Here is a 72,089-nt window from a genome sequence, read left to right on the forward strand (position 1 = left end):
CTCAGAATCAACAGCCTTCTGTACACTTTAGAATTGACATAACCACACATAGAACTTGTTAGAATGTACATAGCCTTCTGTTGTTTGATTAGACCAATTCCCTTTCCTTCTTTCAACATGTTGTTGAATATTTTATGTTACTCTCCTGAATGAAGTTCAGGTTACCTACCTACCCACAGGAGAGAAGGATTCTTACAGAGACTCCACCCACTTTACACTTTACATGGCCACTCCCCCTTTCTCAACTCCATATAAATGCACCTGTAGGTCAGTCTCAAGGTAGACTGAGCATTCTCCAGGATCCATTCTCCAGGATCCCTCTCTCCCTCTTTCTCTCACTGAAGAAAACAGAATCCAGGTACATGTTTTCATTTCATTGGTTCTATTTAGTCATATCTTACTGTGCACACTAATCAAATATAAAAAATATGAAAGATAAATACGTTTGTGTGAATAACTAATTAGATTTCATTTTCAAAACTTTAAATGTATAATTACTAAAATATTTTGAACTAATTTATAATATTTCAATGATCCATCTTACAGGTAATTTTTTTTGCCAATCTAGATATTTCATATGCCATTATTGCTTTGTTTCTGTACATTTCTCTACTCATCAAAACAAAGGAATGTTTTACTTTTTCTAATGTTTTGTCATGGTGATGGTGGGAGTAATTATGTGACAGAGATGACAGAGAGAGGTTCACCAGCCCACTAATCTCTACTGAACAGCCGAGTGGCTGTGTAGAATGTTTGTTTGACACTAAACAATACTAGGCTACTGCTTTCAATTTCTAGGTACGGCTCTGTTTTAGACAGAGCCTCCACATTTTAGTCATTTAGCAGACGCTCTTATCCAGAGCGACTTACAGTTAGTGAATACATATTTTTTATACTGGCCCCCCGTGGGAATCGAACCCACAACCCTGGCGTTGCAAACGCCATGCTCTATCAACTGAGCTACATCCCTGCCGGCCATTCCCTCCCCTACCCTGGACGACGCTGGGCCAATTGTGCGCCGCCCATGAGTCTCCCGGTCGCGGCCGGCTGCGACAGAGCCTGGATTCGAACCAAGATCTCTAGTGGCACAGTTAGCACTGCGATGCAGTCATAACTCTGCCCTCGTGTTAGTTCTTGTTTTTGTGATTTCTCTTATTGGTTATTGACAAAGACCTACAAATACAGGAATATATTATCAACAATAACAATCAAAATAGTAATGTAAGATATGAGGGTTTTCTTCACAGTTCTTGGGAAGCTCTTCTGATAAGACTCCTGAACAGCTAATCATGGCTACCCGGACTATTTGCACTGCCCCCCCACCCCATCCTTTTTACGCTGCTGCTACTCTGTTAATTATTTATGCATAGTCACTTTAACTCTACCCACATGTACATATTACTTCAACTATCTCAACTAGCCGGTGCCCCCGCACATTGACCGGTACCCCCCCCTGTATATATAGCCTCCCTACTGTTATTTTATTTTACTTCTGCTCTTTTTTTCTCAACACTTTTTTTTGTTGTTGTTTTATTTTTACTTTTTTGTTAAAATAAATGCACTGTTGGTTAAGGGCTGTAAGTAAGCATTTCACTGTAATGTCTGCACCTGTTGTATTCGGCGCATGTGACCAATACAATTTGATTTGATTTGATTTGATAGAGGATGGGTCATTTACATGTTGATGATTGTACACTGAACTGGGATAAAGTAATGCTTGAGTGGAGCTCAGACAGTCTAGTAGATATAAAAGGCAGTCAACCATCAATGTTTATCAGTCTGTGGTTGACTTTTAGTTTGAATAGACAGCAATGTTGGGCTCATTCAAAACTGGCCCATAGGCTGTGTGTTCTTTTGGCTCCTGTATGGGTGCAAAATAACCGTTTTGGACCCTAGCCAAAGGTTTGTGTGCCTAAAATAATTATTTGAATGTTGTATGAAGAAATAATTGACTCAAAGCTATCACAAGTGACCTTGACTAATTTTGTCCTCAAATACAGTAATGATGATTTCCGTACCCATCAGATCAGACATGTTTCTGGAGGCCACATCTGTCATGTTTTCAAGTCTAGCCTACATCTCAGACTGAATGATATAGTGAAAGACCAAATCCTCCTCAGTTTAATACCAAGTTCGTGTTTGTATAATGTTATTAGCCTATACTGTATGCGTTTCAACCAAGTCTTCTTCCTCTTTGTCATCTCTCACACAGAGCCGTCATGTCTTCCAGTTTCTCTTTGCGGAGCTTCTCTGTGGGCCGCCAGCCCTCCTTCTCCAGTTTATCTCTGAGAGACAGTGGCCGTGCCCGCTCCAGAGCCGCTGTGTCCTTTGCCGCGGCCAGCCCCCTGACCCGCTCTGCATCCATCAGCCACGACCTGAACAGCCAGCCCGTCTACTTGAACCTCAATGGGCAGATGGGTAACCATACCAATGAGAAGGAGGCCATGCAAGGCCTCAACAACCGCCTGGCCACTTACCTGGACAAGGTAGGCGGAAGGTAGCCTAGAGGTTAGAAAAGCTGGTCAGCAACCAAAGGGTTGTTGGTTCAAATCCCTGATCCGCTGGAAATCTGGTGGGAAGTGAGCTGGCAACCAGATAGTTACAGTATCAGTATCCTAGATGCCATTTCCTGCCGTTGTTCCCTTGAGCAAGGCACTTGCAGGTACTAAAAGATTATGGACAATAAACGTCTTCTTCTTCTAAGGTGCGCTCACTGGAGAAGTCCAATGCAGATCTGGAGCTGAGGATCAAGCAGATAATGATTGAGCGCATCCCTAAAAGTCACGACTTCGAAACCATGATGGCCCAGGCCCACCAGGTGGAACAGGAGGTGGGTTCCCAATGTCCCTACGTTGCCATGAGCCCTCTTTCTCACCCCATGTAACTCCCCATGCCCTTATCTCACTTCTTGCAGCATGTACAACGAGGACACACTGTGTCATGATATGGATATACACATTGTAAACATAGTATGTATAGTCACATAGTACACACTTGTGGCCATATACGTATGTGTTCTTCACACTCTCTTAAATAGGAGTTTAACATTAGCAAAAATTGACCCTTTTAGTTAACCTGCACTAGACTGACACACTAGACTGTTGGTTAAAGATTAGTCAAAATAAGGCCATGTAAAATTGAATGGTTACACGTGAATGAGAATGGAATGTGTTACCCAATTTCTCAAGGATGTACACCTACTCATTCAAGGGTTTTTCTTTATTTTGACTATTTTCTACATTGTAGAATAATAGTGAATACATCAAAGCTATGAAATAACACATATGGAATCATGTAGTAACCAAAAAAGTGTTAAACAAATCAAAATATATTTTATATTTGAGGTTCTTCAAAGTAGCCACCCTTTGCCTTGTTGACAGCTTTGCACACCCTTGGCATTCTCTCAACCAGCTTCACCTAGAATGCTTTTCCAACGGTCTTGAAGGAGTTCCCACATATGCTGAGCACTTGTTGGCTGCTTTTCCTTCACTCTGCGGTCCAACTCATCCCAAACCATCTCAATTGGGTTGAGGTCGGGTGATTGTAGAGGCTAGGTCATCTGATGCAGCACTCCATCACTCTCCTTCTTGGTCAAATAGCCCTTACACAGCCTGGAGGTGTGATTTGGGTCATTGTCCTGTTAAAAAACGAATTGTAGTCCCACTAAGCGTAAACCAGATGGGATGGTGTATCGCTGCAGAATGCTTCACGGTGGACTTATCAGACCAAAGGACAGATTTCCACCAGTCTAATGTCCATTGCTCGTGTTTCTTGGCCCAAGCAAGTCTCTTCTTCTTATTGGTGTCCATTAGTAGTGGTTTCTTTGCAGCAATTCGACCATGAAGGCCTGATTCACGCAGTCTCCTCTGAACAGTTGATGTTGAGATGTGTCTGTTACTTGAACTCTGTGAAGCATTTATCTGGGCTGCAATTTCTGAGGTTGGTAACTCTAATGAACTTATCCTCTGCAGCAGAGGTAACTCTGGTTCTTCCTTTCCTGTGGCGGTCCTCATGAGAGCCAGTTTCATCATAGCGCTTGATGGTTTTTGCGACTGCACTTGAAGAAACTTTCAAAGTTCTCAATGTTCTGAATTGACTGACCTTCATGTCTTAAAGTAATGATGGACTGTCGTTTCTCTTTGCTTATTTGAGCTATAAGGCAAGTACGGGAAACAATAGAACACAATGAAAAATCTGGGAAACCAGGCCTGCTATTCGTAGCTGACTTTGAAAAGGCTTTTGATAAAGTACGACTGGAGTTTATATAAACTCAGCAAAAAAAGAAACGTCCTCTCACTGTCAACTGCGTTTATTTTCAGCAAACTTAACATGTGATAACATTTTGAATGAACATAACAAGATTCAACAACTGAGACATAAACTGAACAAGTTCCACAGACATGTGACTAACAGAAATTGAATAATGTGTCCCTGAACAAAGGGGGGGTCAAAATCAAAAGTAACAGTCAGTATCTGGTGTGGCCACCAACTGCATTAGATACTGCAGGGCATCTCCTCCTCATGGACTGCACCAGATTTGCCAGTTCTTGCTGTGAGATGTTACCCCACTCTTCCACCAAGGCACCTGCAAGTACCAGACATTTCTGGGGGGAATGGCCCTAGCCCTCACCCTCCGATCCAACAGGTCCTAGACGTGCTCACTGGGATTGAGATCCGGGCTCTTCGCTGGCCGTGGCAGAACACTGACATTTCTGTCTTGCAGGAAATCACGCACAGAACGAGCAGTATGGCTGGTAGGCATTGTCATGCTGGAGGGTCATGTCAGGATGAGCCTGCAGGAAGGGTACCACATGAGGGAGGAGGATGTCTTCCCTGTAACACACAGCGTTGAGATTGCCTGCAATGACAACAAGCTCAGTCCGATGATGCTGTGACACACCGCCCCAGACCATGACGGACCCTCCACCACCAAATCAATCCCGCTCCAGAGTACAGGCTTCGGTGTAATGTTCATTCCTTCGACGATAAACGAGAATCTGACCATCACCCCTGGTGAGACAAAACCACGACTCGTCAGTGAAGAGCACTTTTTGCCAGTCCTGTCTGGTCCAGCGATGGTGGGTTTGTGCCCATATGCGACGCTGTTGCCGGTGATGTCTGGTGAGGACCTGCCTTACAACAGGCCTACAAGCCCTCAGTCCAGCCTCTCTCAGCCTATTGCGGACAGTCTGAGCACTGATGGAGGGATTGTGCGTTCCTGGTGTAACTCGGGCAGTTGTTGTTGTCATCCTGTACCTGTTCCGCAGGTGTGATGTTCGGATGTACTGATCCTGTGCAGGTGTTGTTACACATGGTCTGCCACTGCAAGGATGATCAGCTGTCTGTCCTGTCTCCCTGTGGCGCTGTCTTAGGCGTCTCACAGTACGGACATTGCAATTTATTGCCCTGGCCACATCTGCAGTCCTCATGCCTCCTTGCAGCATGCCTAAGGCACGTTCACGCAGATGAGCAGGGACCTTGGGCATCTTTCTTTTGGTGTTTTTCAGAGTCAGTAGAAAGGCCTCTTTAGTGTCCGAAGTTTTCATAACTGTGACCGTAATTGCCTACCATCTTTATACTGTTAGTGTCTTAACGACCGTTCCACAGGTGCATGTTCATTAATTGTTTATGGTTCATTGAACAAGCATGGGGAACAGTGATTAAACCCTTTACAATGAAGATCTGTGAAGTTACATGGATTTTTACGAATTATCTTTGAAAGACAGGATCCTGAAAAAGGTATGTTTCTTTTTTTGCTGAGTTTAGAATTATGTAGATATGTAAAAGTGAATGCTGCTTTTCTTAGGTGAGGAGGAAGACACTGGAGAACGCTCGCCTCATGCTGGAGATTGACAATGCTAAACTTGCAACTGATGACTTCAGGATCAAGTGAGTTTCGGGACTGGTTCCATGCACCTCTCTGTTTGTCATGTCTTTGCATCTTTGCTTCTGTTGTTCAGTACATCTGTAGCTCTGTTCAATTTCAGGTGAAGGCTGCAAAGGGTAAAGCGCTTGAAGCAGGTTTGCAGGTGTATGTTTAGGCAAAGGCCTGTGTGTACTGTTGTGTATTTTGTAGTCTACAGGACATGTTCATTGGCACCACGCAAACATCACTTAGTAGACAAATATTTGGGAATTTCTAAGTGTGACTGTATGTGTGTCAGTGTGTGCTTGTGCATATGCGTATGCAAGTGTCGATTAGTCCTGTGACTACATTCCCTTCCTCCCTCTTTCCCGCCCTCCTTCACCCCACCCCTTCTTTCAGGTTTACATTTAATTTTTCTATGTGTAATGAATACTTTGAAGTCTTAGTCACCCAAGCTCTCACATTCTCTCACTTTAAAATCTCTCACTTCTCAAACTCTCAATCTCTCACAATGTCTCACTTCTCAATCTCTCCCAAACTCTTCCCTCCCTCCCAGGTGGGAGACAGAGATGTGCATGTCCCAGTCTGTGGAGAGGGACTGCTTGGCCCTGAAGAAGGCCAAGGTGGACCATGAGCAGATCATCGTGTCCCTGAGAGGAGACCTGGACAGCCTGAAGGAAGAGCTCTACTTCCTCAAGAAGAACCATGAGGAGGTGAGAGGAGATAGCTCTGTAGATCTTTATTCATCCAAAAGCATATAAATAAAAAAGTAACACAAGAAAGAGGACAACTCCCCTAACGATGATGATATCCCAGCAGACAAAACTAGTTGAAGTTATGTCATCATTATGTAATTTTAACTAGTTTTGTCCACTGAGATAGTGGGGCCAGGTGTTCATCCTTAGCTTTGTGACCTGGCCTATCACTCGAACCCAGAGTTTTCCCTGGTCTCCTGGTATGAGGAGGTATTACTGACTGGAGAGAGACAAGGGTGTCCTCTGTCACCATTCCTCTTCTAGCTGGCCATTAGCTGGATAATCACAAAGACTACAGAATATAATAATTGGTCTGCGAGGGGAAGCAATGAAGGAGGAGAATAGAGTGGTCCTCTGTTCCTTTCTGCACTGGTGGTGGTATCACTCTGCATCCCCTGGGAAGCTGGGATGCACTAGAAAGCTTGGAACCTGCTCGGAGTCTGAAACTCAACACCGGAGGTCCCTTTGTGTTAAGTAACTTGAAGCCTGAGAGTAACTCAGGTCTTAGATTTTTTACTCAAGTCTCCATAGAGGCCCCTCTGATAACATCTTTGCTTCACTGGTTGCTCTGCTCTGAATAGGCACACTACAGACCTGTGTGAAGACATAAGTTACCTTGTACTACTTGTCTGTGGCGAGGGGTAGAATGATGTGTGTGTGTGTGTGTGTGTGTGTGTGTGTGTGTGTGTGTGTGTGTGTGTGTGTGTGTGTGCGCGCGCATGTAAGTGTTTGTGCATGTAAGTGTGCGTAGGCTCAACCCTTCCTGTTTTCCTATGGTGTGTGTGCTTTAAGTCGATGACTGGCACCAGAAGTGCTGGGTGTGTTTGGAAAGCAGGGTGTGGTGCCAATGCAGTGGTACCATATGTTCTATCTATTAGGCTGTATGTGACACAAAGAGAAAGGGCATAGTGAGAGGGAACAGTGATCAAGGCACACACTAGGAGTAACATGAGCTCAACTCCATCAAGTATTTATGGAGAGGATGTTAATAAAGAGGAGGGTCTCACCTTCTCTCTTGTGGGGTGTAGAATTCACTGGAGAACACACACTTCAGAGGACTAATACACGAACAGAGAATATTCATAAAAGCATGCAAACAATAACATAGAGAAAAACATGGTGGAAATTATGTTAGAAACTGAACACAAAGACAATCACGTAAGAGTTTCCATTTCCTGTCTTGCTTGCTCTTTGGGGGTCTACGCCAGGTTACTGTGAAGTACTTTGTGACAACTGATGTAATTGATTGATTAATTGATTGATTGATTGTCTCTCTGAAGGAGGTGAAGTCTATGAAGGGCCATATTGCTGCTCAGACTGTTAACGTGGAGGTGGACTCAGGCCGTGGTGGACCTGAACTGGGCACAGTTATGTCAGAGCTCAGGACTCAGTACGAGGGTATCGTCAAGAAGAACAAGGACCAAGCTGAGCAGTGGTACCTCAAGAAGGTCAGTGGGGGACTGGCTGGCTGGGTGCATCACCATGCCAGAAACTAGCCACTAGTGTTTAGTCTCTCAGGGCTGATTATTTGTAACTTGAGATGTGTGCGTGTGACTAGAATTTTCATGCAAATCTCCCATTGACGTTGCATGTGTATCTCAAGTTACGATTCAGGCGTATCATAGATATTATATCCAGGTGAACCCAGGTATTTGAACGCAGGTCTGGTATCTAGTAACATGGCCTACAGCGTTCAGGAACGTGTGTGTGTGTGTTACTGATCTCAGTAACACGGAGGTGTGGTGCGTTCAGGAACGTGTGTGTGGTGTGTTACAGCTGGAGACCGTGCAGAACGAGGTGAAGGAGTCTAACGAGGCTCTGAGAGGAGCTCAGAGTGAGCTGGTAGACAGACGACGCTTCCTACAGACCCTGGAGGTAGAGCTGGAGAGTCTGCACAAACAGGTAGGAACTAGGAACCTTTCACCTGGGGATTGTGTTGTATTGGGGAACTTAGAATACGGTGTCACCTTAAGATAAAGCTGGAAAGTCTGCACAAACAGGTAGGAACTTTTCATCTGGGGGGTTGTGTTTCACTGGGGAACATAAATATACAGTGCCTTGCAAAAGTATTCATCCCCTTTGGTGTTTTTCCTATTTTGTTGCATTACAACCTGTAATTTAAATTGATTTTTATTTGGATTTCATGTAATGGACATACACAAAATAGTCCAAATTGGTGAGTGAAATGAAAAAGATTACTTGTTAAAAAAAACTATAAAAAATAAATAACGGAAAAGTGGTGCGTGCATATGTATTCACACCCTTTGCTATGAAGCCCCTAAATAAGATCTGGTACAACCAATTACCTTCAGAAGTCACATAATTAGTTAAATAAAGTCCACCTGTGTGCAATCTAAGTGTCACATGATCTGTCACATGATCTCAGTATATATAGTGGTGAGAGCAAGTATTTGATACACTGCCGATTTTGCAGGTTTTCCTACTTACAAAGCATATAGAGGTCTGTAATTTTTATCATAGGTACACTTCAACTGTGAGAGACGGAATCTAAAACAAAAATCCAGAAAATCACATTGTATGATTTTTAAGTAATTAATTTGCATTTTATTGCATGACATAAGTATTTGATACATCAGAAAAGCAGAACTTAATATTTGGTACAGAAACCTTTGTTTGCAATTACAGAGATCATACATTTCCTGTAGGTCTTGACCAGGTTTGCACACACTGCAGCAGGGATTTTGGCCCACTCCTCCATACAGACCTTCTCCAGATCCTTCAGGTTTCGGGGCTGTCGCTGGGCAATACGGACTTTCAGCTCCCTCCAAAGATTTTCTATTGGGTTCAGGTCTGGAGACTGGCTAGGCCACTCCAGGACTTTGAGATGCTTCTTACGGAGCCACTCCTTAGGTGCCCTGGCTGTGTGTTTCGGGTCGTTGTCATGCTGGAAGACCCAGCCACGACCCATCTTCAATGCTCTTTTTTATTTTTTTATTTCACCTTTATTTAACCAGGTAAACCAGTTGAGAACAGGTTCTCATTTACAACTGTGACCTGGCAGGTCACTTTAAGCTCTTACTGAGGGAAGGAGGTTGTTGGCCAAGATCTCGCGATACATGGCCCCATCCATCCTCCCGTCAATACGGTGCAGTCGTCCTGTCCCCTTTGCAGAAAAGCATCCCCAAAGAATGATGTTTCCACCTCCATGCTTCACAGTTGGGATGGTGTTCTTGGGGTTGTACTCATCCTTCTTCTTCCTCCAAACATGGCGAGTGGAGTTTAGACCAAAAAAAGCTATATTTTTGTCTCATCAGACCACATGACCTTCTCCCATTCCTCCTCTGGATCATCCGGATGGTCATTGGCAAACTTCAGACGGGCCTGAACATGCGCTGGCTTGAGCAGGGGGACCTTGCGTGCGCTGCAGGATTTTAATCCATGACGGCATAATGTGTTACTAATGGTTTTCTTTGAGACTGTGGTCTCAGCTCTCTTCAGGTCATTGATCAGGTCCTGCCGTGTAGTTCTGGGCTGATCCCTCACCTTCCTCATGATCATTGATGCCCCACGAGGTGAGATCTTGCATGGAGCCCCAGACTGAGGGTGATTGACCGTCATCTTGAACTTCTTCCATTTTCTAATAATTGCGCCAACAGTTGTTGCCTTCTCACCAAGCTGCTTGCCTATTGTCCTGCAGCCCATCCCAGCCTTGTGCAGGTCTACAATTTTATCCCTGATGTCCTTACACAGCTCTCTGGTCTTGGACATTGTGGAGAGGTTGAAGTATGTTTGATTGAGTGTGTGGACAGGTGTCTTTTATACAGGTAACGAGTTCAAACAGGTGCAGTTAATACAGGTAATGAGTGGAGAACAGGAGGGCTTCTTAAAGAAAAACTAACAGGTCTGCGAGAGCTGGAATTCTTACTGGTTGGTAGGTGATCAAATACTTATGTCATGCAATAAAATGCAAATTAATTACTTAAAAATCATACAATGTGATTTTCTGGATTTTTGTTTTAGATTCCGTCTCTCACAGTTGAAGTGTACCTATGATAAAAAATTACAGACCTCTACATGCTTTGTAAGTAGGAAAACCTGCAAAATCAGCAGTGTATCAAATACTTGTTCTCCCCACTGTATATACACCTGTTCTGAAAGGCCCCAGAGTCTGCAACACCACTAAGCAAGGGGCACCACCAAGCAAGCGGCACCATGAAGACCAAGGAGCTCTCCAAACAGGTCAGGGACAAAGTTGTGGAGAAGTACAGATCAGGGTTGGGTTATAAAAAAATATCAGAAACTTTGAACATCCCACAGAGCACCATTACATCCATTATTAAAAAATGGAAAGAATATGGCACCACAACAAACCTGCCAAGAGAGGGCCGCCCACCAAAACATTAATCAGAGAGGCAACAAAGAGACCAAAGATAACCCTGAAGGCGCTGCAAAGCTCCACAGCGGAGATTGGATTATCTGTCCATAGGGCCACTTTAAGCCGTACACTCCACAGAGCTGGGCTTTATGGAAGAGTGGCCAGAAAAAAAACATGACTTAAAGAAAAAAATAAGCAAACACGTTTGGTGTTCGCCAAAAGGCATGTGGGAGACTCCCCAAACATATGGAAGAAGGTACTCTGGTCAGATGAGATGAAAATTGAGCTTTTTGGCCATCAAGGAAAACGCTATGTCTGGAGCAAACCCAACACCTCTCATCCCCCCGAGAACACCATCCCCACAGTGAAGCATTGTGGTGGCAGCATCATGCTGTGGGGATGTTTTTCATCGGCAGGGACTGGGAAACTGGTCAGAATTGAAGGAATTATGGATGGCGCTAAATACAGGGAAATTCTTGAGGGAAACCTGTTTCAGTCTTCCAGAGATTTGAGACTGGGACGGAGGTTCACCTTCCAGCAGGACATAGACCCTAAGCATACTGCCAAAGCAACAATCTAGTGGTTTAAGGGGAAACATTTAAATGTCTTGGAATGGCCTAGTCAACGCCCAGACCTCAATCCAATTGAGAATATGTGGTATGACTTAAAGATTGCTGTACACCAGCGGAACCCATCCAACTTAAAGGAGCTGGAGCAGTTTTGCCTTGAAGAATGGGAAAAAATCCCAGTGGCTAGATGTGCCAAGCTTATAGAGACATACCCCAAGAGACTTTCAGCTGTAATTGCTGCAAAAGGTGGCTCTACAAAGTATTGACTTTGGGGGGGTGGGGGGGGGGGTGAATAGTTATGCATGCCCAAATGTTTTTGTTTCACAAAAAAGAATATTTTGCATCTTCAAAGTGGTAGGCATGTTGTGCAAATCAAATGATACAAACTTCCCAAAAATCAATTTTAATTCCAGGTTGTAAGGCAACAAAATAGGAAAAATGCCAAGGGGGGTGAATACTTTCGCAAGCCACTGTACCATGCCACTCCAATCTACAGTCGAGAGCCTGTATGAGCACGTGACACACAGCAAGAAGTAACCTTTCCTCTGGGGGTTATCTTTTACTGGGGAACTGTAAAAATACAATGGCACTCAAATATACAGTATCACTAAGATCTCACCCTTTGTTCCCACCTATGTTAACCTTAACGTTGACAGCAAATATCACTCACCTCCCCTGACCTTGGGTCAGAGAAGGATTAGTGTTACGTAACGATCCCTGAAATGCTGTAGCTCTCTAACAGTCATATTCAGAGGTCAACAAAGACCTTAGTTGAACAATGTGCATGTGGATGTTAACAACATCTCCCCCTCAGGTGGCAGCTCTGCAGGGTAACCTGAGTGAGACAGGTGAGAAGTACAGACTGGAGATGGAGCGCCTGCAGGCCACGCTGTCCCAGCTGGAGGAGGACCTGTCTCAGCTGCGTCTGGACATGCAGGTACTTACTGGTAGCCCAGCGGCTAAGGAGGTGGACCTGTATATAGATTTATGTTGTTTACTGTAACAAAAGGACCAATAAAGTTGTATCGTATTGTGTTGTTTTGCAGCGCAACAAGACAGACTACGAACAGCTGCTCCGCATCAAGCAGAACCTGGAGATGGAGATTGCCACCTACAGAAGACTACTGGAGGGAGAGGAGACGTGAGTCACCATGATAATATATGCCATTTAGCAGACGTGTTTATCCAAAGTGACTTGCAGTTATGGGTGGGTAAATTTTTTACATATGGGTGGTCCTGGGAATCGAACCCACTATCCTGGCATTGCTAGAGACCCATGCCCTACCAACTGCGCTACGGAACATGATTATGCTACAGTAAGAAGTAATTAAGGGATGCTTAGTGAGTACTGTATATCCAGGCTAGTTCTCCTCTCAAAGGACTACATTATCTGCTTTGTTGTGTTGAGTCTAACAAAGAATTGCTCTTTCCTGGTAAACCAGCCAATTGATGACCATACATGGTAACATCTTCAGGCTCTGCTGTAGCCGGCTGCAACCGGGAGACAAATGGGGCGGCGCAAAATTGGCCAAGCGTCGTCCAGGGTAGGGGAGGGAATGGCCGGCAGGGAGGTAGCTCAGTTGGTAGAGCATGGCGTTTGCAACGCCAGGGTTGTGGGTTCGATTCCCACGGGGGGCCAGTATGAAAAAAAAATGAATAATGTATGTACTAACTGTAAGTCGCTCTGGATAAGAGCGTCTGCTAAATAATGTAAATGTAAATGTAAAATCTTCTGCCTGTGACAATTTCCATGTTTCAGCCCAAGTAATTGTGCACGTTTTAACTCTAACCTTCTTCTTCCGTTATTCATGCAGGATTAAAGAAGTTCCCCCACCAAAAAGTGAGTATCATCAGTATATTAACTTCACTTTGCTTTACTCTCACTTCTTTAATTAACACAGGCTAACCTAAGCAAACATCAAAGCTTGGCATTACTCACTCAGCACACAGCAACACATTGATTGGTTGATTGCGGCTGTGACCGTTCACCTGGATGGCGAGGCCTTCTTTATCAGTGTGACATCAGGGAATTCCATCCATGGCGTGTGATAAGAATCCCCATTCATTCATGAACACGTCATTTAATTCTCACACAGAGAGACCTCAATTCACCTCAACCTCTCAAATGGACTGCATGGACCCACCCTGGTCACCCACTCTTTTGTTTATCTTTCTTTCTTATTTTCCCTCCTCCCTTTGCCCTTCTCCATCTCTCTATATGTACAGTGCCTTGAAAAAGTATTCATCCCCCTTGGCGTTTTTCCTATTTTGTTGCATTACAACCTGTAATTTAAATAGATTTTTATTTGGATTTCATGTAATGGACATACACAAAATAGTCCAAATTGGTGAAGTGGAATTTAAAAAATAACGGAAAAGAGGTGCGTGCATATGTATTCACACCCTTTGCTATGAAGCCCCTAACTAAGATCTGATGCAACCAATTACATTCAGAAGTCACATAATTAGTTAAATAAAGTCCACCTGTGTACAATCTAAGTGTCACATGATCTCAGTATATATACACCTGTTCTGATAGGCCCCAGAGTCTGCAACACCACTAAGCAAGGGGCACCACCAAGCAAGCGGCACCATGAAGACCAAAGAGCTCTCCAAACAGGTCAGGGACAAAGTTGTGGAGTAGTACAGATCAGGGTTGGGTTACAAAAAAATATCTGAAACTTTGAACATCCCACGGAGCACCATTACATCCATTATTAAAAAATTGAAAGAATATGGCACCACAACAAAAGACTTTCAGCTGTAATTGCTGCAAAAGGTGGCTCTACAAAGTATTTTCTTTGGGGGGTTGGGGGTGAATAGTTATGCACGCTCAAGTTTTCAGTTTTTTTTGTCTTATTTCTTGTTTGTTTCACAATAAAAAATATTTTGCATCTTCAAAGTGGTAGGCATGTTGTGTAAATCAAGTGATACAAACCCCCAAAAAATCTATTTTAATTCCAGGTTGTAAGGCAACAAAATAGGTAAAATGCCAAGGGGGGTGAATACTTTCGCAAGCCACTGTATATGACTTGTGTTTTATATGGGCATATATGGTAGAAACATATACAATATGCCGATATATACTTATATAGGTATCCACACATGCTGTATATAAGTACATGTAAGTACATATATGTTACATATACATTACCAGTCAAAAGTTTGGACACACCTACTCATTCAAGGGTATTTCTTTATTTTTACTATTTTCTACAATGTAGAATAATAGTGAATACATCAAAACTATGAAATAACAAATATTGAATCATGTAGCAACCAAAAAAGTGTTAAACTAAATATATTTGAGATTCTTCAAAGTAGCCACCCTTTGCCTTGATGACAGCTTTGCACACCCTTGGCATTCTCTCAACCAGCTTCATGAGGAATGCTTTTCCAACAGTCTTGAAGGAGTTCCCACATATGCTGAGCACTTGTTGGATGCTTTTCCTTCACTCTGCGGTCCAACTCATCCCAAATCATCTCAATTGGGTTGAGGTCGGGTGATTGTAGAGGCCAGGTCATCTGATGCAGCACTCCATCACTCTCTCATTGGTCAAATAGCCCTTACACAGCCTGGAGGTGTGTTTGGGGTCATTGTCCTGTTGAAAAACAAATGATAGTCCCACTAAGCGCAAACCAGATAGGATGGCGTATCGCTGCGGAATGCTGTGATAGCCATGCAGGTTAAGTGTGCCTTGAATTCTAAATAAATCACAGACAGTGTCACCAGCAAAGCACCCCCACACCATCACTCCTCCTCCTCCATGCTTCACGGTGGGAACCACACATGTGGAGATCATTCATTCACCTACTTTGCGTCTCACAAAGACACGGCGGTTGGAACCAAATATCTCAAATTTGAACTAATCAGACCAAAGGACAGATTTCCACCGGTCTAATGTCCATTGGTCGTGTTTCTTGGCCCAAGCAAGTCTCTTCTTATTATTGGTGTCCTTTAGTAGTGGTTTCTTTGCAGCAATTCGACCATGACTGATTCACGCAGTCTCCTCTGAACAGTTGATGTTGAGATATGTCTGTTACTTGAACTCTGTGAAGCATTTATTTGGGCTGCAATTTCTGAGGCTGGTAACACTTTCAAAGTTTTTGACATTTTCTGGATTGACTGACCTTCATGTCTTAAAGTAATGAAGGACTGTCGTTTCTCTTTTTTTATTTGAGTTGTTCTTGCCATAATATGGACTTGGTCTTTTACCAAATAGGGCTGTCTTCTGTATACCCCCCCCACCTTGTCACAACACAACTGATTGGCTCAAACGCATTAAGAAGGAAAGAAATTCTACAAATTAACTTCTAACAAGGCACACCTGTTAATTTAAATGCATTGCAGTTGACTACCTCATTACATTTACATTTACCTCATGAAGCTGGTTGAGAGAATGCCAAGAGTGTGCAAAGCTGTCATCAAGACAAAGGGTGGCTACTTTGAAGAATCTCAAATATAACATATATTTTGATTTGTTTAACACTTTTTTGGGCTCTACATGATTCCATATGTGTTATTTCATAGTTTTGATGTCTTCACTATTATTCTACATTGTAGAAAATAGTAAAAATAAAGAAAAACCCTGGAATGAGTAGGTGTGTCCAAACCTTTGACTGGTACTGTATGTTGAAAGGATTGGCCGTTTTCATATATGTGACATATTTCTGCCTTATATACACATATGTGCATATATGTATAATGCCTATATGCTCACATACAGTATGTGTGACACATGTCGTATTAAAATATTTATTACGTATATGTCCCATATGTCAATATGTGTTAACATATATGTTACGGGAGCATTATTGAAGTGACACTTGTATTCATGGTAATAAAACATTAGAACAAACGCCACAAAACACAAAACTTAATTTAAGCCTATTCATGTCATCACTTCTCAATTCAGCTGTTTTACTGTTTTTATATTTTCCTACTTGTCCCTTTGTTGCACCCGGTAAGGGCTTCGTGACAGCATCTGTGGGGGGAAAGCAACAAATATAAGATAAACAGCCCATAGAACAGTTAGGGGTTCACCTTTATGTGAAAAGCTTATTAGATTTAGTTTAATAGGAAATCCTTGACCATTAATGCCCTATTTGAAATTATTGATTTGCAAATTCAATTAAGGGATAGTTAACCTTTTTACACCTTATAGTCAGTGAGATTAATCCTTATCCTGAAAGTAGTCCATGGGCCAGGAGAAACTGTAATCCATGATTCAGAGTTGTTTAAATATATCACGTTTCAGGAGAAGACCCAGATGCAGACAGTGTTGAAGTAACAAAAGTTTCTAACAAAAACAGGGGGCAGGCAAACGACAGGTCAAGGGCAGGCAGAGGTCAGTAATCCAGATCAGAACATTAAGTAGCCTCTTTTCACAGGCGATGTATCTCCGACACAACATCTGTTATCCTTACATGTGCATTCTGAGTTGGAGACCCCCCAAAAATGACTCAATGTGATTGGATCTTCTTCGAACTTGGAGACGAAATTCTATTGAGCCTGAGAAAGCTTCCACCTCACCCCCAAGGCCGAGCCCCTCCTAGCCATAATCGCAACAAAACGGAGCTGCTCTTCCTCCCGGGGAAGGCCTGCCCATTCCAAGACCTCGCCATCATGGTTGACCACTCCGCCCTCCAGACGTTATTTGGGACAGTAACGTTCGAGCCTGGGTGACTTTTGATCTGCAAAACATCAGTATTTCACTCAGATGCTGTAAAAAACTATAAAGTACTATAACTAAGTAAAGTAACATAATACATCCTCTGTATTTAAAATAGTCATACTAGCTAATATATTGACTTGTATTTAAAAAATATACCTTAGCATTAATCTTAACCTCAGATGATATAAAAGTTAACAATCATGTACTATGTTTAAAGAAAAGGAAAACACTTACACTATATATACAAAAGTATCTGGACACCACTTCAAATGAGTGGATTCGGCTATTTCAGCCACACCCGTTGCTGACAGGTGTATAAAATCGAGCACATATCCATGCAATCTCCATAGACACACATTGGCGGTAGAATGGCCTTACAGTAGAGCTCAGTGACATTCAACATGGCACCGAACAAGTCAGTTAGTCAAATTTCTGCCCTGCTAGAGCTGCCGCGGTCAACTGTTATTGTGAAGTGGAAACGTCTAGGAGCAACAACAGCTCAGCTGCGAAGTGTTCGGCCACACAAGCCCACAGAACGGGATCACCAAGTGCTAAAGCTTCATGAAATGGGTTTCCATGGCCAAGCAGCCACACACAAGCCTAAGATCACCATGCATAATGCCCAGCGTTGGCTGCAGTGATGTAAAGCTCGCCGCCATTGGACTCTGAAACAGTGGAAACACGTTCCCTGAAGTGATGAATCACGCTTCACGATCTGGCAGTCCGACGGACGAATCTAGGTTTGGCGGATGCCAGGTAAATGCTACCTGCCCCAATGCATAGTGCCAACTGTAAAGTTCGGTAGAGGAGGAATGGTCTGGGGCTGTTTTTCATGGTTCGGGCTAGGCCCCTTAGTTCCAGTGAAGGGAAATCTTAACGCTACAGCATACGATGACATTCTAGACAATTTCGTGCTTCCAACTTTGTGGCAACAGTTTGGGAAGGCCCTCGTGCACAAAGCGAGGTCCATACAGAAATATTTTTTGGGAGATCGTTGTGGAAGAACTTGACTGGCCTGCACAGAGCCCTGACCTCAACCCCATCAAACATCTTTGGGATGAATTGGAACGCCGACTGCGAGCCAGGCCTAACTGCCCAACATCAGTGCCCGACCTCACTAATGCTCTTGTGGCTGAATGGAAGCAAGTCCCCACAGCAATGTTCCAACATCTAGTGGAAAGCATTCCCAGAAGAGTGGAGGCTGTTATAGCAGCAAAGGGGGGACCAACTCCATATTAATGCCCATGATTTTGGAATGAGATGTTCGACGAGCAGGTGTCCACATACTTTTGGTATTGTAGTGCATAAGGCCATATATTACTTTTCCGTATGGGACTACTAAACTAACCCAAGATCAGCATCTAGGGGCAACTTTATCCTACACTGAGCTGTTACACAAGGAAACATCCCTAGGCTAGCGTGTGTAAAGACTGTTGGTGGTAGATGTAAAGAGCAAAGGTTAGGTACTCCAGGCCATTGGCTCGCTGACAAAGCGAACTGCTATTTACACTACAGGTTCAAAGTAGGTTCAGCGGCATTCCCTTATGTCAGAATAAAATGTACAACTTCGATTCTGTGCTGCTTCCACCACCCTGGCATCAAATCAAGGGCCGTGGCTACACACTAATGACAGTTTGTTTCATAAACCTGCAAACAAAGCAAACGCCCAAAACATATCTGTCCCTAGCAACTACAGTAGGTACAAATATACTGTAAGCCGTAATGTTGTAACTACGTCTTCATGTAAGCCTGTAACTCACTCAATCCCTTCGGTAACACTTTATTTGAAGGACTATGGACTCCATAACTCATTCATAAGCAGTAGGTAAGTCATCAACAGCAAGTTAGCAAGTTCATAGGCTGTGTTACAAACCAGAGCCTGTGTTACAGTATTAGTGTGACCCTGTGACATTCAGTAACCCATCTTCTTCTTCTTCCTCATCCACTACCTCTCGTTGCATTGCAGAAGAGTCAGAGGTGTGGACCAGGAAGATAGTGAAGGTGGTGACACAGACCATGATCAACGGCAAGGTGGTGGATGAGTCCAGCGAGGTGGAGCAGATAGACGAAGAAGTGAAGAAGAAGTGAGGTGGACATAATCATCTTCATCCTCCTCATCACTCCAAACACCTGACAAGCCTCCATCAGACACAAGGACCAGCCAACCCGCTGGCCATAAAGTGCTCACACTAACATGGATGTCTGTTTTATTCCCATCAGAGTCTTAGTCTTCCCTGTTTCTCTCTGGAGCATCCTGCATTACCTCATTCACATGTCTGGAGATAATGAGATATACTGTAAGTGAATGGGATGTCTACTACAGCATCCATTTTAAGAAGTCCCTCAGTTGTCAGATGAAACTCCCTCAGTTGTGTCCTGTCCTCTATCATGGTGGTTGTTTAATAGAAGGTTTTGCTTTGTGTATGAAACTATTTATTTATAGATTTAGGGAACAAGTAGTCCATACAGTAGATCTCTTTCACTTCAATTGCATTTCTTCTGTTTTGTTTTCCGTCTGTTTGTATTCTATAAACTTCTGTAAGGACTGAAATAAAGGTTAGTCATTTAGTCAAAGTTGGTATCATTTTCTCTTTTTTGTTTTACCTCAAATACAGCTCACACAATCAATAAATATCTACCACACTGCAAGAGTAAAACAATAAAACACATCAAAACATACTCAAAACACATTCTATGCAAAACTATGAAGCTGCCCTGTCGACTACACAGCATGAGTATAATGGCATGTCAGTGCAGATAATTACGCCTGTTCATATGCGTGTATGATGACTGCTATGTAGGTAGGCATGTAGTCTACAACAATGCTAGGTTAGCTAGGTTATCTTTGTGTCTGACAGCTCTGATGAATGCTCCAGTCCTATTCATCAAGCATCGCAGTTAGCTAATCATACATTGTATGATGAAAGGTTGCATTGGAAAAACCATTCAGTGTTTCATCAGGTGTTTCCTCAGGTACATAGGGTGTGAGATATGAGACATAGGTCAGGTGCCATCTAAATAAGATGTTTTACAAAAGGACTGACTGACAGACAGGCAGACAGATAGACAGATGGCTTTTACTAAGTTCACAACCTCCACCAACTGAAAGTCAACTGAGTCAAAAAACTGTGTAAAGCTGAAATACATTGTACAAAATGTAAAACATCATGGTCTCCGGCTTCCCTTGCTGTTGCTACGCATACATAATGATATAACCGTTACCTGCAAAACCCATTATGCTGTCACCTTGGCATCAGTTACTGATGGTTAGTTAATCAGTGAAAAGCAAACAGTAGAAATGTGTGTAAATATGTGGTGGGAGAAGGCAATTGTATTCAAGTATGTGCTATGTAAGTATGTGTATTTGTATAAGTATTTGCAGTAAGTTTGTTTGCGTCTGGGTATGTGGGTTGGGTCTGTGTGTCCCTCCCTGCATGTGTCTGTACATATGCTTGTATGGTCATGTATGTGTTTCTTCAAAGGCATACATCAAGTCGGGGGAGGGTTCCCAGTCAGACATTAAGCCCTTCTTGGGAGGTGATTGTCTCTATGGACACTAATCACTGTCACAATGAACAATTACTGGAAATATGAGTGTGTCTCCTGGGTCTCTTTCCTGCACTGTACCATTCTCAACCACCCACATCCCCACAGGCTGAGGAGACCAGGTTGTGTATGTGTGTGGGGGAGGGGACTTTCCCTCCGACACACCCTCTAAGCTCCCTCAAGACACACATCAGAAGAGTGGGCTGACGGATGAGGGTGGATGCCACACTATGGGCCCAGCCCAAAGTCTCTCCTTCTGTCCTTAGTAACGGACACTTTCAGAGATCTGTCAAACCCTTTTATTGTCATAGCTTGAGCTGAGGTAAACTGGGAGGCAGAGACTAGTGTGTCAGCTAGACATACTGCAGTACAGTATAGATTCCGTCCCACTCTCATCCATAAGTCTATAATTCCATCTCACACAGACAGACGGACAGGTGTGTTCCGGAAGGCATTATAAACATGTACACGCTACCTGGCTGTGTCACACACACCTGTCCTGGATAGACGCCTGATGCATCACGACAAAAGCCGCTGGGACCTTATTGACAAAACAGATGAAGCCCTGTGTAATGACTGTGTAATAATGTTTGGTAATGCCTGTAATTATCATTATAGTGGGGTTGAACAACACAAGTTAAGTTGCTCTGTCTGTCCGTCTGTCCCTCCGTCCGTCCGTCCGTCCGTCCGCCTGTCCGTCCGTCCGTCCGTCCGTCTGCCACAGTGGCATTTCACCATGGGTCAGGAGGTCTCAGTGGTTTGAGGCTATTGTTGTTTTATCAGTCGCTCCAGCCGACAAATTATAGTTATGAGAAATATCATTAAGATTCTTAATCTACAAGTCCCATGTCCCATGTGAAAGGGAAATAATTACTATAGCTAGGGCTGTTACGGTGACCGTATTACTGCCACACCGGCGGTCACGAGTCATGACGGCAGTCAAATTCCACGTGACCGTTTAGTCATGGTAAGTCAAGATTAAATCAAGAATAGTCTGATGGATGACAATATTAGCCTATCACATGTGAATGATATATTATCACTTGTGAATGATGCCCAGCTTGTGTGCATTAAGGTAAGAACCAGCACACAACTTTTTCAGATCATTGTTGCACATCTCATGTAGACTAGCCCATAGGCCTATATGTTTTGATAAGGTTTGTATCACAGCTAAAGTGGCCAAATAACTTCTTAAAATTAAGCACATTAATCAGCTTTACAATGGATAGTAGGCTATAAGCAAAATGCAATCAATTAGCGGGAAAACACCATTCTCAAAAGTGCATGTAATGCTTTTTATTATACAAACGCATTTGTACGATGAAAATGATCTTCCCCAAACTTGAAACTCACGCGCTATGTATGTATGCCAAACTCACACGCTACGTATGTATGCCTAACTGGCATACATACAGTACCAGTCAAAAGTTTGGACAAACCTACTCATTCAAGAGTTTTTCTTTATTTTGACTATTTTCTACATTGTAGAATAATAGTGAAGACATCAAAACAACACATATGGAATCATGTAGAAACCAAAATAGTGTTAAACAAATCAAAATATATTTTATATTTGAGTTTCTTCAAATAGCCACCCTTTGCCTTGATGACAGCTTTGCACACTCTTGGCATTCTCTCAACCAGCTTCACCTGGAATGCTTTTCCAACAGTCTTGAAGGAGTTCCCACATATGCTGAGCACTTGATGGCTGCTTTTCCTTCACTCTGCCGTCCGACTCACTCCAAACCATCTCAATTTGACTGGTACTGTATGTATGCCAGTTAGGCATACATACGTAGCGCGTGAGTTTGGCATACATACGTAGCGTGTGAGTTTCAAGTTTGGGGAAGATCATTTTCATCGTACAAATGCATTTTTATAATAAAAAGCAATACATGCACTTTTGAGAATGGTGTTTTCCTGCTAATTGATTGCATTTTGGAATATTCACACTTATAGCCTACTGCCGTGTGCGAATTGCTGCGCTTATAATGTGAACAAATAGGCTAATAGTTTATTAACATTTTAAGCTAAACCTTCTGATCTGTTGCGCCAGACTCATTGCTTTAAAAGGTTTTTGGGATGCTAGTGGTTGTATTAATTTGGGATCTATCGCATCCCACAACTGTCCCAGAATATGTTTGGAATATTTGTTTCTCGCACAGAATAGGTCAACTTTTGTACTATGGGGGATAGTAGATTGACATAGGCTAGTGCTTTTGCTGTTCGTTAGGCGTACTCATCTTGTTGGCTGACGAAAAGTAAATGTGGACAGTTCATCCAACATCTTCAATATGCACCTTGGAATTGGATAAGGACGCCCGAGGTTGCGTCCCCGATGTGTCGGTCTTCACTTGTAGCCCGTGATAAGGACCCGATCATTGGCTAATAAAAATTGAGCTATATGAGAGCGCCGTGTGAGTGAGAGGTGCTTTGGAGCACGCAGCTGGGAGAAAGGAATTATAATTATTATATTCAGCTCAAGGGCATAATGGCCATAACGCCGCAAAAGGCATGGATTTATTTAGGGGGCATTACGGCCACACAAAGGGGAGGCCACCGGGAAATGTGCGGCGTTATCAAATTGTGAATGAGAGGCTGATAAAGTGTGTGCAAAACAAAGCAGAGCTCATGCCTATCATGCAACTTTTTCAAATCATCACTAGAATCGCATCATGCAACCTTAGAATGTATTAAAAATCAAAACATATAGCCCAATGTTTGTATCACAACTAAAGTCGCCCGGGACAGAGGGTGTGGCTCTCCATGCGGGATCTTCCCCTCCGCGTGGAGTCCAGGAAGCTGTCCTCCTGGTTCATCGGGCCATTCAGAGTGGTCCGGCGAGTCAACCCAGTGGCCTACCGCCTGCAACTTCCCCCCACCATGCGGGTGCATCCCACGTTCCATGTGTCCCTCCTCAAGCCTGTCGCCACCTGTCCCCTGGCTCCCCCTCCTCGTCCTGTTCCCCTGCTGCGCCTCGTCGGAGGGCAGCTGGCTTTTACTGTGGACCGGATCCTGGACTGCCGGCGGGTGGGGAGGGGTCTCCAATTTCTGGTGGACTGGGAGGGTTATGGGCCGGAGGAGTGGTCCTGGGTGCCCAGCAGGGACATTCTGGACCCAGGGCTGATAACAACAATCCGTCGCCTCCGCCCGGAGGCGTTTGTCGGGGAGCGCGGGGGGCACTGTTACAGGAGGGGGTCGCAGTTCCGGAGCGACCCCCTAGGTGTCATCCTCCGACAACCTTAGGCACCTCCTCACTCACAGTCGGGACTAATCATCATCCTATTGGTGTCACCTGTGTCTATCGGTTCACCTATGTATTACTTCCCTGAGTTCCCTTCCTCAGTTTTCTCTGCTAGTTTCTCTATGTCCAGCAGTACTACTCAGTGTCTGATCGGAGATCTATGTACAGGTACTTGAGAAGTGTTCTCCCTGTTTCGTTATTTGTTTCAGTCTTAGGTAGTATTTCGTATTTTGGCTGTCAGACGGTTTTTGGAGACTTATTTGCTCCGCCTTTCTTTTATCGTGATTTTGTCTTTTGGTTTCGGGACCACCAGTAAAGATCCTTGTTTCACCATCTCTGCCTACTGCCTAGTGTATATCCTGCACCACACCTGGGTCTCACCTCACCCCAACCCTTACAACGCTATTATGTTCTTCTGAAATAGACTCCATGTTTCTTTAGACCTATCTAAAATAAACAATGGATTTATTGTGATGGTGTAGGCTATATTACATGGATTTGTTAGACTTTTTAAAATGTAGATGTTCCAAAGGTCTGCATCAATGGCTTGTAGGCTATGCGTGGAAGCTATAAGATGCTAAATGTGTTTATGTTAATTAACGGGCAGTGAGACCGGCAGTTATTTGCTTGACAATTACTGGCTGACAAAATGTAATGACTGCCACAGCCCTAACTATAGCTTGACTCAGCTTGTCAAAGCTGTAATGCTGACCAGACATTTCTTCTATACAACTCATCAGATGTTGCAGTAGAGGCATGGTGAAACACGTCGCTGCATGCTTTTTCCACAATGTTTCATACATGATAAAGTACCAGACATAGAAGCAAAAAGGTGACAGGTGTGTTGTTGAGGATCATACAGTAACCAGTGAGTCAGTGGCTGAGAAGTTGATAAGAAGCTGACTGCTAATTAGCCTTTAAAGTGGAGAAAGTCCTAATCGTTTGTCCATGAAGTCAACATATTGATACAAACATTGGGCTATATGTTTAGATTTTTAATACATTCTAAGGCTGTATGATGAGACTCTAGTGATGATTTGAAAAAGTTGCATGAAAGGCATGAGCTCTGCTTTGTTTTTTTGCACAGGCTGCACACACTCTCATTCACAATTTGACAAGCACTTGATAATGCCTCAAATTTCCCGGTGGCATCCCCTCTGTGTGGCTGTAATGCCCCCTAAAAAGATCCATGCCTTTTGCAAAAGGAGAGATCGAACCTGGGTGTCTTTAGTGCTCTTTTACAGAGGTCTTAGTCTTCCTTCATACAGAGGTCCTTGCCCTCTTTTAAACACTAGGTGGCGTAGTACGGCTACAGACTATACTGTGACACCCTCATTTGGGGTATAGTCGGCAGGATCTCCAGTTCACCAACAAACAATAGATACACATGGATCCTGAAAACCAAGGAGCAGCCGAATCTTCTGTGGGACTGAACATGATGTGGGAGGCAGGTAGCTTAGTGGTTAAGAGCGTTGTGCCAGTAACCGAAAAGTTGCTGGTTCTAATCCCCGAGCCGACTCGATGAAAAATCTGTCGATGTACCCTTGAGCAAGGCACTGAACCCTAATTGCTCCTGTAAGTCGCTCTGGATAAGAGTGTCTGCTAAATGACTAAAAATAAATGTGGCCGTGGTTCTTTGGAGTACCATGGGCTCCAAAATTCAATGGCAAAAGGATGGCACGTTTGAAAAGTGGTCCAATAAAACACAAGCCCTGCTCTGAGCACAAGGCCTCCCTGAAGAACAACATGTCCTTGTTTTTGCAAACATTGCTAGAAGGAGAGGCCAAACGCCAGATACAGTTAATAGATTCTAATGAGAGAGATGTTAAACTCTTAGTTAAACTTGAAGCAATATATGGCAAGCGTTTATCACCCCGCTAACCTGAGAATTCAGTTTTTCCATGCTAAACAGGCCGTCGCAGAACCTGTGGGGTCCTTCCTCTTGCAATTACAGAAGGCATTCCAGAAGTGGAAAACGGCAGAGCCAGACGGTTCAGCTAGCAATGTACAGTCGTGGTCAAAAGTTTTGAGAATGACACAAGTATTGGTCTTCAAAGTTTGCCGCTTCAGTGTTTTTAGATATTTTTGTCAGATGTTACTATGATACTGAAGTATAATTACAAGCATTCCATAAGTGTCAAAGGCTTTTATTGACAATTACATTAAGTTTATGCAAAGAGTCAATATTTGCAGTGTTGACCCTTCTTTTTCAAGACCTCTGCAATCCGCCCTGGCATGCTGTCAATTAACTTCTGGGCCACATCCTGACTGATGGCAGCCCATTCTTGCATAATCAATGTTTAGAGTTTGTCAGAATTTGTGGGGTTTTGTTTGTCCACCCGCCTCTTGAGGATTGACCACAAGTTCTCAATGGGATTAAGGTCTGGGGAGTTTCCTGGCCATGGACCCAAAATGTCTATGTTTTGTTCCCAGAGCCACTTAGTTATCACTTTTGCCTTATGGCAAGGTGCTCCATCATGCTGGAAAAGGCATTGTTCGTCACCAAACTGTTCTTGGATGGTTGGGAGAAGTTGCTCTCGGAGGATGTGTTGGTACCATTCTTTATTCATGGCTGTGTTCTTAGGCAAAATTGTGAGTGAGCCCACTCCCTTGGCTGAGAAGCAACCCCACACATGAATAGTCTCAGGATGCTTTACTGTTGGCATGACACAGGACTGATGGTAGCGCTCACCTTGTCTTCTCCGGACAAGCTTTTTTCCGGATGCCACAAACAATCGGAAAGGGGATTCATCAGAGAAAATGACTTTACCCCAGTCCTCAGCAGTCCAATCCCTGTACCTTTTGCAGAATATCAGTCTGTCCCTGATGTTTTTCCTGGAGAGAAGTGGCTTCCTCGCTGCCCTTCTTGACACCAGGCCATCCTCCAAAAGTCTTCGCCTCCCTGTGCGTGCAGATGCACTCACACCTACCTGCTGCCATTCCTGAGCAAGCTCTGCACTGGTGGTGCCCCGATCCCGCAGCTGAATCAACTTTAGGAGACGGTCCTGGCGCTTGCTGGACGTTCTTGGGCGCCCTGAAGCCTTCTTCACAACAATTGAACCTCTCTCCTTGAAGTTCTTGATGATCCGATAAATGGTTGATTTAGGTGCAATCTTACTAGCAGCAATATCCTTGCCTGTGAAGCCCTTTTTGTGCAAAGCAATGATGACGGCACGAGTTTCCTTGCAGGTAACCATGGTTAACAGAGGAAGAACAATGATTTCAAGCACCACCCTCCTTTTAAAGCTTCCAGTCTGTTATTCTAACTCAATCAGCATGACAGAGTGATCTCCAGCCTTGTCCTCGTCAACACTCTCACCTGTGTTAACAAGAGAATCACTGACATGATGTCAGCTGGTCCTTTTGTGGCAGGGCTGAAATGCAGTGGACATTTTTTGGGGGGATTAAGTTCATTTTCATGGCAAAGAGGGACTTTGCAATTAATTGCAATTCATCTGATCACTCTTCATAACATTCTGGAGTATATGCAAATTGCCATCATAAAAACTGAGGCAGCAGACTTTGTGAAAATTAATATTTGTGTCATTCTCAAAACTTTTGACCACAACTGTAGATATATTGCGTGACCAGAGCTCATGGCTTTGCAATCAGGTTCCATAAAAAAGGACCTCCAACATCAAACAACTTTTTCCCGACTTTTACAGGAGACGAAGCAGCTGGAAAGGGAAGAGGGGAGCGCACAGAATGATGGCTTGGCCAGGCAAGTGACTGTAAAAGAACCCTCTCTACAAGACGCTGTTGCTCAGTTGAAGGAACAGAAACGTACCGAGTTCGTTCAGTTAGTCACAGAGCTTGGGAAGTCATTACGTGAGGAACTGATGCTGAAGGAGATGCGACAGGTAAACCCAACCCACAACCCTAGAATGTTTAATGGACAAGGGGTAGATGGTCGTTTTCAGCGGCTGCGCTGGGATGACCAAGGCCGCCCCATCTGTCTTCACTGCGGAGAGGTAGGCCATATGTGCAGAAAATGCCCACAACTGCAAGAGCCAAAGCAGCCTTTAAACCGGAACACTCTGCCTCTGTAGGGCGAGTGGACGAGGTGAGTACTGCAAAGGAGACTGTCACGATCGTTTATAGACGGGATGGACCAAGGCGCAGCGTGATAAGCATACATGTTTATTTAAACGAACGAACACGCGACAAAACAACAAACGAAACGTGAAGTCCAAGGTAACACACAAACATACCATAACTGGAACAAGATCCCACAACTAACTAGTGCCAAAAGGCTGCATAAGTATGGTCCCCAATCAGAGACAACGAGCGACAGCTGCATCTGATTGGGAACCACACCGGCCAACATAGAAATAGACATACTAGAACATATCACCATAGAAATATACAACATAGAATATACACCCTGACTCAACAAATAAACGTCCCCTGAGTCAGGGCGTGACAGAGACTGAGTCAATCAAGCCCATTTTCATAGGGGAGTGTCCTGGGTCAGGGCGTGACAGTACCCCCCCCCAAAGGTGCGGACTCCGACCGCGCCACATAAACATAACAGGGTAGGGGCCGGGTGGGCATTCCGCCTCGGAGGCGGATCCGGCTCCGGGCGTGACCACCACCTATTCTCCGCCTCCCTGTTGAGCCCCTTGTCAGGTCTGGACCTCGGCGCGCTGCTTCCCCTCTCCTTCCTCCCACTAAGTACCAAGCCCTGTCTGGACCCTGGTGTGGGAGACCCCGAACCTGGAGAGGGGCTGACGTCTGGGTCTGGACTGGAACCGCTGACTGGAGCTGGACCCGACGACGGTGGAGCGAACTGCTCTGGCTCCGGAGTGGAGCCGCTGACCGGAGCTGGACTGGACCCAGGTGGAGCGGATTGCTCTGGCTCCGGAGTGGAGCAGCTGACCGGTGCCAGACCAGGCACCGGTGGAACAGGCACGGGCCGTGCCGGACTGGACACACGCACCACTGGCTTGGTGCGGGGAGCAGGAACGGGCCGGACCGGACTGACGACGCGCACCACTGGCTTGGTGCGAGGGACAGGAACAGGCCGGACCGGGCTGGCGACGCGCACCACTGGCTTGGTGCGAGGGACAGGAACAGGCCAGACCGGGCTGGCGACGCGCACCACTGGCTTGGTGCGAGGGATAGGAACAGGCCGGACCGGGCTGGCGACGCGCACCACTGGCTTGGTGCGAGGGGCAGGAACAGGCCGGGCCGGGCTGGCGACGCGCACCACTGGCTTGGTGCGAGGGACAGGAACAGGCCGGACCGGGCTGGCGAAGCGCACCACTGGCTTGGTGCGAGGGACAGGAACAGGCCGGACCGGGCTGGCAACGCGCACCACTGGCTTGGTGCGAGGGGCAGGAACAGGCCGGACTGGGCTGGCGACGCGCACCACTGGCTTGGTGCGAGGGACAGGAACAGGCCGGACCGGGCTGACGACGCGCACCACTGGCTTGGTGCGAGGGACAGGAACAGGCCGGACCGGACTGCGAAGGCGGACTGGAGGTCTGGAGCGGAGAGCTGGCACAACCCGTCTTGGCTGGCTGCCCACTTTCGCACTACACATGCGGGGCGCTGGCACAGGACGCACTGGGTTGTGCACGCGCACTGGCGATACAGCTCGTAGAACAGGCGCAGGATATGCGGGACTGAGGAGGCGTACTGGAGACCAGGAGCATTGAGCCGGCACACCCCGTCCTGGCTGAATGCCCATCTTCGCACGACACGTGCGTGGTGCTAGCACAGGACGCACAGGACTGTGCCGGAACACTGGTGACACAGTACGTAGCTCCGCATAACACGGAGCCTGCCCAGTCACACTCCTCCTCGCGTGAGTACGGGGAGTTGGCTCTGCTCTACCTCTAGGCTCCGCCAACCACCCTTTTAGCCCCCCCAAAAAAATATATTGGGGCTGTCTCTCGGGCTTCTTCCTCGGCCGGCGCCTTCCGCGTTGCCGCTGCTCCTCTCTATACCTCACCTCCACTGTCTCCTCCCAAGGACGGCGATCCATCCCGGCCTGAATCTCCTCCCAAGTCCAGGATCCCTTACCGTCCAGGATCTCCTCCCAGGTCCAGGCTGTCTGCTCCTGGACACGCTGCTTGGTCCTCGTTTGGTGGGATCTTCTGTCACGATCGTTTATAGACGGGACGGACCAAGGCGCAGCGTGATAAGCATACATGTTTATTTAAACGAACGAACACGCGACAAAACAACAAACGAAACGTGAAGTCCAAGGTAACACACAAACATACCATAACTGGAACAAGATCCCACAACTAACTAGTGCCAAAAGGCTGCTTAAGTATGGTCCCCAATCAGAGACAACGAGCGACAGCTGCATCTGATTGGGAACCACACCGGCCAACATAGAAATAGACATACTAGAACATATCACCATAGAAATATACAACATAGAATATACACCCTGACTCAACAAATAAACGTCCCCTGAGTCAGGGCGTGACAGAGACTGAGTCAATCAAGCCCATTTTCATAGGGGAGTGTCCTGGGGTGGAGGTTATTGCAGGGGGAGTCACTGTGCCTGGCCTACTAGACTCTGGGTCCCAGGTGACCATGTTTAGTTAATCCTTTTTTCAAAGACATTTCAAACACAAACAGCCCGGGGGCTGTGCTGGACTTCAGAGTCGGGGGGGTCAAAGTCACCTCCAGAAGAGTCATCATTGTGGCTGATCACTGTATGGGCTCACAGCAGGGACTGTTGGGGATGAATGTTATTGGACCTGTATGGGAAACGCTTAGTGATGGTATCCACCCTGGGTTATGTGTGTTCCAGTCTAATGTTTCCTCAGCCCCCAAACAGGAGTGGGAGCGTGCTTCTGCTTGCTGTCAGAGAGCCATGGTTGTAGGTCCCCCAGAGACACATCCAGCAACGGCCCAACTCATCCGACAACAGCCAGTATGTATACCACCAGAAACTGAGATGCTTCTTAGGACCCATGTCCAAGAGGCTCCTGGTAAGATGGACTACTGTGCTCTGGTGGAAAGCCTAGATACAGAGACTGAGTGGGAGGTAGCACATGCTGTAGCCAGGGTGCACAATGGACAGATTCCAGCACGTGTGCGTAACCCCCACTCTTACCCCATTGAACTTCCACAACGGCGACCCCTAGCCAAACTATGTCAAGTTGATAACCAACAAATACAGGCACCACAGTTTTGCTTGAACTGTCAGAGGGTGTGCTCAAAGTTGCAGTGCGAGCAGTGCAAGTAATGTCCAAGGAGGCGAAAGTTGGAAACGCCCCACACTGCGAAGGGTACGCCCCTGAGCAACAAGCCAAGGTGGACCGACTGATACAGAACTGGCATTGCATTTTCTCCCAGTATGACGAGGGCTTTGTGCACACTGATGCAGTTCGACACAACATTCCTACTGAACAGCGCCACCATCTCGCAAAAGGTACCGCCCCATACCTCCAAGCCTTTACCAAGAATTCAGGTCCTTATTGCAGAGTATAGTAAGAGAAAGCAGTAGACCCTGGGCAACACCCATAGTCCTTGTTAAAAAGAAAGATGGCTCCTGGAGGTTGTGTCGACTATAGAAAGTTGAATGCTGTCACTCATAAAAATGCGTACCCTTACCTCGTATAGAGGAATCTCTCACAACCCTGTCTAAAGCAGAATGGTACTCTAACCTCAACCTGACCAGTGGCTACTTGCAGGTGGAAGTGTACCCGGCTGATCGATAGAAGACAGTGTTTACCACCTCGCTGGGGCTGTACGAGTTCGAAAGGATGTCATTCGGCTTATGCATCGCTCCCACAACCTTTTAACGCTTAATGCAATGCTGCCTTGGCTCACAGGTGAATGATGATGATATCATTGTGTATTCAACAACCTTTGATAAACATTTAACCCACCGAGTCTTTCAGACACTCCACAAACAAGCTCCAACCAAAGAACTGTGATGTGTTCAAGGCAGAGGTCCATTACCTGGGTCATGTAGTTGGCCAAAAAGGAGTCAGTGCAGACCTAGAGAAGCTGACGGCGGTACAGGACTGGCCCAAGCCCACAACGGTCAAACAGGTATGCTCATCTTTGGGATTTGTGGGCTATTATAGACTGTTCATTGCAGCCTTTGCTAACATCGCAGCTCCTCTCAATGCTTTACTGACTGGGAAAAGGCAGTTGGGGAATAAGAACTACCCGGTTGAGTGGACTGACACCTGTCAAATGGCCTTCGAGGAGCTCAAGGGAAAGCTGGTGAGAGCCCCCATTCTAGTATATGCTGACTTCTCCTTAACATTCAAACTGTACACAAATGCTAGTCTGGGAGGCCTAGGTACAGTCCTATCTCAGGCACAAGAGGGCACAGAGCATGTCATAGCCTATGCAAGTCGAACCCTATCTCCCAATGAGCGCAATGACAAGAACTATAGTTCTTTCAAATTGGAACTATTGGTCCTAACATTTCTGAGAAATTAAAAAATTACTTGTGGGGGGCACAGTTCACAGTATATACTGCCAAGCTGGGAGCTGTAGAGCAACAATGGGTGGCGGGGCTGGCTAACTTTGATTTAGATGTTAAGTACCGCCCAGGAGCAAATAACCAGAATGCAGATGCCCTATCTAGGAGACCCGAGGAGAAGACTACCATGATGGTGAGGACTGGAGAGACAGAGGAGAGAGACCGTGCTGGACAAACTGAAGATGATTGGAGAAGACAACAGCAGGAGGACCAGGTATTGAAGTACACATAGGCCATTGTTAAGGACAGGTTACCAGCCCCATGAGGAGCCAAAGGTCAGGCCCCCTTCACAATCCGCCCCTACCTCCAGAACTGGGCCCAACTGGAAATACAAGATGGCATCCTACTAAGGGTGAATGCCGAAGCAGGTTCTGGTGAGACGTTAAACCAAATCGTGGTCCCTCTGGAATCGAGACGGCTGCTTTGGAACAAGTACCATGAAGCCGTGGGTCATCTAGTTGGGGCTACAACCCTGTCTCTACTCCAGCATTGCTTCTATTGGCCAGGACAATGGGAGGATGTACAATGGTGGTCCCTGAACTGCAGCCACTGACTATCACGAAACACAAGACCAGAGGTAAGAGCTCCAATGGTGTCTACTGTCACCTCTTATCCTCCAGAGATTCTTGCCATTGATTAGCTGTCACTTGGGCAACCGGGAGACATGCACCCTTATATTCTGGTTATGGTGGACGTGTCTCTCGGTTTGCATCGGCGGTGCCCACCAGAGACCAGACTGCTAGTACTACTGTTAAGGCAGCCCTTCGGATGTCCTGAGTGCATTCACTCAGACTGTGGAGCAGCTTTTGAGTCGGCTATTGTTGCTGAACTGAGTAAGATGGATGGAGCACATGTGGTGGATATTTTAAATACTATCAAATGAGGAAAGACAAACTTATCTCAAGTCAGAGTTATACTTAAACTAAATCTTTATTCAAATAACTTATCGATAATGGAGCTGGTCGCAATACCCACACAACCAAGTGGAAAGTGGGAGAGCCCAACGAACAGGGAAGGCTGACGTCTTATATAGTGGACCTAAAAATGCTTAGTCATGGCTGGTTCCACCCCTCCCCAGCAGATCAGGAGCTACCTTGTTTTCTTCTTGTGGCTATGTGTATCGGGTCATAGCGCACAAACAAGTGATAACGTTAATTCCGTTACTACTCATATCTCCACACAGCTGTGCCCTTGGAAGACAGTAAAAGACAGGATGAACTGAAAAACTGTGGTCACTCTGAGCCTCTTTGCCGTGTGACCAGGTTACTCAGAAGCAACGAGAAATTTAAACAATACAGGTCTATCTCTATCCCATGTCCTTGACTACAAGCCCAGACCATCTGCAGGGAGCTAGAGGGAACCATCCTTATCAAAAGCACAGCATTGATAGTTAAGAAATGTCTCTACTACTGGTAAGCATATTAATAGTTAACTATTCATATTAAACAAATCAGGTAAATACGTGATCTTTCTCTCACACACATAAGAGCCTCACCACACCCTACTGGCCACAAGGTAATGGGTCAGTAGAAAGATTCAACCACACCCTATTATCCCTGTTAAGTTCCCTAGACGAGGAAGAACAGACTCACTGGGTGTACAAACTCCCTAAGCTGGCACATGCTTATAACAACACTGTTAATGACTCCACTGGTCTGTCTCCTTTCTATGTGATGTTTGGCAGGAGTGGACATGGTGATGGCGACCACCTCACCGACTGGAGGGAACACTCGTGACGGGTGGGTTTATACCCACCACAAGAAGCTACAGTGGGCCTATGAAACTGTAGCCAGGCAAGCACAAAAAAAGACAAGACCAAGATAACACTGATACTACAGATGAGCCAAGGTATTGCCCCTACCCCAGGAGGAAGAGTGCTACTGAGTAACTTTTGTTGGAGAGCTGAGTGTAAATTGGCCCCAAGATGGAGACCAGAACGCTCAGTGTACAGAATTAGGCCTGAAGGACAGTAGGGACCAGAACGGCAATTCACAGGAACAAATTGAGAACATGCCCTTACCGTGTTGAACCGTCAGCCCCAGCAAGTGTGGAAGGGCAAAGTGATAGTGGCTCTGGGGGCCAAGGAGGGGGAAGGGACGAGCCAGGCAGTAGTCCTCTAATCTGTCCTTTCAGATTTCCGCTGTTCCGGTCCCATAATGCAAGAGGAAGGAAGAATGGGTGTAGGGTCTGAGTTACTGGTCGGAAGGTCAAACTGGCGGGAGAGAGCATCAGCTTTTACGTTATTCTTTCCAGGGATGTAAGTAACATGAAAATGGAAGCATGTGAAGAGAGCCCCTAGCGGGCTTGTCTGGAGTTTAACCTCTTGGCCCCTCTGATATATTCCAGAATACGATGATCTGTTAGGACGAGAAAGGGATGTTGTGCGCCCTCCAACCAGTGGCGCCACTCCTCGAGGGCCAGCTTGATGGCGAGGAGTTCTCTGTTCCCACATCGTAATTCCTCTCAGCGGCGGATAACTTCCTGGAGAAGAAGGCACGGGATGTGATTTTAGAGGTGTTCCCACCCGCTGAGACAGTATGGCTCCTACACCTACTTTGGAGGCATCCACCTCCAGAGTGAAAGGAAGGGTCGGATCAGATTGGCGAAGGACAGGAGCTGAGTTGAAGAGGCGTTTCAAGTTGTTGAAAGCAGTCAGGGCGGTATCAGTCCATTGAAGGGTCCGGGTCTTTTGGCTGGTAAGGGCAGGGAGGGGAGCGGCAGTAGAACTGAAGTTCCGAATGAACCGGCGGTAGAAGTTGGAGAACCCAATGAAACGTTGGAGTTCCTTAACCGTGGTGGGTTTGGGCCAGTTACTGACGGCAGTGACTTTGTTCTCATCCATGCTGACCCCTCCAGGTGTCAGTACGAAACCGAGGAAGTTTACCGAGGTTACATGGAAGGTGCTCTTTTCAGTCTTCTCATAAAGGTTATGGTCAAGGAACCATTGAAGAACCTTTTGTACATGCTGTATGTGTTCCTTCAGGGAGTGGGAGTAAATCAGGATGTCATCAATGTAGATGATGAGAAAGCGGTTGATCATATCCTGGAAAACCTTGTTCATAAAGGATTGGAAGACGGCGGGGGCGTTAGTAAGGCCGTAGGGCATGACCAGGTATTCGTAGTGCCCTCGTGCGGTGATAAAGACCGTCTTCCATTCGTTGCCTTCACGTATACGGACAAGGTTGTATGCACTTCGCATGTCGAGTTTTGTATAGATGTTGGCGCGGCCCACTTGTTCAAGGGTCGCTGGGATCAGAGGAAGAGGGAAACAGTTCTTGACCGTGACGTCATTCAGGGAACGGTAATCAATACATTTCCAATGAAGAAGAAGCTGGATGCAACCGGGGAAGAAGAAAGATGAATGAAACCGTTTGAGAGTGCTTCATCAATGTAGTTCTCCATTGCCTCATTTTCTGGGATAGATAGGGGTAAACACGGCCCTTCAGTGGGGACACTCCAGGGAGTAAGTCAATAGCACAGTCCACTGGGCGATGTGGTGGCAGAGTGGAGGCCTTGATTTTGCTGAAGACATTGCTGTACTGGGCGTATTCAGATGGTATAGTGGGTGGCACTGCAGAGGCAGAGTCCTCAATGGTGGTTGCTCTGCAGGGTAGGCTGAGACAACTGGTGAAGCAGGTAGAAGACCAGGACAGTAGTTCACCTTGTCGCCACAAGATGGCAGGGTCGTGACGACAAAGCCAGGGGTGTCCGAGGATGAGTGGCTGTTTGGGGGATGATAGTTCCATGAGTTGAATGGTTTCGGTGTGGAAGACTCCAATCTGGAGGGTGATGCTCTATGTCAGGTGCGTAATGAAGCCTGTGCCCAATGGCTGCCCGTCCAGGGCGTTAATCCTTAAGGGAGGGGTGAGAGGTGTTAGATCAATGTCAAGCTCTTGTACTAGCTGGTGATCAATAAAATTACCTGCTGCTCCCAAATCTATCAAGCCCTCTACATACTTAGTAACCCCCTTCTCGGTTATCAATACTGGGATGGAGAATCGCTTCTGAGAGATATTTAGAAATAAGGACACGCCTACCTACATGGCAGCGGAGGGACCCTTCTCATCTCTCTGTGGGGGGCGAACAGGGCAATGGCTGAGTAGATGATCTTTCCCTCTTGGATCCGCCTTTGACGTTTGATACGCGGGAGAGGAGCATGGCCCAACTGCATGGGCTCTGGAAGACTCGAACGGGATGACGGAATCATGGAAAGAGGAGGTTTCAGGTTCCTGGGTGGCAGAGTTCTTCGACGGTCGGCGATGAGGTGGTCGATGGAGATGGACATACGAATGTATTGATTTAAATCCTGAAGGTCACCTCTACAGGCTAGCTCTGCCTGAAGTTCCCTGTTGAGCCCTCTTCGGTAGACGGTAAGTAAAGCAGCCTCACTCCATCCTCTCTCTGCAGCCATGGTGTGGAAGTCGAGGGCATACTCGGGCAGCTGTATTGCGTCCTTGTTGAAGTTCTATGAGGAGGTCTCATATAGGACGACCGGAAGGAGAGTGATCGAATACCTCTTTGAAGAGGGTGTGGAATTGGGTCTCGGATCCGAGTTCTGTGTTGTTGGCAGTCCATATGGCAGTGGCCCAATCGAGGGCTTTGCCTGTGAGTAGAGACAACAAAATCCGCCCTGCTCTTGTCGGTGGTGAAGTTAGTGGGGTTGTGCTCAATGCATTGCATCAGAAATCCCTGACATTTCCCAGGTGAACTGTCATACTTTCCAGGCATGGATATGAATGAAGGAGGGCTATGGGTTACGATCCCTGGCATCGGAGGAGTAGGGATAGGCTGGCGGAGAAGATGGCAAATTTCCTCAATACACTCCTCTTGCTGGGTTAGGCGCCGCTGTAGCTCCACTGAATCCATTCTGTTTTTGGTGAGGTATTCTGTAATGAATACTCAGCGAGAAAAAGGTGTAGATTCACGCACAGAGCGCGGCAGGTGTTTATTTCGCCTTCGCAAAAGGCAGGAATCGTGGTCACAGGCAGGCAATGGTCATACACAGGTAGGCAAACAGGCAGGGGAATCAAAAACTAGGACTGAAGGCTATAACTGGTTCTCACAAACAAGCTAGGAAAAGGCTTAGTAGAGTCAAAACAAACAATACCTCACAAGGCACAAACAGAATGAACTGAACTAAATAAGGAGCTAATGAGACCAGGTGAGTAACAAACACAGGTGAAATCAATGAACAAAAATGAAAGACAGGGCTACGTTCAAGAACACAAGGTTGACTAAGAAAATAAATACAGAACCTTACCCCAGTGTCTGGTGGAAAGTAGACTGAAACAGGTTTTCCTCTAGGATTTTGCCTGTGCTTAGCGCCATGCCGTTTCTTTTTTATCCTGAAAAACTCCCCAGTCCTTAACGAGTACAAGCATACATATAAAATGATGCAGAGAGTGGTACTCAGTAATGTGTTGTATTGGATTTGCCCAAAACATAACACTTTGTATTCAGGACAAAAAGTTAATTGCTTTGCCACATTTTTTGCAGTATTACTTTAGTGCCTTGTTGCAAACAGGATGCATGTTTTGGAATATATTTATTATGTACAGGATTCCTTCTTTTCATTCTGTCAATTAGGTTAGTATTGTGGAGTAACTACAATGTTGTTAAACCATCCTCAGTTTTCTCCTATCACATCCATTAAACTCTGTAACTGTTTTAAAGTCACCATTGGCTTCATTGTGTAATCCCTGAGCAGTTTCCTTCCTCTCCGGCAACTGAGTTAGGAAGGACGCCTGTATTTTTGTAGTGACTGGGTGTATTGATACACCATCCAGAGTGTAATGAATAACTTCACCATGCTCAAAGGGATATTCAATGTCTGTTTTTTTTTTTTATCTACCAATAGGAGCCCTTCTTTGCAAGGCATTGGAAAACCTCCCTGGTCTTTGTGGTTGAATTTGTGTTTGAAATTCACTGCTCGACTGAGGAACCTTACAGATAATTGTATGTGTGGTTTACAGAAATTAGGTAGTCATTAAAAAATCATGTTAAACACTATTATTGCACACTGGTGAGTCCATTAATCTTATTATGTGACTTGTTAAGCACATTTTTACTTCTGAACGTATTTACACTTGCCATAACAAAGGGGTTGAATACTTATTGACTCATTCATTTTATTTTATTTTATTTTTTTTACCCTTATTTTACCAGGTAATTTGACTGAGAACACATTCTGATTTACGGCAACAACATGGGGAATAGTTACAGGGGAGAGGAAGTGGGATAAATGAGCCAATTGGAAGCTGGGGATGATTAGGTGTCCATGATAGTATGAGGGCCAGATTGGGAATTTATCCAGGACATCGGGGTTAACACTCCTACTCTTACGATAAGTGCCATGGGACCACAGAGAGTCAGGTCACCCGTTTAACGTCCCATCCGAAAGACGGCACCCTACACAGGGCAATGACCCCAATCACTGCCCTGGGGCATTGGGATATTTCTAAAAACATAATTCAACTTTGACATTATGGGGTATTGTGTGTAGGTCAGTGACACAAAATCTCAATTTAATTCATTTTAAATTCAGGCTGTAACACAACAAAATGTGGAAATAGTCAAGAGGTGTGAATACTTTGTGAAGGCACTGTATATCAATGATTAAAGAATAAGCACACAACACAGAGAATGTTCATGGAATTATATTGAAAAGTGTATTACAGAACAGTTTCACTGTTGCAGTACTGCGATGTGTAACTGCACACTCTATGCTGAGTAAAGTTTTTCATGTGAAAATGCTAACATTTGTGTTTATTGGCAGTGGCTTGTCTACCAACACCAAAGTGTGGATTGCAGTCACTCCTTAGAGCAGTCCATTGACTACAAATATTTAAATACATAATTTCGCTAAACATTACGTTTAAAGTTGGAATTACATTCACGTCATTTAGCAGACGCTCTTATCCAGAGTGATTTACAGTTAGTGAGTGCATATGTAGTGTCTGAAGGTCTATTGATTTTGCTGATGTTTGCAAATGGTGTAATAGATGAACTTTACTCTGCTTTGCTGAAGCATTTGGAAAAGCATTGCTACATAGGTTTCTTGGAATAGGGGACATTTGGAGATATGTGAAAGCCGGGGATTGGTTTATTAAAATCACGCCATACTATGTCACATAGGATATAAATACCGTGTCTTAAACAAAGGACTGGGAGAGAGACAACATATTGGATCAACAGATTGGCCGTTTCTCTCCAGATATAACTGCAGATATCTGTAAATTAATACTGTGAACTTTGATACAATAAATCTTTATAATCAAAGAACAGTGTAAGCGGACTTCTTATCATCACAGCATAATTAGCAACGCTGTCTTGGACACCACACATACATCTTTCATACTGGCCACCCGTGGGAATCGAACCCACAACCCTGGCGTTGCAAGCGCCATGCTCTACCAACTGAGCTACAGGAGGCCCGTTGCCGGTAAACTTCCACGTCCGTTTGAGATATTAGAACAAAGACTTTACTTCAAACCAGTGCTTGACTTGGGATGGAAGAAGAGCAGGATCTGTCTTTTTCCAAGTCTGTCCATTAGACTATGTTCAACGAAATTCACAAATGACCTTATGCAATAGAGACCTCTGATTATTCACTGTTAAGGGTTTATGACTTATAATCAAATTTCCATGACTATTATTATAGCCTACATGAAAAAGTAAGCATTATTTACGTCATGATTCGAACTTGTCTTTTTCCGAGTTCCCAGTTGTCCTGAAAGCACCAAAAACACAGAATGCCCGACTTTGATGACAAAGTTTGATTCCTACATTTTCCCACAAGAAGGACCGCAGCGCCACCTTCCTGTTCAAGTGAGCACAGCACAACAAGGTGAGTCCAAAAATGACTTGTATGCTGCTGCATAAATGATGTAATACAGTGGGGAAAAAAAGTATTTAGTCAGCCACCAATTGTGCAAGTTCTCCTACTTAAAAAGATGAGAGAGGCCTGTAATTTTCATCATAGGTACACGTCAACTATGACAGACAAATTGAGAAAACAAATTCCAGAAAATCACATTGTAGGATTTTTAATGAATTTATTTGCAAATTATGGTGGAAAATAAGTATTTGGTCACCTACAAACAAGCAAGATTTCTGGCTCTCACAGACCTGTAACTTCTTCTTTAAGAAGCTCTTCTGTCCTCCACTTGTTACCTGTATTAATGGCACCTGTTTGAACTTGTTATCAGTATAAAAGACACCTGTCCACAACCTCAAACAGTCACACTCCAAACTTCACTATGGCCAAGACCAAAGAGCTGTCAAAGGACACCAGAAACAAAATTGTAGACCTGCACCAGGCTGGGAATACTGCATCTGCAATAGGTAAGCAGCTTGGTTTGAAGAAATCAACTGTGGGAGCAAATATTAGGAAATGGAAGACATACAAGACCACTGATAATCTCCCTCGATCTGGGGCTCCACGCAAGATCTCACCCCGTGGGGTCAAAATGATCACAAGAACGGTGAGCAAAAATCCCAGAACCACACGGGGGACCTAGTGAATGACCTGCAGAGAGCTGGGACCAAAGTAACAAAGCCTACCATCAGTAACACACTACGCCGCCAGGGACTCAAATCATGCAGTGCCAGACGTGTCCCCCTGCTTAAGCCAGTACATGTCCAGGCCCGTCTGAAGTTTGCTAGAGTGTATTTGGATGATCCAGAAGAGGATTGGGAGAATGTCATATGAAACCAAAATAGAACTTTTTGGTAAAAACTCAACTCGTCGTGTTTGGAGGACAAAGAATGCTGAGTTGCATCCAAAGAACACCATACCTACTGTGAAGCATGGGGGTGGAAACATCATGCTTTGGGGCTGTTTTTCTGCAAAGGGACCAGGACGACTGATTCGTGTAAAGGAAAGAATGAATGGGGCCATGTATCGTGAGATTTTGAGTGAAAACCTCCTTCCATCAGCAAGGGCATTGAAGATGAAACGTGGCTGGGTCTTTCAGCATGACAATGATCCCAAACACACCGCCCGGGCAACGAAGGAGTGGCTTCGTAAGAAGCATTTCAAGGTCCTGGAGTGGCCTAGCCAGTCTCCAGATCTCAACCCCATAGAAAATCTTTGGAGGGAGTTGAAAGTCCGTGTTGCCCAGCGACAGCCCCAAAACATCACTGCTCTAGAGGAGATCTGCATGGAGGAATGGGCCAAAATACCAGCAACAGTGTATGAAAACCTTGTGAAGACATACAGAAAACATTTGACCTGTGTCATTGCCAACAAAGGGTATATAACAAAGTATTGAGAAACTTTTGTTATTGACCAAATACTTATTTTCCACCATAATTTGCAAATAAATTCATAAAAAATCCTACAATGTGATTTTCTGGATTTTTTTTACTCATTTTGTCTGTCATAGCTGACGTGTATCTATGATGAAATTTACAGGCCTCTCTCATCTTTTTAAGTGGGAGAACTTGCACAATTGGTGGCTGACTAAATACTTTTTTGCCCCACTGTATGTCAGGGAGATATGTATACTGTAGTAGTAACACTAAGTGTATGTTGTGTAGTAAGCTGTTAGTAGCCCATGTGCCTCACCCTAATAATTTGGTCCCTTTCCCTCTCATAACTTAGCCTACTGTTCTGACTTGGTGGTGCACATGTAGGCCCTAACAGTTTGTGGGCACTGTTTGTCACCTTTGTAGTGCAATTCATGTACTGTATTGTTTAGTGTTGTGTTGTGTAGTGGCTTTGCTGGCATGCATAAAAAATAAATAGTTTGCCCCACCAAGATTTACATGCTAAAATCGTCACTGGTCTTTATACAATTATTCCCTCATTCAATTAATCAGGGATCAAATGGATAAGATAGGCTACTTCAAAGCAAGTTATCTAACTAGACAGGTTTAGCCTATATATAAGGCTCAAATATTCATGTTTCAGGGGAGATCTATGCACAGCAAGTTATTTGTCAATTAGGCTATTCTTATAATATTTTTAGCGTTGTCGGAATCACATGGCTACTGTTTAATAAAGGGGAATCCCAGCTTTCGAACAGTGCAGATTTATTTTGGCTCTACAGTGCTGGTGGAAAGGCGAAATTAATGCTTAGTTAGCTATAGTTAACTAGCGGGATAACTGCTACAAGTTATGTTTTGAATTGGCCATCTAGTTGGCCATCTAGCGATCGCTCTCCTCCGGCAACGGCCCACTCATGCTGTCTTTTTTACACGCATTGAAGGGTCATTCTGATAATTACGGATATGTCGATTTTTAAGTGAATTATCATATTTTAAAGTGTGCCTTCATTAAATACATGAACAAAAATTCTGAAACAAATTTCCATGCCTTTTAATGACCTTACAAACCCTAATTTGACCATTTGGAACTGCGCATCATGCGCATTTAGGCTGGCGCATTTTCAATCTGCGCAATCTCGAACAGCCTACTGTCCAGTGGCGATTTTAGCATGTCAATCTTGGTGGGGCAAACAACTTTTTTTTTTAATGCATGCCAGCGAAGCCACTACACAACTCTAAACAATACATAAAATGCACTATAACGGTGACAAACAGTCCCCACAAACTTTTAGGGTCTACATAAAGCTGTCCTGAAAGTGGCTCTTATGGCTGACTTGCTTAAATAAATATGGTTTCTACTGGCTCCTTGTGGATTTGTGTAACTGGATAAGAACCACATTCTCCTTCAATAATAATGAATGTCGACATGTTCAGTAAATTCACAATGTTTATTCTTATATAATTAACACTTAGCTCTTAAGTATAAACAAGTTCAAGCAAACTGCGATGAGGTAGGCCTATTTGTTCAGCAATTTCGAAATGGACAGCGACAGAAATTCAGATGGATATTAGTTTAGAGAAATTCAGCAAGATGTTGAGGCCTTCACTTTACTCTCCTTTAAGTCACCACAGAGAGAGAAAGAGAGAGAGACCCATACTCAGCGGTTAGCCTAACATTTGATGTATTTTATTAGGCCTACATGGTCTAACAAGGAAGGACAATACAATCACGAGGATCCACTTTTATAGGCAATACACAGACGCACTGACAGCGCATTGCGCAAACAAAACAACCCTCGCAATATGAACTGGAATTACATGGGTCTATTACTGAACTTTTTGTTGAACAAAAATATTTAAATTGGAAGAGACTGTCACTGGCAAACATGGTTACGAGGAGGGGAAACTATAATATAATGTTGTTGGGTCTGTAACTTACCCTCCTCGTGGAGAAAAGCACCCGAGCTAATTATAATACACAAAGTAAGAAAAACGATTAAATGCATAATTCTAACATTGCCTAAAATTATTAATAAGATACTAATGAGATAGACCTATATAAGCAATATAACAATGCAGATGTACAAACTATGGCATATATGACGATAAGCGGTTAATAGGCAAGCCGTAATTTCGATTAAGACATGAGCGAGCTGAGACGAACGTAGCCTATATGCCGTCTATTTGTTCAGCACTTTTGAAATGGACAGCGACATAATTCAGAACATGGGCCGTTCTTACAGTATTCTCCCTGTACACCAAGTCAGAACCGTAGAATAAATTAACAGGGGCACATAAGCAGCCAATGAAAGCTCTTACAATGGGGGCAGGTAAGCAGGCGATGAAAGCTGTTACAATATTCGAGATGAGATTTCTCTAAAACAGGCTATAGGCTAGATGTGCACAACCAAGTCGGAACAGTAGGCTATATGCCTAATCGTTCAGCGGTTTTGAAATGGACAGCGACATAATTCAGAATATGGGCCGTTCAGTATTCTCCCTGTACACCAAGTCCGAACAGTAGGCTATATTAACAGGGGCACATAAGCAGACAATGAAAGCTCTTACAATGTGGGCAGGTAAGCAGCCAATGAAAGCTGTTACAATATTCGATTATTACATTTATCTAAAACTGGCTATAGGCTAGATGTGCACAACCAAGTCCGAACAGTAGGCTAAATTAACAGGGGCACATAAGCAGACAATGAAAGCTCTTACAATGTGGGCAGGTAAGCAGGCAATGAAAGCTGTTACAATATTCGAAGATGAGATTTCTCTAAAACAGGCTATAGGCTACATGTGCACCACCAGGTCAGAACAGTAGGCTAAGTTCTAAGGGGGGAAAGGGACCACATTCTTAGGGTGAGGCACATGGGCGACTAACTGCTTACTACACAACATACACTTAGTATTACTTTCTTAGCTACAGTATACACATCTCCCTGGCATATTACATCACTTATGCAGCAGCATACTATACATATTTATGGACTCACCATTGTTGTGCTGTGCTCACTTGAACAGGAAGTTGGCAAGGTGGTCCTTCTTGTGGGCAAACTTCTCAAATACTTTGTCATCAAAGTCTGGCATTCTCTGGATGAAGTCATGCTGGATTGACAGCATGGCCAATGCATTTAACCTTTTCTGGCCAATGCAGTTGTGTATGAAGGTTTTTATCATTTTAAGGGTGGAAAAGTTTCTCTCTGACTCGGCGGTTGTCATCGGAGTGGTGATTTTGAGACGAGAGACCGTCTCAGACAAGGCCTCCTGCAGGTTGTTCTTCTAGGGTGATTTCAATAAAGAAAGTGCTGTCTTTCCAGTGAGCAGCTCGTGATGCCGGTAGACAGTGAACAGCTCCCTTTTCAACTTCTCCTGGTTGCCCACAGGCCATAGCTTGGTAGCACACTGCGGTCAGAAAGGAATCCTTCAGTAGCGTTTGGACACCACATACATTACCACTCATCTTAGATTTGTGCAACCAGCCTCTCCTTGACATTCAGTGGTGCTAGGACTTGTTTGATGGTGCTTTCATTGCCAACACCAGTTTAGCCTTTCACCTCTACAAAAACCTCTCACACACACTGTTGTCTGGTAACATGTAGCGCAGCACTATTACCATCTGTGATTTATAGGAGACATCAGTGGTCTCGTCTGCCTGTACAGACGCAAAAGGAGTCTCAGACACCTCCTTAGCTATTGCTTCTCTTTACACTTCATACATACAATCCAAAGGTTAGTTTTGGATCTTGCTTGATTCACCCTTAAAAATTGGTTGGTCGTCATAATGCCTTTGTAGCCTGTAATCTCCTTCACGCATGGTCTCAAAAATACACCTGAAAACGCCTGGGTTCAAGACTCATTGTTGAATTTGCAATTTCCGACTTGTTGTGAAATGTTTATGTCTAATGGAGGATGAGCACCGAGAGGTTTTATCACTAATTTCTCTTCATATGACAAGGATTGAAAAGGATTTGCCAGTAGATTGTCAACTTGATTCATGATGATGACTGCTAGCTTGCTAGCTAAGATTTCGAAAGTATGATGTTGACATGATCAGTCCAATCAAAGCTACTGTGTTTTATTTGTGGCCAATGACATTGGGCCTTCTTGGATGGGCACTTCTAAAGTAACTCTATGGCAGCACCAAAAGGGCTTGAATTTTCTAACTCTCCCAGTAGATTTTGCGGTGACGTAGTGTCACCATGAGTGACAGAACACTGAGCCAACTAGAGAACATTACCAACCCCTAGCTCTGCCCCACCTGCCCTGAATGATGCGTCTCCACTGATCATAGATACAGTTGAAGTCGGAAATGTACATACACTTAGGTTGGAGTCATTAAAACTCGTTTTTCAACCACTCCACAAATTTATTTTTAACAAACTATAGTTATGGCAAGTCGGTTAGGACATCTACTTTGTGCATGACACAAGTAATTTTTCCAACAATTGTTTACACACAGATTATTTCACTTATAATTCACTGTATCACAATTCCAGTGGGTCAGAAGTTTACATACACTAAGTTGACTGTGCCTTTAAACAGCTTGGAAAATTCCAGAAAATGATGTCATGGCTTTAGAAGCTTCTGATAGGCTAATTGTCATCATTTCAGTCCATTGGAGGTGTACCTGTGGATGTATTTCAAGGCTTACCTTCAAACTCAGTGCCTCTTTGCTTGACATCATGGGAAAATCAAAAGAAATTAGCCAAGACCTCAGAAAAACTTTTGTAGACCTCCACAAGTCTGGTTCATCCTTGGGAGCAATTTCCAAATGCCTGAAGGTACCACGTTCATCTGTACAAACAATAGTACCAAAGTATAAACACCATGGGACCATGCAGCCGTTATACCGCTCAGGAAGGAGATGCGTTCTGTCTCCTAGAGATGAACGTACTTTGGTGCAAAAAGTGCAAATCAATCCCAGAACAACAGCAAAGGACCTTGTGAAGATGCTGGAGGAAACAGGTACAAAAGTATCTATATCCACAGTAAAATGAGTCCTTTATCGACATAACCTGAAAGGCCGCTCAGCAAGGAAGAAGCCACTGCTCCAAAACCGCCATAAAAAAGCCAGACTACGGTTTGCAACTGCATATGGGGACAAAGATCTTACTTTTTTGAGAAATGTCCTCTGGTTGGCAATAATGACCATCGTTATGTTTGGAGGAAAAAGGGGACAGCTTGCAAGCCGAAGAACACCATCCCAACCGTGAAGCACGGGGGTGGCAGAATGATGCTGTGGGGGTGCTTTGCTGCAGGAGGAACTGGTGCACTTCACAAAATAGATGGCATCATGAGGAAGGAAAATTATGGGGATATATTGAAGCAACATCTCAAGACATCAGTCAGGAAGTTAAAGCTTGGTCGCAAATGTGTCTTCCAAATGGACAATGCCCCAAGCATACTTCCAAAGTTGTGGCAAAATGGCTTAAGGACAACAAAGTCAAGGTATTGGAGTGGCCATCACAATGCCCTGACCTCAACTGTGCGAGCAAGGAGGCCTACAAACCTGACTCAGTTACACCAGCTCTGTCAGGAGGAATGGGCCAAAATTCACCCAACTTATTGTGGGAAGCTTGTGGAAGGCTACCTGAAGCGTTTAACCAAAGTTAAACAATTTAAAGGCAATGCTACCAAATACTAATTGAGTGTATGTAAACTTCTGACCCACTGGGAATGTGATGAAAGAAATATTATTCTGACATTTCACATTCTTAAAATAAAGTGGTGATCTTAACTGACCTAAAACAGGGAATTTTTACTAGGATTAAATGTCAGGAATTTTGAAAAACTGTATTTGGCTAAGGTGTATGTTGCATGGTGATTTGTAGATTAGTCAGTCTCGCCTTTAAAGTCGGCTGCGATGTTGAACGCGCCTATGTCAGCAGACTGTTGATCAGTGGCTTGCCTCAGATTTCTGCTCTATCGTGTACAGTGCATTCGGAAAGTATTCAGACCCCTTCCCCTTCTCCACATTTTGTTAAGTTACAGCCTTATTCTAAAATTGATTAAATAAAAACAAATCAATCTACACACAATACCCCATAATAACAAAGCGAAAACAGGTTTTTAGAAATGTTTGCAAATGTATATACAAAATAAAATAAAATAAACTTATTTACATAAGTATTCAGACCCCTTGCTATGAGACTCCAAATTGAGCTCAGGTGAATCCTGTTTCCATTGATCATCCTTGAGATGTTTCTACAACTTGATTGGAGTCCATCTGTGGTAAATGCAATTGATTGGACATGATTTGGAAAGGCACACACCTGTCTATATAAGGTCCAACAGTTGACAGTGCATGTCAGAGCAAAAACCAAGCCATGAGGTCGAAGGAATTGTCTTTAGAGCTCCGAGACAGGGTTGTGTCGAGGCAGAGATCTGGGGAAGGGTGCCAAAACATTTCTGCAGCATTAAAAGCCCCCAAGAACACAGTGGCCTCCATCAATCTTAAATGGAAGAAGTTTGGAACCACCAAGACTCTTCCTAGAGCTGGCCGCCCGGCCAAACTGAGCAATTGGGAGAGAAGGTCCTTGGTCAGGGAGGTGACCATGAACCCGATTATCACTTTGACAGAGCTCCAGAGTTTCTCTGTGGAGATGGGAGAACCTTCCAGAAGGACAACCATCTCTGCAGCACTCCACCAATCAGGCCTTTATGGCAGAGCGGCCAGACGGAAGCCACTCCTCAGTAAAAGGAACATGACAGCCCGCTTGAAGTTTGCCAAAAGGCACCTAAAGGACACAGACCATGAGAAACAAGATTCTTTGGTCTGATGAAACCAATATTGAAGTATTTTAGCCTGAATGCCAAGCATCACGTCTGGAGGAAACCTGGCACCATCCCTACGGTGAAGCATGGTGGTGGCAGCATCATGCTGTGGGGATGTTTTTCAGCGGCAGGGACAGGGAGACTAGTCAGGATCGAGGGAAAGATGAACGGAGCAAAGTACAGATAGATCCTTGATGAAAACCTGCTCCAGAGCACTCAGGACATCAGACTGGGGTTGAAGTTTCACCTTCCAACAGGACAATGACCCTAAGCACACAGCCAAGAGAGACCTGAAAACAGCTGTGCAACGACGCTCCCCATCCAACCTGACAGAGCTTGAGCGGATCTGCAGAGAAGAATGGGAGAAACTCCCCAAAGACAGGTGTGCCAAGCTTGTGGCGTCAGTTATTTATTAATTTATACATTTACAAACATTTACAAAAACCTGTTTTTGCTTTGTCATTATGGGCTATTGTGTGTAGATTGATGAGGGGGAAAAAACAATTTAATCAATTTTAGAATAAGGCTTTAACATAACAACATTTGGAAAAAGTCAAGGGGTCTGAATACTTTCCGAATGGACTGTATGTGTGGATACTATATATATTATAGTGGTGAAACCTTTATGTGACAGCTGATAAATAATTAAACTGTTACTTTTACTACATCAGTTATTTCATCATGTTCCAGTGCTTGACTTGGACTGAAATATGTGCCGTGTCTATACTCATTTTGGATGCCTGCACACTCTTAGAAAAAAGCGTTCTTTGGGGTTCTATATGGAACCTTTTGGTTATTTGGATGAAATAAAAAAAAACTTAACAGAAATATAACCGCAACATGTAAAGTGTTGGTCCCATGTTTCATGAGCTGCAATAAAAGATCCCAGAAATGTTCCATTCGCACAAAAAGCTTATATCTCTCAAATTGTGTGCACAAATGTGTTAACATCCCTGTTAGTGAGCATTTCTCCTTTGCCAAGATAATCCATCCACCTGACAGGTGTGGCATATCAAGAAGCTGATTAAACAGCATGATCATTACACAGGTGCACCTTGAGCTGGGGACAATAAAAGGCCACTCTACAATGTGCAGTTTTGTCACACAACACAATGCCACAGAGGTCTCTAGTTTTGAGGGAGCTTGCTGACTGCAGGAATGTCCACAAGAGCTGTTGCCAGAGAATTGAATGTTAATTTCTCTACCATAAGCCGCCTCCAACATTGTTTTAGAGAATTTGGCAGTACATCCAACCGGCCTCACAACCGCAGACCACATGTAACCACGCCAGCCCAGGACCTCCACATCTGGCTTCTTCACCTGCGGGATCCTCTGAGACCAGCCACCTGGACCACTGATGAAACTGTGGGTTTGCATAACCAAATAATTTCTGCACAAACTGTCAGAAACCGTCTCATCTGCGTACTCGTCGGCCTCACCTGGGTCTTGAACTGACTGCAGTTCGGCGTCGTAACAGACTTCAGTGGGCAAAAGCTCACCTTTGATGTCCACTGGCACGCTGGAGAAGTGTGCTCTTCACGGATGAATCCCGTTTTCAACTGTACCGGGAAGATGGCAGACATGGCGTTTTGTGGGTGAGCAGTTTGCTGATGTCAACGTTGTGAACAGAGTGCCCTATGGTGGCGGTGGGGCAGGCATAAGCTACGGACAACGAACACAATTGCATTTTATCAATGGCAATTTGAATGCACAGAGATACCGTGAAGAGATCCTGAGGCCCATTGTCGTGCCATTCATCCGCCGCCATCACCTCATGTTTCAGCATGATAATGCATGGCCCCATGTTGCAAGGATCTGTACACAATTCCTGGAAGCTGAAAATGTCCCAGTTCTTCCATGGCCTACATACTCACCAGAAATGTCACCCACTGAGCATGTTTGGGATGCTCTGGATCGATGTGAACGACAGCGTGTTCCAGTTCCCGCCAATATACAGCAACTTTGCACAGACATTGAAGAGAAGTGGGACAACATTCCACAGGCCACAATCAACAGCCTGATCACCTCTATGCGAAGGAGATGTGTCATGCTTCATGAGGCAAATGGTGGTCACTCCAGATACTGACTGTTTTTTTTATCCAGCCCCTGTCTTTTTTCTAAAGGTATCTGTGGCCAACAGTCATGTGAAATCCATAGATTAGGGCCTAATGAATTTATTTCAATTGACTGATTTCCTTATATGAACTGTAACTCAGTAAAATTGTTAACATATAGACTAATATGTTATAAATTGTGTTCTTACACTGGTACAGTTATGCCCTATGAGAGATGTACAACTGCGCATGTGCAAAAATAAAGAAAGGGCATTTTCCCGCGTTCTGGTTGAAACACCAACGATGAACATGTGTGTTTATTCCTCTGTTAAGTAAGCCGGTATTCCTGTCCTGAAGATGACAGCACCAACAGGTTATGGGCCCAGGAGGGAACATGGAAGCCGATGGAATAGATTATGTTTCGACGGAGATGAAAAAAACTACGAGTTATGGGGGACGAAGTTTTTGGGACACTTGCGTTTGCTATGGCTAAAGGCCACCATATTGAGCGTGGATGAAGATGAAGAAGACGGAGAGAAAAATGAAGAAGCCTACGCCGAATTGATACAGGTTTTGAATGATAAAAGTCTTTCCCTGATAATGAGAGAAGCAGCAGATGATGGGAGAAAAGCGTTGAAGATATTGAGGGAACATTATGCAGGTAAAGGGAAGCCACGTGTGATTAGCCTCTACACTGAGCTAACTTCTCTTCAGAAAGCCAGTGACGAAAGTGTTACGGATTATATCATTCGTGCTGAGACGGCTATTACAGCACTGAGGAATGCTGAAGAGACTTTAAGTGACGGGCTGTTGATTGCAATCATTCTGAAAGGTTTGCCCGAATCATTTAAGCCGTTTGCCATCCACATAACGCAGAGTGACGAGCCGACAACTTATGGCAAGTTCAAAACCAAGTTGAGGAGCTATGAAAGCACCGAGAAGTTTAGCGCCATTTCCACTGACGACAACGTGATGAAGGCAAGTAACATTAAAGTTAGCTGGCCAAGAGGAAGAGATAAAGGGACCGAGATAACCTGCTTCAACTGTGGCCAGAAAGGGCACAAGGCCCGGGAATGTACCGTTACTGGAGAGCACAGAGAACGGAGACAGTGGTGTAGTTTTTGCAAGAGCTCCACTCATACTGACGCAAAGTGCAGACGAAAAAGAAGAGACAATGTGAAACAAGTATCGGATGCTGAAGGCCACACATTTGCATTCAAAATAAGTGACTGTCAGGTTCGTGGACTGAAACAAAAAGGGCTGATGGTTGATACGGGAGCAACGTCACATATAGTCACGGACATCGGGAAGTTTAGAGACTTTCAAACCGGAAAAACATTCCGTGGAGCTGGCTGACGGAACAAGAACGAATGGTGTCGCGGAGAGGAGAGGTGCAGCGGAGGTTTACCTGAGAGACAACACGGGTCGTCGGGTGAAAACAACGCTGACGAAGGCGCTGTTCGTGCCGTCGTTTCCACAGGACATTTTCTCTGTTAAAGCAGCGACAGCCAACGGAGCTTCAGTCAACTTTCGACAGGGGTGTAACAAGCTCATCCACAAGAACGGTACCACTTTTGACATCGAGGAGTACGATAGACTTTACTATCTTAACACTGTAAGTGATGAAAATAATGATGGATGTCATGGGTGCTATGATAGATGTCATGGGTGCTATGATATTCACACATGGCACAAAATTCTTGGCCACTGTAATTTTGAGGATGTGTCAAAGTTAGAAAATGTGACAGAGGGAATGAAAATCACAGGTAAGATTGACAAATCTACCCTCAACTGTGAAATCTGCACACAGGGAAAATTTGTTCAGAGCAGAAACAGAGAGCCTGATGAAAAGGCAAAAGCAGCTCTTGAGCTTGTGCACACTGATTTGGCTGGCCCTATTGAGCCAGAGGCGAAAGATGGGTTCAGATATACTCTAGCATTTACGGATGATTATTCAGGGGCAGTTTTTGTGTATTTCCTAAAAGCAAAAAGTGATACTGTAAAAGCTACTGAGAAGTTTATTGCTGATGTGGCCCCTTATGGAAAAATAAAGTGTGTCAGGTCAGATAATGGCACAGAGTACACAGCCAAAGAGTTCCAGTCACTGCTCAGTAAGAATGCCATAAGACATGAAACTTCAGCCCCTTACTCACCCCATCAAAATGGGACCGCTGAGAGAAATTGGAGAACACTGTTTGAAATGGCAAGATGCATGCTACTTGAGAGCAACCTACCAAAGAAATTGTGGACATATGCTGTAATGACTGCTGCAGTAATTCGCAATAGGTGTTACAATAAGCGTGTAGGACAGACTCCACACTACATGTTTACTGGGAGTAAGCCTGATCTTTCAAAGATGAAAGAATTTGGATCTGTTTGCTATGCATACAGACAGAACAAGAAAAAGTTGGACTCAAGATGTGAAAAGGGTATTTTTGTCGGGTATGATAAAAATTGTCCAGCATACCTAGTCTACTACCCAGACACTGGAAAAGTTCTTAAAAACAGATTAGTCAAGTTCAGATACAAAGGTGTAGTCGAACGCCAAACTCAGACAGATTTGGAAATGAGTAATGATCTTCATGGGGAGAGATTTCAATCCCCCATGCCAAAAGCCAAGATGGCAGATCAAAATTCCGAAGAGACACAAGATGTGCAAATCGAGACTTCAGATAGTCAGAGTCCACGCTATCCAGACAGAGAGAGGAAGAAGCCCCAGTACTTAAAATACTATGAGTGTAAAGTGAAGTGTGATGACCAGATACCACCTAGTGTTGACTACTGCTACAGAGTAATGTGCAATGCACCACAAACCTTCAAAGAAGCAATGATTTCACCAAAATCAGAGATTTGGGCTACTGCTATGAAGGAGGAGATGGATTCCCTTAGGGAAAATGATACATTCACATTGACCACACTGCCAGAGGGTAAAAATGCAATGGGGGGCAGGTGGGTCTATGCGGTCAAAAACAATTCAGATGAGACTGAGACATACAAGGCAAGATATGTTGCAAAGGGATATAGTCAAGTGTCAGGAATAGACTATAAGGATACTTTTTCTCCAACTGCAAATATGACATCAGTACGTTGTTTGATGCAGCTAGCAGCTCAGTATGACTTAGAGTTACATCAGATGGATGTCAAAACAGCATATCTACATGCTCCTATTGACTGTGAAGTGTACATGGAGCAACCAGAGGGTTTTGAAGTCAGGTCAGATACAGGTGAGCAACTAGTCTGCAAACTGAACAAGTCACTGTACGGCCTGAAACAGTCAGGAAGGAACTGGAACAAAATGTTGCATGATCACCTTAGTGAAAATGGTTTTACACAGAACCCAGCTGATCACTGTGTTTACAACAAACAAACTGCAACAGAAAGGATCATTTTGATAATTTGGGTCGATTATCTAATTATCGCTGCTAGTGATAGTGACTCACTCACAAGTGTAAAAGAAATGTTAAGTGAAAAATTTAAGATGAAAGATCTTGGGAGGCTTAGACATTTCCTAGGCATTGATTTTACACAAAGTGAAGGGAAAATAAAGATGAGCCAAACAAGGTACATAACCAAGATACTGGAAATGTTTGGTATGTCAGACTGTAAAACAAGGTCAACACCATGTGAACAAAAAACAAACTTTGATGGTGATGGTGAACCTATTGATTCAAAAAGGTATCGTGAAGTGATAGGCAGCTTGATATATGTTATGACATGTACAAGACCGGATATCAGTTGGATTGTCAGCAAGCTGTCACAATACCTATCAGAACCAAAAGAGCAACACTGGATAACAGCTAAACATGTGTTGAGGTACTTGAAGGGGACAATGAATCAGGAGTTGTGTTACAAAAAGGGGGGTGGAAAAACTCAACCTCGTAGCATATAGTGATGCTGATTGGGCAGCAGATCAAAGTGACAGACGAAGCATAACAGGGTATTGTTTTAGTTTAACTAAATGTGGACCTGTTATTTCATGGAGGTCTAAGAAGCAGCCAACAGTAGCTTTATCTACATGTGAAGCAGAGTACATGGCACTGGCTGCTACTACACAAGAAAGTTTGTACCTTGTACAGTTATTGGGCCAGATGGATAGTGAGTGCCAATATGCACCAGTAACAATCTTTGAAGATAACCAAGGTGCAATTGCTCTGTCAAAGAACCCAGTATGTCGTCAGAGATGTAAACATGTTGACATCAGATATCATTTCATTCGATCTGCGCTCAGTGATGGCAAAATAAGTATTAAATATTGTCCAACGGCAGACATGGTTGCAGATGTTTTGACTAAACCTGTAATGAAGTTCAAAAATGAAAAATTATTGGGTTATATGTTTGGAATGTAAACTGACATTTGTGAGATGTATAACTGTAAGCTAAATGTGTTGATAGTTAGGTTGAATACGACTTGTACAGTATAAGAGCAAGTGGGGGTGTTAACATATAGACTAATATGTTATAAATTGTGTTCTTACACTGGTACAGTTATGCCCTATGAGAGATGTACAACTGCGCATGTGCGAAAATAAAGAAAGGGCATTTTCCTGCGTTCTGGTTGAAACACCAACGATGAACATGTGTGTTTATTCCTCCGTTAAGTAAGCCGGTATTCCTGTCCTGAAGATGACAGCACCAACAAAAATCTTTGAAATTGTTGCATGTTGAATTTATATTTTTGTTCAGTGTATATACCCAGTGAAGGCAAAGAACCTTGAGGGTTCTATCCCTACTTCAGTGTAATGGGGATTTTTGAAAACAACAGCTAACAAAAGCTAACCTAGTCACATCAAACTCTGAAATGACAGCTAACATTCCATTTGAATTTGCATGATTTCGCCTTGTCATAAAATTGGCTAGCTGACGTCCGACACCGTTAGCTCTCTATGGCAGGGGGAAGATGAAATTCATATTTTGCAACATTGTTGCCGAGGTCTGAGTGGCAAACAGCAAGGTTCATACAAACCTGTGCTGTTGCAATCTAAATGCTAGCTAGAAGCAAGAGGAAATCATGTGTAAAAGCATACACTCTTAGACAAAAAACAACTGCCATTCCAGCATGACCACGCAAGAGGATGGCGGTTGAACCAACTTGCAAGTATCCTAACAATAAGCACGTTATCTTTCAATGTATTAAGGTAAGCAAAGTTGATAATTTAATTCAAATATATGAAGCCAAAGTCATATGATAAACTATAGGCTAGATAAATAAATAAAGTTGAAATATTGTTAGAATTTGAGCATGTTTGTAAGCTAGCTAGCACAGATTGACATTGGCAATTAGCTAATTGTTACTTTTATTTCAGTATTTCAGTTTGAGTCAATTGAGTGGACTATGTTTCATGAAGCCATTCGAAGACTGTTGCTGACTGAAAGGAGGTATGTAATGTTATAAATTATTTATAATAAATTATGTATAATAAGTCTTGGTGATTCAATAACCTTTTAAATTATTAAATTACTTTCAACACACTATCTAAAAATGGGCGGAATTGATCTGACACCTGGAGGGCTGCTGGGTTCACATCCTCAAAACATTCCCCTGTCGTTGGGCCCTTGAGCAAGGCCCTTAACCCCACAACATGCTCTCCATCCAGGGGTGCTACACTGCAGCTTGAACCTGTGCTGGTCTCAACTGTATGTTGAGAACGGAGCAGAAGACACATTTTTGTTGTTCGCTGTAACTAATGGACAAAGTTGTATTGTATTGTAAAGAAGTCATCCAGAGTACAATATGTTACGAATTTCCTGTACGTATGATATGTTAATGTTAGCTAAGTGGCTAGGTGTCTAACGCTAATGTTAGCTAGGTGGTTAACGTTAGCTAGGCTAGGGGTTAGGGTTAGGGATTATGGTTAGGGTTAGGGTTAGGACTTAGGTTAAAAGGTTAGGATTAAGGTTAGGAGTTAGGTTAAAGGATTACGGTTAGGATTAGGGTTAGGGGAAGGGGAAGCTAACATGCTAAGTAGTTGCAAAGTAGCTAAAATGTAGTAAGTAGTTGCAAAGTTGCTAAGCAGCTAATAATGTCCATGATGAGATTCGAACACACAACCTTTTAGTTCCTGTTGTGTCTGAAAACATGTTGCTAATCATGCTGTGGAGGACAAGGAGATCCGCTGACACTGTACTTTGATTATAAAGGTTTATTCATAACAAAGGATTTCAGCGTCGATTTACAGATACCTGCAAGCATCTGGAGAACAGTGGACCCAAAAGAATATGTTGTTCTGACCTCCTTTGTCTTCACCAAGTATTTATAATCTTTACCAAGATAGGGGTGGTTTCCCCTACAGACCAATCCCATCACTCCACACAACAGACTTCCTCTGTTTTAGGGTACTCCTATAGAACTGCTCTCCAGATGTCTCCCTGGGCCAAATCAACATTCTCTAAGCTACCATTTGCAAACACTAACAACGTCATAAATTCCTTAGATACCACACTACCATTTGCAAACGCCCACAAAGTCATAAATTCCCCAGATACCACATTACCATTTGCAAAGCTAACAAAGTCATAAATTCCTTAGATACCACATTACCATTTGCAAAGCTAACAAAGTCATAAATTCCTTAGATACCACATTTCCCCCCTTCGAGACTAACTAAGTCTCGAAAACAAAAAGATTAGGATTATGACAAATAACAATTTCTCTTATTGAGTATTTTTAACAATAAACCAAAAAGACATTTTTCTATGGAGTGTAAATACATTTCTATGAAATATGAACAAATCTTTATGGAGTGTGAGAGCGAAAAACCTGTCTGGCAGCTTTCTTTCCAAATATCCATCAATCAATCAAGACAGTAAAATTCTCTCACGGCCCCTCTGCCCCAGGCAACCACCTAAGTACTCCAGATCAATTCATAAATCTTTATCAATGCATTTTAAACTATGATGCACTTTGAATACACATGAAAGCCTCAGCAAACAAAATACAAACAAAAATGTCCACATTCAGGCTGGTCAACCCATCGGACCCTCCTGTGGATTCTCTCTATCCCTGCCTAGACCCAATATCCCTAAGCATCCACGAAATAAACAAAAACATCTGAGATCCCCACATGTACCCAATAACAGCAAATATAATTCTACAAAAATTAATACAGAAAGAATATGACACAAATTATGTATTACACATGCAAATATGTCTATATATCATTGCAGACACTGGAATGTAGTCCACTACACTTCACCTTCCTTGTTCCACTTCCTCCAGTCCATTCATATTGTCCTTTCATATTGTCCATGTTTGAGTATTTGAATCCCCTCTACACATTCCCCCATATGCTTCTGGAAGAAAAGAAATCACCAAACAGTATCTTTTGCAAAACAACACATTCAAATTAAAACATCAATATCAACTAAAAATATAAAAATTATATATAAAATGAATCACATACCATTTCCCCCCTTTGATTCATAACAAAAATACTAAAATCACACTAATATTTAAAAACATTTGAAAAATAATCGGATATTCAAAATGGATATCTATCCATCAATACTCCATCCAGTCCCACTTGTTCATCTTCATCTAGATCAGTAACAGTTAACAACGGCAGCTGAGTGTTTTCTCCAGGCATCACAACTCCAACCCATCTCAATATCATTGCCTTCGCAAAGGTCAATAACAAAGTACAAAAGCAAAACATCACACACAGCACTATCAGAGCTGCTACTAAAATCTGAACTATCACTGCTCCCACTGGGCCTAACTGATCTTGCAACCAAGCCTTCGCTGACCATCCAGCTCCTTCAGATCTACCAAACGCATCCCTTATATTCTTCAATGCATCTATAACACTAGTGATATTATCGGAACTATCTGGGATCAAAGTATAACAATCATCCCCCGTCAAGTTCATAGCCAAGCATAAGCCACCTTGTTTTGCTAAAATATAGTCAAGAGCCATGTCATGTTTCAACAGCGTCAGTCTGTGGCTTCTTTGAGTATTCGACAGAAGGTTAAACCCTCTTATCGTTTCATTTGCAAAACCCTGCAAAGTATAGGTAATATTATCAATATGATCTGCCAAAAATGTTACACCATACCATGGAAAAAGTCCCAGTCCCCACTTCTCTCCTAGACTTATCCTCCAATGGTAGGCTTCCAGACTATGAAATTTCGCCATGTCCCTTTTCACCCTATTTCCAAACCTAGACTCGGATTTATCTGTGTCCGGTACTTCCCCTCTTTTAATGGTAAAAACCTCATATGGAAGCTTCAACGTCGACATGTAACAACATCCTGTCCATCCATAGGGTAAGAATATATATGCTTTATCACCACAAACCCACCAAATATCTCTAAAATTCCCAATAGTCACATTACCAGGCAAAAGCTGATCTTTCACCATCAAAGTCCTGCTCTTCTTACTAACTGGAACATAAAAAGTTACATTATATTTCTCATTACTAACCTTATGTTCATGCTTACCCAAAGTCATCATATAATCATCACAATCTGATATTCCCATAAACATACCCTTTCCATCATATGTTTTATTTGAACAAAAACAGCTTTTAGCCCTTACTGGTTTCACCTCCAATGCTTCAGGAATCGCTGTTAACTGATTTTCCTTCCCATCTAACAAATTCACATAGGGTAATTCATTTAACCAAGAACACTTAAACCTAGGCCTAAACAAATGTTTCGACAACGACATTATTGTTTTATACATTTACATTATTGTATCTGTTAATGATTGTTGCTGATACAACAGCCATGATAAAGCATAAGATTGACACGTACTTGATAGAGGTTGAGCGACCGTCTCTAAGATGGAACCCCATGTGCCTGGTGCTGGAATTCTCAACAGACATGGACCCTCAAGATTCCTCACTGATCTTACAGAATGAGTTAACTGTTGGAACCAAAGATTCCTACCTGCCCATCCATCTTTAATTTTCAAAACAGAAGAATCAAATCCATATGCCTTCCATTTAGTTTCTCTCTTCCCTAACGAGCGATATTGATCAGATATATCTTCTTGTCTTCCATTAAAATCAAAGAACTCATCCTGTACCTCCATGATAGTATTCTGCACTATTTCAGATGAATCTGCGTCATTCTCTACTACCATCTGCTCTCCTATCTCAACACTATCCTTACTACCATTGACAGCACTCTCCATCCGTATCATAAACTCCTGAGTCACTCTTGCTACATCCTTTAGTTTCAGAAAAGTTGTTGTTGGTGTCTGTGTCATATTTCCTAAATGTGTTATTGCCGTCGTACCATTAACCTCTTTCAAAGTTACTATTAAAATAGTTGCGTTAGTTAATGTATTAACACCCTTAACTATTTCCAGTGGGAAAGTTACCGATATCCTCTGTGTATTATTTACTGTTGGAGTGGCTACTTTAATATACTTTTCCTGAACTCCATTGGTGACTGTGGAAGCTTCAACAGACTTCAAATCCTCCATCATAAGCGTCACTTTACGAATTACATAGCCTTTTAACCAATAATTCTTAACCGGAACAAATTTTAATGCTTGCACTAGATAAGTACACATATATTCTCCCTGATCTTTCCATGTAACATTACGCAAAATAAGTGAACAATCACTCATAACCCTCTTCCACTTCATATCGTTGTACAAAATATACTTCCTTTGACTAGGGGGCACAGCTTCTACTTCCGGTCATGATAACAACACTTCTTCTCCATAATTATCTCTCCATGTGGGAGGAACGTCACAACCCCCACTCCATCTCTCACATCTACAAGGAAGATGAGCTGTACCACCCATCCTAACCCTAATGACAGTCTTTTCCTCTAAAATTGGTGCTGGAGCGATTGGCTCCCTTGTAATCAAATGTGATATATTTATAGCTTTAATAACTGTCAATGTTGAAAGAGTTGAATTGCTTCTCACTGTTGTTATAATAGGCTGAAGTGTTGATATCATTGTCGTTTTTTCATCTATTTTCCCCAAAGCTTTGAAGTCTTTACTTGTCTTTCCATCTATCACCACTAGTGTCACTACATTACAGTTTTTCTCAGTCGCTTTGGTGCATTTCTTAGATCAAAAGTGCAATTCTTGATACTACTTGTACAAATTCCAAATCATCTAGTCACTTGTGCACATCATTAAAGCAATTTCTTATTCCTTTGAACAAATTGCAATTGCTTTTGTACATATTGCAATTGATAATGTACAAGTGTCAGCTTTTTTCCACATTTTCAATTGCTCATGTCATGTTGATCAAAATATAGTAGATGGTTCTCTGTTGAATAGTCTTACCCCTCAAAACATCTAGGCATTAGTTCCTTGCATAAGCCATTACATGCAAAATTGTTGAACTATTTGTCATAAACTGTCAAGCATAGTTTTACACATTTCTATTAGACCTTTTGTACAAAAACGTAAATTGCTGAATCGTGCAGGTGAAATTAACCCTCACTCATGAAGGAATGTAAAGTGTTAGTTCAACCAACAATCAACCAGTTGTCTAAATTGCTCAAAGGTGCATCTCATGAAGAATCAATTGGCAAGCATATATAGACAGACCACAACACAGAGTTGCAATTTTCCAATAATGGATGGACCAGGAAACGAACAGGGTCAACAGCCAAGAGGAGGAAGAAGAGGAGCAAGGATGCGTGGTGGAAGGCAAAACAGAGGAAGAGGCAGAAGAGGACATAGGCGCATATCTGATGACATAGGGCCACTATTGTAGACCATGTTGTCAATCATGGCCTTACAATGGCTGAGGCGGGTCGAAGGGTGCAGCCGAATATTGGGAGATCAACCGTGTCCTCAATAGTACAAACGTTTCGAAGAGAGAACAGGTATGTCCACCAATGTACAGTGCACTGTTACTGTATATAAGCAGTATACTGTATACTTCCTACAATGCTTCATATTACAGTAGTCCACTTGTATTTCACAGCATACAGAAATATACTCTATACAGATACATACTGCACCTTACATGCACCCACCTGTATGTTTTACAGTAAAATGTGTGTTCGCATAGTTTTTGTCTATGTGAAAGTGTGCGATGCATCACTGCATTTTTCCACACATAGGACTGCAAGATTACCTCAAACCGGTGGCAGAGGACGTCTTTTCACACCTCAACAGGAGGAGGCTATTTGCACCATGGTCCGAGCAAACAATGCCATGAGACTCAGGGAAATACAAAGGACCATTATAGAAGACAACGATGTCTTTGAAAACATCCATACGGTTAGCATCTCAACCATCGACAGGGTGCTGCATAGAAACCAGATGAGTATGAAACAGCTGTACCGTGTACCATTCCAAAGGAATGAGGACAGAGTTAAGGAGCTACGGTACCAGTATGTACAGGTAAAACATATATCTATGTAACTACTTTACAGCAACATTTTATAGTGTTACATAGTACAGTAAGCATAAACTGCACACATTTCCATTGCTGTGGAAGGAACATGCAATATATGTACATTTTATGTCACTCTTCCTTACCAAAACAAATTCAACTGTGTGTTCTGGGATATAGCGTATAATGGAGTTGGAATCAAGTGAACCCTCTCACAACTTTGTATACGTGGATGAGGCTGGCTTCAACCTGACCAAATGCAGAAGGCGGGGTCGGAATATCATCGGTCACAGAGCTACTGTGGATTTGCCAGGCCAACGGGGAGGAAATATCACCATGTGTGCTGCTATTTCGGAGCATGGTGTCCTAACCCATATCCCCCTTTTAGGGCCATACAACACCCAGCATCTACTCAACTTTTTAGAGACTCTCTACAGGGCTCTCATCCCTGATGATGAGAGGGGTCTGTTTAGAGAGGATTTGCCAAAGTATGTGGTCATTTGTGATAATGTGAGTTTCCATCGATCAAACATCATAAGGCAATGGTTTGTGACCCACCCGAGGATGCTCATAGAATTCCTCCCACCTTATTCACCATTCCTTAACCCAATTGAGGAGTTCTTTTCAGCATGGAGGTGGAAGGTGTACGATCGTCAGCCACACACACAGATGACCCTGCTGGCTGCAATGGATGCAGCATGTGAGGACACCACAGTAGACGCCTGCAGAGGATGGATAAGGCATTCCAAAAGATTCTTTCCACGTTGCATTGGAAGGGAAAATATCCGGTGTGATGTGGATGAGAATATGTGGGCTGACAGACAGGAACGTCTGGATGTGTAGAGACAGCACTAGAACAGTGCTGTGGGCAAAGTTGTGCCTTAGGGGTGGTTTCCTGTGTTTCTTTCTAATTTAGTTTTTTTCCTTTGTGCCCCTTGGGTTGTCCAGTCTCTTTCAATCAATAACCCACATACAGTAATATGTAAATAGTACTGTTGAAATTGATATATGCCATAGAAGTGCAGCCTTGTGCATTTTCAATACAGTAACTGTCATCCAAACTGTAGCCTAAGTTTACATCAGGTAATACTGTCAAAGTACACAGTTCCATTGACAACATGCCTAAACATTTTGACAACCTTGTTCGTGAACAATGACTCAATGACTTATCATTCTGATGACACTGACATGATCATTGGCATGAATATTTACTTTTGAGAGATGTACTAAGGATTTTTTGTGACTGACTAGCTTTAGAAACATATCTATTGTATATTGCAGTTTGTACAAATTGTTCTGAGAAATGCACTTATTATTTTGCACATGTTAGGGATGATGTGAAAAATGCACCAAAGCGACTGAGAAAAACTGTAACTCTCAGTCCCAACTCTAATCCCTCACTTTCAAACTGTTGATTATAAAAAATACATTTATAATCACCTTGATCTTCCTGCTGGGAATTGTAAATACAGATACTGCAATCACCCTCAATCTTCATTCTCTTATCATTCAGCAACGCATACTTTCTCAATGCAACTGCTCCTAACAGATCTAAACTCCTGCCATATCTATCTTCCCACTGAACTCTAAATTTCCCTTCACCACTGTTCTCTCTCGTGCACTTACATGGGAGCTGAGCTGACTGTCCCAGAGTTACTTCAACCCTAGTTTTCGTAACGTTTTGGTCTGACTTTTCTCCTAACTGGTCTGGGCCTACTTTGTCTAACCGAATCACCAGCTTCTCCTGTAACAGAGTTGCCCTTGGTGATCTCTGCTGCTTCACATTCCACTGAAATATTCCCTGTTGTTTCTGGGACGTATTGAAAATCAATTTCCCCAAATCTCCTTTCCTTTCCCTCCATTGCAGAGTCATCTCTGGCATCATCAGAAGTGTAAACATTATCATCCATGCTATCCATAACATTGACAATCTCTCCTTCTTCCTGTTCTCCCCTATCTCCCTCCTTCTCTCTTGAGCCTTCAACATCCTCTCTCTCTGCGCGTGGCACCTCTTCTCCAGGCGCTTTAACACAATGTGACAAATGATACCACGTTGGAGATCCTTTAACCTGGACAGCTGTTCCAGTACTACGAACAACTTCAAATGGTCCTTCACGACGTTCGTTATACCACTTCCTTCTAAATACCTTCATGAACACCTTGTCCCCAGGTTGCACTGTACTCCTTTTTTTCTCATCAAGCTCCTCCTCCACCTCTTCTTTTCTTTGCCTGTCAGAAACATATGTGGACAACTTTTTATGAAAATTGGCCATATATGTAACGTACGCTCTCATTTCATCTTCCAAAAGAGCCAAGCTTGGACCCTTTCCACTTGTTCGCAAACAAGGCGTAGGCATCCTTATTCCTGTTACCAATTCATGGGGTGTCATACGTAGATCACGCAACTCACTTGAGCGACACACCATTAATGCTAAAGGAAGCGTCGCTATCCAGTTTAGACCCGTATGCTGACAAATTTTGACAATGCGATTTTTCAAGACACCGTTAATTTTTTCACAAATCCCTTGACTTTGTGGGTGATAAACTGCTCCAAGACGTTGCTTAATTCCCAATTTTTGCAACATCAATTTCACTGATTTATCCACAAATTCCTTCCCATTATCTGAGGATATTCGATCGGGTAATCCCCACCTGCTTATGACTTCTTTACACAAGAACTTGGCAAACGACTGAGCATCTTTTAGCTTAGTTTGACATCTTATTCACCTCTTGGTGTAGGAATGTAACCAAGAATAACAGTCACCCCCTGTAAACATTATTTTTCAGACAGATTGTGCACCTTCCTATGATATAATCAATATTTTCAAGCAAATATTGTTCCCAAAAACCCTACTCCTTTGTAATCTTTCTCCTAACCTTAGCCTTCTTTAAAGAATCTTCACTGAGATTTCCAATCCAGAATACTAAAGACAAATCCATCTCTGTCATCATCAACAATTGGTAAACCTTTTCCTTTGGCACTCCTACCAGACAGCCGTCTGGTGTACATCTTATTGTACAGTTCAACTTACACAATGCATCTCTTCCCAACAATGCAATAGGTGTATGTTCTGATACCAGTATAGGTATTGTAATTTGTTTTTTTTATAGCAGAGCTCAATTGGTTCCTTAAGAGTAATCAACTGTTTTACTCCCTCAAATCCCTGTCCTAATTAGTTGATTTTGACATAGTGAGATGTGTAGCATCTTCAGGCCGAACGCAGGTAAAAGCAGCTCCGCTATCCGCCATCAATTCCAATGGTCGGTTGTTTATTTTTACCTCAATTGTTGGATCTTTTCCCGGTCCTGATGCTACCAGCTGACACCCCCCTTTCGGATCTTCTGGGCACCCCTAGAATCCTTGCTCCGGGCCCCTATAGGGGTTCACCGGTCCTCCAGATGATCTTGACTGACCCCTGTATCTTCCTCTGAAATTCCCTCTGATGTTTCCTCCTGGCCCATTGCACTCACGGGCAAAGTGACCAACCTGTCCACAACTATAACACACTTCTGGAGATTGCTGGAAGTATGGCTTAAATCTTCCTCCTCTTCCTCTTTCTAAGCCTTCTCGTCCTCTTCCTCTCCAATTCTGTGTCTGTCCAGAAACTGGCTGTGGATATGAAACAACTGGTACCGCTATTGGTGGCTGGTACAATTGCGGTTGGAACTGGTCCGGTTGAAGCTGTGGCAGTGATTGTTGATTTGGTGCACACTGATTCTGCATAACCAAAGCTTGTTTCTTCTCCTTCTTATTCTCCACCAGTTGTATTTGATTGAGTTTTCTGAGAGTTTCTTGGTCCTGTTCTTTCTGGTTGTGTTCCTTTTTCCTGTACAGATCCACTTGATGGGCTATATGATCTGTATAAACGCCTTTTGTCATGCTTCCAAGTCCAACCACCTCTGCCAGTTTGCTCCTTACTGGTGAGGGCAGTCCCATCTGCAGTTTAGCTCTCAAAATTGACTGCTCAATTTGACTCACATCTGGATCATTTCCGGTAATATTTCTCCACACTTGATGGACTCTTGACACATAGGCTCTCGGATTTTCTTGTTGTCCTAGTGGATCAATCAGAATGTTGTCAGGATGCACATTTGTTGGAAACGTATCTTTCAGTGCTCTCCACAGACGATTCCTACTTGCAGCCAACAATTCAGGGTCGTTCACTGCAGTCCCCACATATCTATTGAGTCCAGCTCTCTGAAATATTTCTTCCATATCTGGAATCCCAAGGAGATTAGCCAAAAGTCTCTTAATGTCTCCTATGGCTGACTGTGTTCCCACCGTAATTTCTTCCAATTTTGAAATCCAAGGATAGGCTCCATCTTGAAGAGTAGGCAGCTTCTCAAGTATATCTGACATATCGGTATTTTGCAAAGGCTTATATTCTAGGTTTTGTCCTCGAATTATCACTGGCATCATCTTCTTACTGGTGCCCTCTTTCCTTGGCCTCAATGTATACTTTTTCTCCAATTCTTGGGATCCTTTTCTCAGCAGTTTTTTCTTCTGTATCTTCAGCTTCTTGAGTTGTTGTTCCAGTTCTCTTACTTCTTCTAAATTATTCGCTTTATCCAGGCATAATACGCATCGGTCTATATCTCTTTCTATTTCTTCTGTGCTAGTCATTGTAGGATAAAATACTCTTGAATATGAAGCACCTTTAATCTCCGAATCTTTATCAGTGTCTTCATCTTCGCTTTCATCAGAACTGGAATATCTTGTATTCTTCTTCTTCAAACATCCATCACCCCTTCTTTCCACTCTGGCCAACCTCCGTCTGATCACAGGGTCATATCCACCCATGATCTCTTCTGAATCACTCTGATCATCATCATCATCATCATCATCATCTTCAAGTTCCATCCTCCTGAACCTCACTCCACCCTTAGTTTCCAGACATCCAGAGTTTGGATTCATTTTTATGGTCGTTTCTGCTTGTCCTCTCTCTATTATTCGTTCATCTTCATCTCTGATGCAATAATCACCCTCCTGAATGATCACTGGAAGCTGAGGATAGACGTCCTTAAACTCTACTTCTTTCTCATAAGGTGGGGGTCTTTTTGCTGAATCCGTATGTGAGAAAGGTGTACTGACTTCTGTCATTAGGTTTTCTGTCACCTTCACTGCTTTTACAATTTTCTCTATACCTTTGTTTCTTTTATCGTTGGTATCTTTCATCAGTTTTTGTCCTTCATTTTCAAACAGCTTAAGAACACCCAGCTCTCTTTCTCTCTTTTCTTTACGTTGTTCCCTTTTTTTCCCTTTCTTTTGATCTGCCTTATGAATTGACAGAAGCACTTTCATTATATTGATGACGTCAGGGTTAAGAGTCCCTTCCACTGGCCATGGTTGTTCAATGTCAGGCCAACGTTTATTCCATTTTCCAGATAACCTTGCAATACCATTAACTAAAGGATTACTATTTTCAACTATATCAACAGGTGTAATTACTTTCATAGTTTTTATGTCCCTTTTCCCCATTGTAACAACTATTTTATATTCCTTTATTGTGAATTATTTTATTATTTTAGACTATATAGCTTATGGTTTCCTCCCAATATATATATATTTATTTTTTATTTTATTTTTTATTATTTTTTATTAAACAATTAAATAAAAATTAATCAATTAAAAAATGTATGATGATTTATTTTTTTTTTTTTTATTATTTTTTATTTTTTTTATTTTACCAAGTTATTACTTAGTGGCAATCTTACCACATCCGATCAGGAAAAGTAAAGGAAAGTAGTCAACTTCAGAGCAATCCAAAAAATAAAGACCTATAATCCAGCAACACTACAGCACTCACAAACCAATTGCTTAATAAGCACCCAATTACCTTAATTTACAGAATAATGTCAGTACTCGATTTCCAACACAACTCTAATCAAACCAACTTATTCACAAAAATTCCAATATGCAATTACATCAATTGATCAGTCTGTTGCCAAGTCCCTGTCAAATTGTCATAACATCAAATATGCTAGGCACACAAAATATCCTGTATGGGAAGGTAAGTTTTGTAAATAGAACAGTACTGGCCTTAGTTTGACTTGATCCTGTAGCAGCAGACTCTGTCGCGTGATGTACACGTCAGCAATTCCTCTCTGTCTCTCTCTCTCTCCTCCTTCTTATCGTCTCTCATATGACAGAATAACAAAGAAACAGACAATAATTTAATAGTTTATGCACTCACTGAGTTATTTCAACCATTCAACATTCCTCTAGTCACATTCGCGCTAAGAAATAAACAAACTTAACTCAGGAATAGCATAAATAGCTCAATAACATTTTATTATTTTTATTTTTAATCCATCAACATATCTCTCATCTATCAATTCAATGGGTCTCAATCAAATAATTTCATAGTTAAACAGACGATTTAACAAACAGAACACTATTAGTGTCTAAATCTCCCCATTCGTCTCCGTCTGCTCTGTCCACTCTGTCAGCCCTACGCAACTCTAAACTCATAAAATCACACGCATGCGTAGTACATTCACCAATACGATTTCAGAGTGGATGGAGCTCTCTCCCAGCTCTCTCCAAGCTAGACAACAGAAAGTAGACAGTCCCGCTGTACTTCCTCTCTTTTACCCCCCATAGACAAACAGTAACACTTAACAGAGCTCACAAACCAACATAAAACATTGAACACAAATCCTACTTAGAAGTTTCTTAACTTCCCTTTATCCTAATCTGCAGATGTATAGTTATTTCCTTATCTATTACAAAACATCTCTATACACTATTAAAACCTCCTCCCTGTAGGCTCATGATATTCTAATAGTTAGTAAACATTCTCTTTTTATAGAGACTCATACGTTTTTTAACCTTAGAGTCCTTCCAGGGGGCTCATATATAGTTAACAACTATTAACGTTCTCACCAACGGAGACTCATAAGTTTTTTTTACCTTAACTTACGTATTTCCTTATAAAAACAAAAACCCCTATCCTCAACCAAAACATATATATGTATATATCTCTAACATAAATCTTATCCTAATATGAGTCGACACACAGTTTAAACACAACAGAGACGTCTTTATTTTATAATTTTTCTCTCTCTCTCTTTCATACATACACAGTTTTAAGAGGCTTATTCCATTCCTATGGACCCCTAAGGTAGCATGTAGCATGTAGCATGTTACCTCCATTGCGCCATATTTTCCATTGTTCCTAAATTTAGGCTACCACGAGCGGTCACATCAAACATATACTTCGTCAACTATAAGATGAGCGGTAACTTGCAATAGAATGTATATACCACAATCCCCAGTCCCCGGGACAGACCTAAACCCACCTAATGTGCTTTTAGGATTTTCGGCCCATCCTAATGATCGCCTCCTTAGAGGGCTTCCATAGATCCGCAATGTCCTAATTTGTATACATTTACCCTGGCCTTATTACTTCATTATATTATTCAATAGTTATCGACACTCCCCCCTGTTTGTGTTGCTTTCAGCGCAAACAAATTTGAAATTTAGAACGGACTCCTATCCCACAGCAAAACAGCAAAATGCACACATGAGTTTTTTAAACGGTACATCTCTCCAGCGAACACCCACATAAGCCTACAAATTGACCCGCGCACAAAATTGTGAGAAATCTCACCTTATGAGCCGGCGTCTTGAGCGGGAGTCACTTCGCTGCTCATGAATGGAACACTGGAGAGACGCAGACCGTCCCAAACGTTCCTCGTCGCCATTTTGTTGTGTCTGAAAACATGTTGCTAATCATGCTGTGGAGGACAAGGAGATCCGCTGACACTGTACTTTGATTATAAAGGTTTATTCATAACAAAGGATTTCAGCGTCGATTTACAGATACCTGCAAGCATCTGGAGAACAGTGGACCCAAAAGAATATGTTGTTCTGACCTCCTTTGTCTTCACCAAGTATTTATAATCTTTACCAAGATAGGGGTGGTTTCCCCTACAGACCAATCCCATCACTCCACACAACAGACTTCCTCTGTTTTAGGGTACTCCTATAGAACTGCTCTCCAGATGTCTCCCTGGGCCAAATCAACATTCTCTAAGCTACCATTTGCAAACACTAACAACTTCATAAATTCCTTAGATACCACACTACCATTTGCAAACGCCCACAAAGTCATAAATTCCCCAGATACCACATTACCATTTGCAAAGCTAACAAAGTCATAAATTCCTTAGATACCACATTACCATTTGCAAAGCTAACAAAGTCATAAATTCCTTAGATACCACATTCCTAAATGTTCGCTTTATACTCTCACCCATCAACCTCGACCAACCACCCTCCTTTCGTTTTTGCCTTAACTAACCTTCTGTATTATGTAACCATACCAAACGTAACATATCATACCAATTTGAGTGTCCCGGATTTACATTTACTATGTTACGGCTAGTCTATGAGACCAGGCTGACTGGCTAGATGGGCTCATAAGGAAGACTTACTGAACTGACTGAACCGAATCGGTTTGTCTCCACTCGGCTCTCGCTGCACGACAAACGTCATCAATTTGGTTACCAGGCGTATCCTTATAGCCTCTCCCATGCAGAGATGATGTTTATAGCCATTTGTCAGCCTACACAATCAGGGGCAGATTAATGCAGGGGCTTACAGGGGCTGAAGCCCGTAGGGGGCCCAAGAGGCAATAAATATATATTTAAAAATATATCCAACCACCAGAGCCGGCTCTCAATGTTCAAATTACAACAGAGAACATAATTTAGCCAAAGGGGTTCAATAGTTTCTAAAAAAATAACTGTGGAATAAGTTTTATCACAAGCACATACAGGCAGCTGCCAAAATAAAGTAAACACCAACATAAACTGTCTTAAAGGTGCAATGTGCAGAAATCACTCCGCTATTTCCTGGTTGCTAAAATTCTAATAGTAATTTCAGTTTATGTGACAAAACAAGCAATGCATAGAATGATTGTACTGTCGTGTATTGAGATTATGACGTTGTTAATGTTTTAAGTGGAACTGAAAGAATGTTGATTTTAGTATCAAGAGGGAATGTTTTAGTGTAACGCCACATACAACAGACAGGAAGTGTGTTGTAGACAGGGGAGACTGGTGATTGGCCAGAAGAGGGAGCATCTTTTTGCATTGTTTATAAGTAGGGGGAAAAACGAAGGAGAGGGCAGAGCAGCCATTCTGAGGCGTCGCTCTCCGGGTGGGCATGTCACCTGTCACTTATGCTAAAGCTTGTGATCTGAATAAACCTTATGATCAAAGTTCAGTATGAGCGGACTCCTTTGTTTATCAGCAATAATTGCCACCATTCACCCGATACGACAAATGGCGCCCAACGTGGGGCTGGTCTGCATCTCTCCTTTGCTCATTCGTAGCCGCCAAGCTAACTTCGGTCTGGAGTCATGACCAGACAAGGGTGAGTGTTCCTCACAGCTAAGTTGTTAGTTTTGATACTGCTTGTGTAGACTGGAGAGGTGTACCATACGACCGTGCCTCGTGTGGCGTTATTGCTGATGACTGGAGGTCTGGCTAATCATTATCAATTGTTGCACTGGTAGACAGGGCAAAAAGGGGGAGAGTAGGCTTGGAATTTTAGAGCAATCGATGGTAGAGATATTAACGGCAGATATTGGCAGAATGAAGTCAGGAATACGTATGCAATTAGGGCATTGTGAATCTGGAAAGACCTCGAAACGAGGCGACTCTTTAGGAGTGGGCCATAAATCCGGGCAACGCGCTAGTGTGGTGTCAGGTTGGTTCTGGGAACCATGAGCTGGACGGGTTATAGTGTATGTTATGCTCATCTTATAGTCGACGGGTTATTCGTTTGGGGTGACCGCTCATATAATTATCCAGAACTCACGGCAGCATAAAGTTAGCAGGTGATATATGGACAATGATTTGGGCACAATGCAAGGTTACTTAGGGTGTGGTAGGCCGCAGTTAGCTAAAGGTTAAGGCTAATTCTAAATGCTGGATTGGGTTTCATGCTACATGGTACATAGCGGCTAATGCTAATTGTGTTGCGTGCTACATGCTAATGTATCCTTAGAGGTCCCATTGCGATGGACTAAGCCTCTTAAAATATGTATGTGTGTGTAGAATTTAAAGTTATACGCAAATGTGAGCTCTGTTATGTGTAATTGTGTGAGTATAGGGTATAAAATAGTGAAGCTGTTGCGTAATGCTATCGTTCTATTGTCCGGGAATCGTATCATTGAATGCATTTGCGCATGCGTTTAATTTTGCGACAC

At 43.3% G+C, this 72,089-nt stretch overlaps 1 protein-coding gene across 2 annotated transcripts; it reads left to right on the forward strand.

Moving 5' to 3' along the window:
* Nucleotides 1-290: 290 nt before the first annotated feature.
* si:ch211-243g18.2 (uncharacterized protein LOC559906 homolog) lies at nucleotides 291-19,775 on the forward strand. 2 transcript variants are annotated; one of them, XM_041898995.2, is made up of 11 exons: nucleotides 291-358; nucleotides 2,213-2,486; nucleotides 2,705-2,830; nucleotides 5,807-5,889; nucleotides 6,423-6,579; nucleotides 7,902-8,069; nucleotides 8,398-8,523; nucleotides 12,341-12,463; nucleotides 12,573-12,667; nucleotides 13,341-13,366; nucleotides 19,168-19,775. In XM_041898995.2, the coding sequence occupies exons 2-11, from the start codon at nucleotides 2,220-2,222 to the stop codon at nucleotides 19,287-19,289; spliced, it is 1,293 nt and encodes a 430-aa protein (XP_041754929.1). In that variant the 5' UTR covers nucleotides 291-358; nucleotides 2,213-2,219; the 3' UTR covers nucleotides 19,290-19,775. The 2 variants fall into 2 exon arrangements, with proteins under 2 accessions (XP_041754929.1, XP_041754928.1); XM_041898994.2 differs by lacking the exon at nucleotides 291-358 and having other exon boundaries at nucleotides 1,588-2,486; nucleotides 8,374-8,523.
* The last annotated feature ends 52,314 nt before the right edge of the window (nucleotides 19,776-72,089 follow it).

Source organism: Coregonus clupeaformis, chromosome 15 (assembly GCF_020615455.1).
Source record: "Coregonus clupeaformis isolate EN_2021a chromosome 15, ASM2061545v1, whole genome shotgun sequence".
Classification (NCBI taxonomy): Eukaryota; Metazoa; Chordata; class Actinopteri; order Salmoniformes; family Salmonidae; genus Coregonus; species Coregonus clupeaformis.

Excerpts from the sequence above, each read along its gene's own strand:
- si:ch211-243g18.2 (XM_041898994.2), top strand. The coding sequence starts at position 2,220 with ATGTCTTCCAGTTTCTCTTTGCGGAGCTTCTCTGTGGGCCGCCAGCCC. Across the intron at positions 5,890-6,422 it reads ACTGATGACTTCAGGATCAA|GTGGGAGACAGAGATGTGCA; the intron begins GTGAGTTTCGGG and ends CCTCCCTCCCAG. Across the intron at positions 8,524-12,340 it reads TGGAGAGTCTGCACAAACAG|GTGGCAGCTCTGCAGGGTAA; the intron begins GTAGGAACTAGG and ends TCTCCCCCTCAG.